We start from the raw sequence: 72,089 nt of genomic DNA, 5'->3' as shown, positions 1-72,089 counted from the left end.
TATCTTCTTTATCCATTGCTCTGTTGTTGGACATTTAGGTTGCTTCCATATCCTGGCTATTGTAAATAGCGCTGCAATGAACATTGGGGTGCATGTACCTTTTTGAATTACGGTTTTTGTTGGGTATATGCCCAGTAGTGGGATTGCCAGGTCATATGGCAGTTCTAATTTTAGTATTTTAAGGAACCTCCATACTGTTCTCCATAGTGGTTGTATCAACTTACATTCCCGCCAACAGTGCAAGAAGGCTCCCTTTTCTCCATACCCTCTCTAGCATTTATTGTTTGTAGATTTTTTGATGATGACCATTCTGATTGGTGTGAGGTGATACCTCATTGTAGTTTTGATTTTCATTTCTCTAATAATTAGTGATGTTGAACATCTTTTCATGAGCCTCTTGGCCATCTGTATGTCTCTTTGGAAAAATGTCTATTTAGGTCTTCAGCCCATTTTTGGATTGGGTTGTTTGTTTTTTTTGCAATTGAGCTGCATGAGCTGCTTGTATATTTTGGAGATTAATCCTTTGTCAGTTGCTTTGTTTACAAATATTTTCTCCCATTCTGAGGGTTGTCTTTTCATCTTGTTTATGGTTTCATTTGCTGTGCAAAAGCTTTTAAGTTTAATTAGGTGCCATTTGTTTACTTTTGTTTTTAATCTCATTATTCTAGGAGGTAGGTCAAAAAAGATCTTGCTGCAATTTATGTCAAAGAGTGTTCTGCCTATGTTTTCTTCTAAGAGTTTTATTGTATCTGGCTTTACATTTAGGTCTTTAATCCATTTTGAGTTTATTTTTGTGTATGGTGTTAGGGAGTGTTCTAATTTCATTCTTTTACACGTAGTTGTCCACTTTTCCCAGCACTACTTATTAAATAGGCTGTCTTTTCTCCATTGCGTATTCTTGCCTCCTGTGTCATAGATTAGGTGACCAGAGGTGAGTGGGTTTATCACTGGGCTTTCTATCCTGTTCCATTGATCTGTATTTCTATTTTTGTACCAGTACCATACTGGTTTGATGACTGTAGCTTTGTAGTATAGTCTGAAGTCAGGGAGCCCGATTCCTCCAGCTCCATTTTTCTTTCTCAAGATCACTTTGGCTATTCATGGTCTTTTGAGTTTCTATACAAATTGTAAAATTTTTTGTTCTAGTTCTGTGAAAAATGCTACCGGTAATTTGATAGGTATTGCATTGAATCTGTAGCTTGCTTTGGGTAGTATAGTCATTTTCAAAATATTGATTTTTCCAATCCAGGAAAATGGTATATCTCTCCATCTGTTTGTGCCATTTTTGATATTCTTCATCAGTGTCTTATAGTTTTCTGCATACAGGACTTTTTCTCCTTAGGCAGATTTATTCCTAGGTATCTTATTCTTTTTGTTGCAATGGTGAATGGGATTGTTTCCTTAATTTCTCTTTCTGGTCTTTCATTGTTAGTGTATAGGAATGCAAGAGATTTCTGTGCATTAATTTTGTATCCTGCGACTCGACTAAATTCATTGATAAGTTCTAGCTGTTTTCTGGTGGCATCTTTAGCATTTTCTATGTAGAGTGTCATGTCATCTGCAAACAGTGACAGTTTTACTTCTTTTCCAATTTGGATTTCTTTTATTTCTTTTCTTTCTCTGATTGCCATGGCTAGGACTTCCAAAACTATGTTGAATAAGAGTGGTGAGAGTGGGCACCCTTGTCTTTTTCCAGATCTTAGAGGAAATGCTTTCAGTTTTTCACCATTGAGAATGATATTTGCTGTGGGTTTGTCATATATGGCCTTTATTATGTTGAGGTAGGTTCCCTCTATGCCCACTTTCTGGAGAGGTTTTGTTTTTTTTTTTTTTTTTTATCATGAATGGGTGTTGAATTTTGTCGAAAGCCTTTTCTGCATCTATTGAGATGATCATATGGTTTTTGTTCTTCAATTTGTTGATGTGGTGTATCACACTGATTGATTTGAAAATATTGAAAATTTCTTGCATCCCTGGGATAAATACTACTTGACCATGGTGTATGATCCTTTTAATGTGTTGTTGGATTCTCTTGGGTAGTGTTATGTTGAGGATTTTTGCGTCTATATTCATCAGTGAAATTGGCCTGTAATTTTCTTTTTTTGCAATATCTTTGTCTGTTTTTGTTATCAGGGTGATGGTGGCCTTGTAGAATGAGTTTGGGAGTGTTTCTCTCTCTGCAATTTTTTGGAAGAGCTTGAGAAGGATAGGTGTTAGCTCTTCTCTAAACGTTTGATAAAATCTGCTGGTGAAGCCATCTGGTCCTGGACTTTTGTTTGCTGGAAGAGTTTTAATCACAGTTTCAACTTCAGTACTTGTGATTGGTCTGTTCATATTTTCTATTTATTCCTGGTTCAGTATTGGAAGGTTGTACTTTTCTAAGAATTTCTCCATTTCTCCCAGGTTGTCCATTTTATTGGCATATAGTTGCCTGTAAGAGTCTCTTATGATCCTTTGTATTTCTGTGGTGTCAGTTGAAACTTCTTCTTTTTTGTTTCTAATTTTATTGATTTGAGTCCTCTCCCTTTTTTTCTTGATGAGTCTGGCTAAAGGTTTATCAATTTTATTTATCTTCTCAGAGAACCAACTTTTAGTGTCATTGATCTTTTGAATTGTTTTCTTCATCTCTATTTCATTTATTTCTGCTCTGGTCTTTATGATTTCTTTCCTTCTAATAACTTTGGGTTTTGTTTGTTCTTTCTCTAGTTGCTTTAGGTGTCAGGTTAAGCTGTTTATTTGAGATTTTTCTTGTTTCTTGACGTAAGATTGTATTGCTATAAACTTCCCTTTTAGAACTGTTTGCTGCATCCCATAGGTTTCGGGTTGTGTTTTCGTTGTCATTTGTTTCTAGGTATTTTTCGATTTCCTCTTTGATTTTTTTCAGTGATCTCTTGGTTATTTAGTAGCATACTGTTTAGCTTCCATGTGTTTTTGTTTTTACAGGTTTTTTTCCCCCTGTAATTGATTTCTAATCGCATAGTGTTGTAGTTGGAAAAGATGCTCAATACAATTTCGACTTTCTTAAATTTACTGAGGCTTGATTTGTGACCCAAGATGTGATCTATCCTGGAGAATGTTCCGTGTGCACCTGAGAAGAAAGTGTATTCTTCTGCTTTGGGATGGAATGTCCTATAAATATCGATTAAGTCTATCTCATCTAATGTGTCATTTAAGACTTTTGTTTTCTTATTAATTTTCTGTCTGGATGATCTATCCATTGGTGTAAGTGGAATATTTAAGTCCCCCACTGTTATTGTGTTACTGTCAATTTCCCCTTTTATGTCTGTTGGCATTTGCCTTAAGTACTGAAGTGCTCCTATACTGGGTGCATAAATATTTACTATTGTTATTTCTTCTTCTTGTATTGATCCTTTGATCATTAGGTAGTGGCCTTCCTTGTCTCTTGTAACTGTCTTTATTTTAAAGTCTATTTTGTCTGATATGAGTATTGCTACTCCAGCTTTCTCTTGATTTCCATTTGCATGGAATCTCTTTTTCCATCCCCTCACTTTCAGTCTGTGTGTGTCCCTAGGTCTGAAGTGGGTCTCTTGTCGACAGTGTATATATGGGTCTTGCTTTTGTATCCATTCAGCCAGTCTGAGTCTTTTTGTTGGAACATTTAATCTATTTACATTTAAGGTTCCTATTACCATTTTCTTAATTGTTTTGGGTTTGTTCTTGTAGGTCTCTTTCTTTTCTTGTGTTTCCTGCCTAGAGAAGTTCCTTTAGCATTTGCGGCAAAGCTGGTTTGGTGGTGCTGAATTCTCTTAGCTTTTGCTTGTCTCTAAGGCTTTTCATTTCTCTGTTGAATCTGAATGAGATCCTTGCTTGGTAGAGTAATCTTGGTTGTAGGTTTTTCCCTTTCATCATTTTAAATATATTTTGCCACTCCCTTCTGGCCTGCAGAATTTCTGCTGAAAAATCAGCTGATAATGTTATGAGGATTCCCTTGTATGTTATTTGTTGCTTTTCTCTTTCTGCTTTTAATATTTTTTCTTTGTATTTAATTGTTGTTTGTCTGATTAATATGTGTCTCACTGTGTTTCTCCTTGGGTTTATCCTGTATGGGACTCTCTGTGCTTCCTGGACTTGTTTGACTATTTCCTTTCCCAATTTAGGGAAATTTTCAACTATAATTTCTTCAGATATATTCTCAGACCCTTTCTCTTTCTTTCCTTCTTCTGGGACCACTATAATTCATATGTTGATGCATTTAATGTTGTCTCAGAGGTCTCTGAGACCATTTTCATTTCTTTTCATTCTTTTTTCTTTATTCTGCTCCACAGCATTGAATTCCACCATTCTATCTTCCAGGTCACTTATCCGTTCTTCTGGCTCAGTTATTCTGCTATTGATTCCTTCTAGAGTATTTTTAATTTCAGTTATTGTGTTGTTCATCACTGTTTGTTTGTTCTTTAGTTCTTCCAAGTCCTTGTTAAACATTTCTTCTATTTTCTCAATCAGTGCCTCCATTCTACTTCCAAGATCTTGGATTATCTTTCCTATAATTACTCTGAATTCTTTTTTAGGTAGACTGCCTATTTCCTCTCCATTTATTTGATCTTGTGAGTTTTTACCTTGCGCCTTCATTTGCAACATATTTCTCCATCTTCTCATGTTGTCTAACTTACTGTGTTTGAGGTCTCCTTTCCACAGGCTGCAGGGTCATAGTTCCTCTTGGTTTTGTCTGCCCCTGGTGAGTGAGGTTGGTCCAGTGGCTTGTGTAGGCTTCCTGGTGGGAGGGACTGGTGCCTGCGTTCTGGTGGGTGGAGCTGGACCTTGTCCCTCTGATGGGCAGGGCCATTTCAGGTGGTGTGTTTGGGGATGTCTGTGAGCTTAGTACAACTTTAGGCAGCCTGTCTGTTAATGGGTGGGTTTGTGTTCCTGTCTTGCTTGTTGTCTGGCATGAGGCATCCAGCACTGGAGCCTGCAGGCAGTTGGGTGTAGCTGGTCTTGGATTTGAGATGGAGAGCTCTGGGAGAGCTCTCGCTGATTAATATTCCCCGAGGCCGGGAATTCTCTGGTGGTCCAGCATCCTGTACTTAGCGTGCCCACCCTGGAGGCTCAGGCTCGACCCCTGCAAGCCGCATGTCATGGCAATAAAGGGAAAAGAAGTGGGGGAAGAAAACAAACAAAAATAAAAAGAGAAACAAAATCCAAGAAAATAGCAAAGACCAAAAAACAAACAGCAACAACAGCAATAATAAAAAAAACAGACTAACGGTAAAAGCAAAACCAAAGAAAAACAAACACATACACACAAAATCAAAAACAAAGCAAACAGGAGAACAACCAAACAAAAGAACCAAAAATGAAATCAAACAATTAAAAACAAAACTAACAAAAACACAAACCAAAACAAAGCAGAATGCAAACTGAAGAATAAAGCAAAGAAAAGTAAACAGACAAAAACGATTTTAAAAAAGGAAAAAACACAGAACAATGAAGAAGCAAAGTAAAAATAGAAATATAAAAATAAAAAATATAATAAATAGAATTTTAAAAATTAAAAAGAAAAAAACAAACAACCCCCCCAAAATATATAAAAATGAATAAAAATAATAATTTAAAAAACCAAACAACAGAACTAATCAAAACATAAGAAAAATAATAGTAATAATAACATTTTCATGGGGTCTCAGCTGTCAGTGTCCTTGCCCCTGCTGTGAGCCACAGCCCACCTCCACCTCCCCAGGAGGCCCTCCAATGTCTCTAGGTTGGTCTCTGGACCTGCTGTGGGCTCTTTGGGGACAGCTCAGATTGTGATCTGGCCCAACTCCCACGTGTTCTTGCCCCCAGAGTCCAGAGCTGTCAGAGTTAGACTGGTTTCATTTGTGGGAACACTCATCCATTCAGATATTCCACAGACTCAGGGTCTACTAAGCCAATTACGGGGATTTAATCTGCAGCTTGTGTGGGTGACAGAAAGATTTTTGTTCCTCTTCCTTAGTTGTCCCTCCCCTGGGGCTCAGCCGTGGTTTTAGCCCTACCTCTGGGTGTGGGCCACCCACAGGAGTCTGCTCCCAAGGCTGTCCTAGAGCACTTGGGTCCGCCTTGGTGAGAACAGGCCGCGGATGTGACACAGCTGCCTGGGTCATAGAAGCCCCAGTGGCGACAGGTGCACAGAAGCTGGCAGCCATGGGTGAGAGAGATTCGGCCCTAGTGGGAGCATTTTCTAGTGCCTGGAGGCAGGCTCATGAGGGCCAGCACTAGCAGGGCCCTTTCCTAGTGCTGGGGGTGGGGCAGGGGCCAGCACATGGGAGAGAGAGGCCGCAATGGTGGCTCCACCCTCTGCACATCACTCAACAGTGGCGCCTTTCTTCCATGGCAGTCTGGGTTTCCTCCACAGGTATTCCCAGTTGTGGATTTCCTCCCTCCTGTCCCCTCAAGTTGTCTCCTCACAGCCAACAGCAGTCCTCCCCCTGGGTTTTGCTCTCCAATCCCCACATTCCAGCTCCCAGCCCCCATGTGCACCAGTGGACACATGTCCCAGTCCGGGGCATGCAGGGCCGTGGCACGGACCATCTGTGTAGCTCTCACTCTATCCTGTCTGCCACAGACCAGCTGTTTCACCCTCCTCTGACAGCATCAGATGCTTCCTTTCTGTCCCATCAGTGAGGGGTTTCCCCAGATGTGGGACCCTCTCCTCTGCTTCAGTTCCCCCCCCCCAGGGGTGCACGTCCCATCCCACTTCCTCTCCTCTTCTTTCTCCCTTCTTTCTTTTGTCCTACCTGGTTATGCAAGGTCCTTTATTGTCCTTTCCGGTGTCCAAGGTCTTCTGCTATTGTTCAGCTGGTGTTCTGTGAGAATTGTTCCATCTGTAGATGCATTTGTGTAGAGAGATGAACTCCATGTCCTCCTACTCCTCCACCATCTTGAAAACCCCAGAGTGGATTTTTTAAATGACACAACTATATGTTGTATGCAGGAAATTCACCTCAATTATATAATGATAGGTAGGTTGAAAGTAAAAGGATGGGAAAAGGTATGCCAGTAGATGTCAGAGCAAATAAAATTACCAAGAGAGAAAAAGACAAAACATAGTGATAAAAGGGTTAGACTACCAAAAGATATAGCAATCCTAAACAGTGTTACAAAACAGTTGAAGCAAAAACTGAGAAAATAAAAGGGAAATAGATAATATAGTTGGTAACTCCTACACTGTGTCTCAAAAACTGATAGAAAAACTAGACAGAAAAATCAGTAAGGACATAGAAGAACTAAAAACACTATCAACCAGGGAGATCTAACCAAATTTCAGAAGCATTCTGCCTGAAATAGAGACACAGATGTAGAGAACAAACATATGGACACCAAGTGGGGAAGCAGGGGAGGGGGTGGTGGGATGAATTGGGAGACTGGGATTGACATATATACACTAATATGTAAAAAATAGATAACTAAATAAACAATGTATTTAATTTTAAAAAAGAAGCACTCTGCCTCACAACAGCAGAATACACATTCTTTTCAAGCACCCATGCAACATATACCAAAATAGACCATATCCCGAGCCTAAAACCAACTTCAACAAATTTAAAATAATTGAAATCATACATAATCTGTTTTCTCAGAATAACGGAATCAAAGTAGAAATCAAAATCAGAAAGACAACAGGAAAATCTCTAAACAAGTAGATATTAAGCAATATACTTCTTAACAATGCATAGATCAAAGAGGAACTCTCAAAGGAAATTTTTAAAAATATAGACAACTGAATGAAAATTAAAATACAACATATCACAATACATGGGACAGAGCTAAAGCAGTACTGAGAGGGAAGTTTATAGCACTGATTGCTTATTGTATAAATTAGGAATGGTTTCAAATCAATAATCTAAGTTCCTACCTCAAGAAACTAGAAAAAGAAGTGCAAAATAAACTCTAAGCAAGAAGAAGGAAGGAAATAAAAGGCAGAAATCAATAAAATTGAAAATAGGAAAGCAATAGAGGAAATCAATAAAACAAAATTTAGCTCTTTGAAAAAAATCAATAATATTTATAAACCTCTAGTAAGAGTGAATACAGAGAGAAGATCCAAATCACCAATATCTGAAATGAAACAGGATTATATTACAGATCTTGTAGCTATTAAAAAGATAATAAGAGAATACTATGAACAACTTTTCACTTAAAACTTCAATAACTAGAAAATTGGACAAACTCCTCAAACCCCACAAGAACTCAACCAAAAGGAAATAGATTACCTGAATAATCCTATAACCATTAAAGAAATAGAATTTGTAATTTAAAATCTCCTCTAAAAGAAAAGCCTATATGGATTCATTGGAAAATTTTACCAAACATCCGAAGAAGAATTAACAGCAATTTTACACATTCTATTCTAGAAAACTTAAGACAAAAAAACACTTCCCGGGCTTCCCTGGCGGCACAGTGGTTAAGAATCCGCCTGCCAATGCAGGGGACAAGGGTTCGAGCCCTGGGCCAGGAAGGTGCCGCATGCCGTGGAGAAACTAAGCCCATGCACCACAACTACTGAGCCTGCACTCTAGAGCCCACGAGCCACAACTACTGAAGCCCACGCAACTAGGGCCCATGCTCTGCCAAAAGAGAAGCCACCTAATGAGAAGCCTGCGCACCACAACGAAGAGTAGCCCCTGCTCGCTGCAACTAGAAATCCCGCATGCAGCAATGAAGACCCAATGCAGCCAAAATAAATAAATAAATAAATAAAAATTAAAAAAAAAACTTCCCAACTGATTTTATGAGGACAGCATTACCCTGATATTAAAACCAGACAATACAAAAAAATGAAAACTATACACCAATATCCCTTATGAATATAGATGCAAAATTCCTCCACAAAATATTATCAAGCCAAATCCAATGATATAAAGAATTGTGCACCATGCCTAAATGGGATTTATTCCATGTATATAATGCTGTTTCCATATTTGAAATTCAATCAATATAATGTACCATATCAATAAATTAAAGATGAAAAATCATATGATACTATCAATTGGTGCAGAAAAAGCATTTGACAAAATACAACACTAATTTATGATTACAAGCTCTCAGAAAGTTGAGAATGGAAGGAAACTACTTCAATTTGATGAAGAGCATCTACAGCCAACATCATACTTATTAGGAAATATTCTATCCTTTCCTGCTAATACCAGGAACAAGACAAAGATGCCCGTTCTCACCACTGTTATTTAACATAGTACTGGAAATTCTAGCCACTGCAATAAGACAAGGAAAAATACCTAAAATGTATACAGGTTGGAAAGGAAGAAATAAAACTGTATTTGCAGATAACAGGATTGTCTATATAGAAAATCCCAAGGAATCTACAAAAACCTTACAGAACTAATAAGTTTAGCAACATCACAGTAGACAAGATCAACATACAAAAATCAATCACATTTCTATATACTATCAATGAACATGCAGACACTGAAGTTGAAAGCACAGTAATATTTACAATCATTAGAGAGAAAATGAAATACTTAGGTATACACTTAACAAAACATGTGCTGAATCTGTATGCTAAAAATTTCAAAATGCTAATGAAAGAAGTCAAAGAAGAGCTAAATAAATCAAAAGGCATACTCTGTTCATGGATTGGAAGACTCAACATAGTAAAGATGTCAATTTTCCCCAAACTGATAGTTTTAACTCAATTCCTTTCAAAATCCTAGCAAGATTTTTTTTGTAAAAATGGACAAGATTATTCTAAAATTTATATGGAAAGATAAAGGAATAGAATAACTTCTTTGAAAAGCAATAATAAAGTGAGAAGAATCACTCCATCTGATTTCAAGACATTATATAGCTATAGTAATCATGACTGTGTGGTATTGGTAGAGGGCTAGATATATATTGGGTTGGCCAAAAAGTTTGTTCAGATAAGATCTTATGGGAATAAAAGAACGAAATTTTTGGCCAACCCAATAAAGCAATGCAACAGAATAGAAAACCTTGACATAGCCCCACACAAGTATGATCAACTGATTTTTGACAAAGGTACAAAAGAAATTTATAACCTTTTTAACAAATGATGCCAGAGCAATTGGATATCCATAGGCAAAAAGAATCTCAACCTACTAAATATCATGCCTTATACAAACATAAACTCAAAATGGATCATAGATTTAAATGTAAAATGCAAAACTATAACACTTTTAGAAGAAAACATAGGAGAAAATCTTCAGGACCTAGGGCTTGGAGAGGAGTGTTTTAGACATGACATCAAAAGTACAATCCATTCCGAGGGTTGTCTTTTCATCTTGTTTATGGTTTCCTTTGCTGTGCAAAAGCATTACCATACAACTCAGCAATCCCCCTACTGAGCATATACCCTGAGAAAACCGTAATTCAAAAAGAGTCATGTACCAAAATGTTAATTGCAGCTCTATTTACAATAGCCAGGACATGGAAGCAACCTAAGTTTCTATCAACAGATGAATGGATAAAGATGTGGCACATATATACAATGGAATATTACTCAGCCATAAAAATGAATGAAACTGAGTTATTTGTAGTGAGGTGGATGGACCTAGAGTCTGTCATACATCGTGAAGTAAGTCAGAAAGAGAAAAACAAATACCGTATGCTAACACATATATATGGAATCTAAAAGAAAAAAAGAAAAAAAAAGATCAGAAGAACCTAGGGGCAAGACGGGAATAAAGATGCAGACCTACTAGAGAATGGACTTGAGGACACGGGGAGGGGGAAGTGTAAGCTGGGACAAAGTGAGAGTCGTAGTGTATATCTGTACATATATACATTACCAAATGTAAAATAGATAGCTAGTGGGAAGCAGCCGCATAGCACAGGGAGACCATCTCGGTGCTTTGTGACCAGCTAAAAGGGTGGGATAGGGAGGGTGGGAGGGAAGGAGACGCAAGAGGGAAGAGATATGGGGATATATGTATATGTATAACTGATTCACTTTGTTATAAAGCAGAAACTAACACACCATTGTACAGCAATTATACTCCAATAAAAATGTTTTTAAAAAACCAAAAAAAAACAAATATCAGGTACAAAGAAAAAAAGGAGAGTACAATCCATAGGAAAAAAAATTGATAAATTGGACTTCATGAAAAGTAAAATCTTGCTCTGCAGAAGATTCTGTTAAGAGGATGAAAAGACAAGCTACACACTGGGAGAAAATATTTACAAACTGCGTAGCTAACAAAGACTCATATCCAGAATATATAAATAAAACTCAACAGAAAAAAAACCCCACAACAATTCTGTTAGGAAATAGGCAAAAGATATGAAGAGACATTTTACCAAAGTGGATATATGTTTGGTAAATAGTCACATGAAAAGATGTTTAACATTTCTTGCATTAGGGAAATACAAACTAAGATTATGATGAGATACCATTATATATTTATTAGAACAGCTAAAATAATAAATGGTGACAATACCAAATGCTGGCTGGGATGTGGAGAAACTGAATCTCTCATATTGCTGTGGGAATGTAAAATGTTACAGCCACTCTAGAAAATAAGTTGGCACTTTCTTAAAAAGCTAATTATACATTTACCATGAGACTCAGCAATTGCACTCCTGAGAAATGAAAACTTATAAAGTTTCTACATACAACTTATAAAGGTCCACATAAAACCTCTACACAATTGTTCATAGTATTATTTGTAATAGCCAAAATCTGGACACAACCAAAATGTCCTAAAATAGATGAGTATTTAAAGGGTAGTACATCTACACAATGAAATACTACTCAGTAATAAAAAGGAACAAATTACTGATACATGCAACAACTTGGATGGATCTCAAGGGTATTATGGTGAATGACAAAAAGCCAATTAAAAGGTCACATGCTGTATGATTCCATTTATATAACATTCTTGGAATGACAAAATTATAGAGATGGAAAAGAGATTAGTGATTGCCAGGGGTTTAAAGGTGGTGGTGGGAAGCAGGTGTGATTCTGAATATAAATTGGTAGTACAAGGGAGATCTTTGGGGTGATAGAATTGTTCTATATCTTGATAGTTGTGTTGGTTATATGAATCTACATATGTGATAAAATGGCTTAAAATTACACATGTACATTGTACCAGTATCAATTTCCTGGTTCTGATACCTGGTTTTGTGCTACAGTTACCTAAGATGCAGTTAATGAGGGAAACTGGGTGAAGGGCATATATTACCTCTCTCTACTATCTTTCCAATTTCCTGTGAATTTATAATTATTTCAAAAGTAAAAAATTTAAAACTTGAGTTAGCTGGAAAAAACTTATCCAAATCCCTTGTTTTACAAATAGGGAAACTAAGATGCCAAAAGGGCGGGTGACTGCCCAATGTTTCACAATTAGTTGGTGCAGCAGTGAGACCTTGCAACCTTTATTACTGTCCTGAGATCTATCTTTCTTTGGGACTCTCAAAACTCAACTTTCACCAGTGTACTTTCCAACGTTGACTTCCAACGCCCACAGTTCCATTGCATTCTCTTATATCAAAGTTCTAGTTTTTCTTGCGGGTCAGATTTCCCTTAAGAGTGTTCCTCCTTACTGGCTTTCCCCCCCTAGATGGCTTAACCTTTTTTAGCAGCCATATACTTAAATATTTATTGCTAAGGTGGATTTTTTAACCCTTGCTCCTAACTCTTCACACTAAGCCTTAGGATCCGGCTTAGTCATGTTCAAGATTTCTTAGAAGCTTCTTGCCTATTTTACAATCTCCTCTGTTGAGAAATGGCCCACTCATTAACTGGGCCTAGTAGTTCAAATCCACTGTTGATCACTATATGGTACCACCTAAAGAAATAAAGGAGGATATTCCACGTAAAACAAGTGCCTATAAAATATTCAGATTGAGATGCCCCACAAACAACTGGGGTGGGGGGAGGGGGAAAGAGTGTCTAAATTTCTAAGGAGAGATCAGACCTTAGAGATATAGGTTGATGAGTCATCAGGGTATGGAGAATAGTTAAAACCATGGGGAAATTTCTTCTGTAATAAGATAAACAATTCTTACATAAAGGAAAAATACCACGGGGGTTAGTAAAGTCAAACAGTGTTAACTAGAGAAGAACAAAGGGTCTAACAGTGCTTTTTTCTTTGAACTATGATCTCTGATGGTTGAAGCCTTGAACTGTTCCCAAGCACGTTGAGGAAAAGTAGCAGGCCTTTGTGTGATGGGGCGGTAATGAGAGGAGGGGTTCCCTCTGGATGAATTGTTTCAGCATTTTTTTGTTTTTGTTTTGTTTTGTTTGTTTTTGTATTTTTGTTTTTTTTGATTTTTTGGTTTTTTTTTTGCGGTACACGGGTCTCTCACTGCTGTGGCCCCTCCCGTTGCGGAGCACAGGCTCCGGATGCACAGGCCCAGCAGCCATGGCTCATGGGCCCAGCCGCTCCAGAGCATGCGGGATCCTCCCAGACCGAGGTACGAACCCGTGTCCCCTGCATCAGCAGGTGGACTCTCAACCACTGTGTCACCAGGGAAGCCCTGTTTTTGTTTTTTTGCTGGTTGTCTCTGACCTAGAAGTACCTTCACTCCTTTTAGAAGAACAAAGGAAAATCGCAGTTCATCTCAGACCTGGGCATGCTGATTACAAACATAAAGCTGCTAAATACAGTGTCTAAAATGTTGCTAAAATATACCTGAGGGCTGCTGCTCCTAGTGAAGAGGACCCCTAAATTATAGGAGAGGGGAAACAGAAGAAATTCTAGGTAAGATTTTGGGAGTCACTGGTTTCTGACAAAAGCTTTTGCTGGGCCCTTAGCAATTCACACTTTCCACATTTCTTTTCTTTTTCAAACTTTTTCAACTGTAGCAAAGATTTCTTTTTTAAGCGTCACTCAGCATATGTGGAATCTTTGTTGAGCCACATGCAAGTTTTAAAAGAAGCATGCAAGTTTTGCCACTTATCCTATTTTACCAGCAGATTTTGGGGTTTTTCTTGTTTTGTTTTTGTTTTTGTTTTGGCTGCTCTGCACGACTTGCAGAATCTTGGTTCCCTGACCAGGGATTGAACCCACGCCCATGGCAATGAAAGTGCAGAGTCTTAACCACTGGACCACCAGGGAATTCCCTGGAGGGTTGTTTTCTAGATTGTGGGGTTTTTTTCCATTTGTTTTGCACCTGGTATATCTAGTTACTTGCCTATCCAGGCCCTGCTGTAGCCTCTAAATAGCGGCTAGATGCTGAATAAGCAAAAAAAAAAAAAAAGTTGCCATAGCAACAAATCTTTAGCCATTGATTTGTTGCTTCACGGGCAATTAGGTGTAATCCTAGTTTACCTGGTAAAGCAGGTGCCTATTACATGGGCTTTTTGGGTTTTTTTTTCTTGCTGTCTCATAATGGACAGGTCCCATCTTATTCTAGAAAAACTGTGTCTGTACCCTGCCTGTCTCCTTCATACACCTAGTAGACTTCTTTGAGTATCCAAAGAACATTGGGAAGATGCATTCCTCTTTACTGAAGCTGGTTTCCCAGACCACAAGCTCAATGCTTTTTAAACATCTCAAAATTAGACGTACAGGGACTTCCCTGGTGGTGCAGTGGTTAAGAATCTGCCTGCCAATGCAGGGGACACGGGTTCGAGCCCTGGTCCGGGAAGATCTCATATGCCGCAGAGCAACTAAGCCTGTGTGTCACAACTACTGAGCCTGCACTCTAGAGCCTGCAAGCCACAACTACTGAGCCCGCGTGCCACAACTACTGAAGCCCGCGCACCTAGAGCCCGTGCTCTGCAACAAGAGAAGCCACCGCAATGAGAAGCCCGCATAGCGCAACGAAGAGTAGCCCCCGCTTGCCGCAACTAGAGAAAGCCTGCATGCAGCAACAAAGACCCAACACAGCTCAAAATTTATTAATTTTAAAAATTAGATGTACAGATTTCACAGCCATTGGAGGTTGGCTCAGCCACCTCTCCCACGCTAGGAAATGCTACTTTCCTATCTTATTAATATCTCAATAGAATGTCCCTCCCAATAAAGTGCTAGGGAATTTCCCTACGTGATCGCTAAGCTTCCCAACAAAGTAGGCATCATTAGTCCCGCTTTGCAGAAAGGAAAATTGAGACTCAGAGAAGATGTGTCATCTAAAACCACACAGCTTGTAAGACGCATATGAATCTAACTGGCTCTTAAACCTGTAGTCTTTTCACTGCACCTGTAGGTCCCCAAATCACCTCTCCCATGGGCCATTTGCTCAATAGGATCGTTGCTGCTCATTACTGGTAAGATCCTGAACGCTTATATTGCCTGTTTTTATGCATGAATATATTTATCCTTATACTGCCTCTTAAAGTTCCTAGGGCTGTGTGTCCTTATCCAGACACAATTCTAACTATTCAGGTGGATCTCCAGGTGAACAGATTCTTCTGAAGGAACAAAGACAGAGGGAAGTTTCAGTGGGGGAAAAGCTGTGAGGAGGTAATCTTCCTAGGCAAGTGTCTTTCTTGCACAGGACTAGGGTCCACGTCAAATATGCTATTTGCAGGACACTTTGTCTCATCATCTTAGGGCAAGGTTAGAATCAGCAATTGAACTAGGGCCTTTTCCCAAAACTTGTTGCTTAGCCTGAGGAGATACTTCTGCAAATGAGCCAGGCTCCATGTGCACTCACCTACAGCCCTGAACATCTCTGGACTTGGCTCGGTCCAGGGGGATTGTGGCTACGAAGTCACCATTAGACCCATCCCAACAGTTAGTGGTGGCATGGCAGAGAGATGAGGTAGTAGGACCTACTAGACTAGGGAAGCAATGTATGCCACCATAACAAGCAGAAAAGGAGCCAGTTTCCATGTAGCTTGGCCCGATTCCCATGCGGTAGCCCAGAACTGCCTTTCTTTTGACCCTATTTCCTTTGGCCCTTTGCTTCTATATCTGAAACCCAGAAGATGAACTAGTAACTTGGACACTGAGGTTGGGACCCCTTTTCCCATGGTTAGGTTAGGGCCCTATATCCAATCAATAAATGGATTCTTTCAATCCAGAGTCTCCAGTTTTTCAGCTCTTGGGATGGTTTGAATGTAGACCTGCCTAGATGCAGGCAGCTGAACTGGGTGACTGTCACTCATAAAATGCCAGGGAATAATAGCTAATCCATAAATGTATGTTAACTTTCCTAGATTCATCTGAGTTTGCTGAATTTAGCCTACACATCAGTAAAATCACTGACAAGTAAAGAAGTCACCAAGAGGCATCCAATGAAAAGGATCTGAACAGTCAGCTCTTGAAAAAATTAACCCGGTTGTCTCTTTGGTTCATTTTATGGACAACACTGCCCCCTACAGGTATTAGCAACGAAAAACAGAGCAATGCTGGCACAGTTTTCAGTGAGAAGAGCTTGTTCCACTTCATTTGTGACATTGGGTTCCATTACCTGAGGATTTCTCAGTGATGGCAGAAAAGGGTCATTCGAATCAGATTAGAATAAAATAACACAAAGAGCCAAATTGTTAGGAAAACAAGAAAAGATAAGTGAAAGGATTAGAGCACTGCAGAGCCATCTCCAGGGTACTGTGGACTCAGCTTCCCAGCACTTACACTTGGAAGGAGAGGGGCAGGGAAGAGAGAGTCTTCTCTGGTATCATGGAACTTGCAGCAGCCACCCTAGAGTCATATCTGTCTTTGATTTTGCCACTTAGGAGTTAAAGTCAGCACTTCACTCCCATGATCAAGACCCCAACCGCTTCTCATCTCGGAATAAAATCCTATCTCCCTTCCCTGGACTATAAAACCCTCATGAACTGGCCCTTACTTATCTCTTACAGCTTCCCCCCTCCAACATTGCTCCTTTTCCTCCCTCTAAATAATAAGCAGAGCTCATTTTCTGGGACTGGAATGTTCTGCTTCCTCTTCATTCAGTTCTCAGCTTGTGTCACCTCCTCAGAAAGGTCTTCTATAACCACCCTATTCCATCTCAGTCACAATCACATCACACCATTTTATTTTTTTTCCCAGCATTTGGTCACCATCTTCATTTATATTTACAAATGTATCTGCCTCTCCCTACTAGAATGTAAGCTCCATGAAGGCAAGGGCCTTTGTCTTGTTCACCATTGTATCCTCTACACCTGGAATGGTACTTGGGACATATATTCCAATGAAAAAATATTTTGATGACCAGTACTAGCAGTGGGACCTGGAGCATATCATTTAACTTCTGATTTTATTTCAGGGATAAAATTCAAATATCCAATTGCCCCCCAGTTGTTATGAGTATCAAATAAGAAGAAAAACGTGGGGAAAAAAAAGCCTAGTCCAGTGACCCATAAACAGATAGATATTCAAGACACCTATTGGTCTATTCATCAATCCATAGCCATCTCTCCTTCCCTTTTCCTTTCAGGGCCATGCTGACAGTTCACATTAACCTTTCAGTGCAATCAAAGTGTGTATACAGTACTGGTGATTGGAGGGTGGATGCTGTAAATCACAGCGTGCTTTCAACTGGGTCCCACAGTACCTCTCTGAAACAGTTGTAAGTAGATATTTCAGTCATCCACAAAGATGTCAGGGTTAGGAATCTTGCCCACTCGAGTTTCTAGGCTGATTTATAAACGGGCATTTTAAAGAGAAAGTAAGGCCTAAGCCAGGCATAGTTAATATATGCTGGACAGTTAACTTATAAGGAATTCAAAATCAAATGCACCAATAGCGTGAACTGAAGGGAACACTTTGGAGTGGGGTGGGGGAAAGAACAAGAATGGCTTCTGCAAATGACAGGCTCTTCAGTAAGTGGTGCTGGGAAAACTGGACAGCTACATGTAAAAGAATGAAATTAGAACACTCCCTAACACCATACACAAAAATAAGTTCAAAATGGATTAAAGACCTAAATGTAAGGCCAGAAACTATCAAACTCTTAGAGGAAAACATAGGCAGAACACTCTATGACATAAATCACAGCAAGATCCTTTCTGACCCACCCCCTAGAGAAATGGAAATAAAAACAAAAATAAACAAATGGGACCGAATGAAACTTCAAAGCTTTTGCACAGCAAAGGAAACCATAAACAAGACGGAAAGACAACCCTCAGAATGGGAGAAAATATTTGCAAATGAAGTAACTGACAAAGGATTAATCTCCAAAATACACAAGCAGCTCATGAAGCTCAATATCAAAAAAACAAACAACTCAATCCAAAAATGGGCAGAAGACCTAAATAGACATTTCTCCAAAGAAGATTGCCAACAAACACATGAAAGGATGCTCAACATCATTAATCATTAGAGAGATGCAAATTAAAACAATGTGATACAATGTCGTATCACCTCACACCGGTCAGAATGGCCATCATCAAAAAATCTACAAACAATACATGCTGGAGAGGGTGTGGAGAAAAGGGAACCCTCTTGCTCTGTTGGTGGAAATGTAAATTGATACAGTCACTATGGAGAACAGTTTGGAGGTTCCTTAAAAAACTACAAATAGAACTACCATACGACCCAGCAATCCCACTACTGGGCATACACCCTGAGAAAACCATACTTCAAAAAGAGACATGTACCACAATGTTCATTGCAGCTCTATTTACAATAGCAAGGACCTGGAAGCAACCTAAGTGTCTGTTGATAGATGAATGGATAAAGAAGATGTGGCACATATATACAATGGAATATTACTCAGCCAGAAAAAAAAACCGAAATTGAGCTATTTGTAGTGAGGTGGATGGACCTAGAATCTGTCATACAGAGTGAAGTAAGTCAGAAAAAGAAAAACAAATACGTATGCTAACACATATATATGGAATCATAAAAAAAAATGGTTGTGAAGAACCTAGGGGCAGGACAGGAATAAAGACACAGACATAGAGAATGGACTTGAGGACACGGGGAGGGGGAAGGGTAAGTTGGGACGAAGTGAGAGAGTGGCATGGACATATATACACTACCAAATATAAAATAGCTAGCTAGTGGGAAGCAGCTGCATAGCACAGGCAGATCAGCTCTGTGCTTTGTGCCCACCTAGAGGGGTGGGATAGGGAGGGTGGGAGGGAGATGCAAGAGGGAAGAGATATGGGGACATATGTATAACTGATTCACTTTGTTATACAGCAGAAACTAACACGCCATTGTAAATAAAGATGGTAAAAAAAAAAGAAGAATGGCTTCTCCAGCTTTTTTTTTTCCAAGTGATTTTGACTTCAGACTTAAAAAAATAAATAACGGAGAAAGGGCCCAGTCAGTGCCCATATTTGTACAAGGGCTGTTAGATAACATCACTAAAATGAAGTTTGGAATATATTTCTATTTAGTAGATTTAGGCTGAATGATTTTCCTATTTAAAAATGTAGATGTTACTGGTCCCCACATGTGGAGAAAAGGGATTACCTTGGATGCCAGAGAAGATAGTATTAATTATTAGGGAAGTGTTCTTTTTAATTTGAGCAATAGGGCAGAATTTGGGCTTAGTTGCCAAGTTGGGCTCTCCTTAGGAACAATCCTGTACCTTCGTGTTAACAGAGCCTCAGACACTGTTCCATTCTTTTCCTTCTCCCAGGAAAGGGCAGGGCCAAGACAAAACAGAATGACCAGAATGACTCTTCCGTAATTTTCACCTTTAATCTAGAGGGGCTACACCGAAGATTCTGAAAGAAGCTGGGTGATGTGCTCCTCTGGCTTCTTCCAAGTAAGCAGTCTGACTCACGTGCTAGAGATAGGTTTGTCACCCATGCTAGAAACCAACATCCATCCTGTACTACTAAGTGGGTTTTCAGATTCTTAAATAAAAAGGCCACAGAAAATATTACATTATATTCACACAGAAAATGTAAGTAAAGCCAAGCCAAATGAATCAGTTTTTAAAACCTCAACTCCAAAAGCTCTTTCTTCACAGGAGTTAATATTTCACTTCATGTTGCCAAACAAAACAAACTTTCAGCAATGGCATCAGAGAGACTTGGTGTAGGGAAATACTTTCACTGAGGCTGAAGTTTGATCTGGTAGCCTCTGTTCTCATGTTAACTTCCCCCTTCCATTCCAAGAAACTCATTTAAGCATATATATTATCACCACAAAGTAGAAACAGATTGTAAATCCAGGTTAGCAGTTTCTAACCTATGCCAGGAGTATTCAAACGCAGCTTTCAGATTATAGAGCGACTGCTTGAAAATTATTTGTATTATTTTAACATAACTAAGAGAATCCACATTAAACTTTGGGTGCTGGTTCCTGCAATAAGTAAATGTAACAATTGCTATTTATTAGCTGCTAAATAATGCTGGAGTTGTGATGGGCTTCCCTAACCTTAATCATAAAAGCCCTCAACCAGCTAAGTAAGGTCTTTTGCTATTGTTAATGGTTAGACTTCAAGCTTTGGTAGGGAGTGTATTCTTTTAACCTCTAAAGGGGAGGAGAAAGATGGTAGTTTTGTAAGCTTGGATAGACACTCTAAGCCACAGCTTTGACATGCAAGTAAAAGCGTGATGCCTATTTAGTTCTAGGGTAGTGTGAGCAGATAGGGTGTGCATATCTACAGGTGAACTTTTAAAACATATCACCATTTGCATCCCACCCACTTTAATCACTCTCTCCCATACTGTTCTAGAACTGTACTGTTCAATATGGTAGCCACTAGCCACTTGTTGCTGAGCATTTGGCGTCCAAAATGAGACATAGTATACGTGTAAAATAGCAGATTTTGAAGACTCAATATGAAAAAAAAAACAATGTAAATATCTCTAATAATTTTTATATTGATCACATGTTAAAAGAGTTTTACTTTATTGGGTTAAATAAACATATTAAAATTAATTGCAACTCTTATCTTTATTCCTTTTGTAATGTAGCTGCTAGAGATTTTTAAATTACACGTGACTTGCATTATATTCCCACTGGACAGCACTATTCTAGAACATCTGGTACAGATTGGGGAAACTGGATTTTTTTAAAAGTAGGTACATCACAGTCAGCAACACTGTCCACTGAGAAATTCAGCAATATTTTCAGAGGCTTCGGGTCCCCATCCTGCCAAAAACAAGGGGAAGAGAAACCTCGGACCACCACAATGCCTAGTACATAGTGCAAGCACAATACATATTTACCTATTAGCTGAGGAAACAAACTCTAAATTCAGATGAGCCCTTGTTCACTCTGTTACTCCTCACTGCTCCCCTCAAATATCATTTGCATGGGGATGGATAATTATGCTATGTGTATCTTTTAAGGTTTTTGTAATACTTTACTTGTCTCCCCACTGAACGCCTGCTCCTTGTGAGTAGGGATTCTATTTCTCCGTGTTTAAATGTTGATTGAGGCGTGATAATCAAAGCACTCACCTAGGCAGCCATTTACTTATCCTAAATCTATTTACTTGAACTGCCTTGTTTGTGATTGCTTTCAGAACACAGTATTTTTCTGAATATGCTTAAGGGTGGCAATCTCCATCCACTGAGAAAAAGATAATTCTTTGAAACAGTCAAGACTCATCTCAAGGATGACAACATGAACAAACTGAAGAGGGCTGCTTCTCTCAGTTGCTCACAAGTTCCAAGTATCTTCTGAGCAAGCATGACATTCTTGGAATGCCTATGTTGCCCAAGGCAACTTTCAAGGGCATTAACTTGGATGCCAATAAAACTGGCTAGCATACTAAGAAAAAAAGCTACAATTTTTTTCTAGTCATTTCATATTTCAAATCAAGTCATAACTGGGGCCAAGAGCACATTTAATGAGGCTGAGATGACCATTAACATTAAAGATTTCTACAACACATTCCAGTCTCCTTCCAAATTTTTGGAAGTGAAACACCTTGCTACACATAGCGCTAATGTGTATTTAGTAATGCCCAAAGTGATTTACAGAATTTACAATATATGATCTTTCATCCTTCTCAGACTTGCCCTTTGAGTTTTCCTTGGCAAACTACCCAAAACCAATGTTTATTCTAAGAAATCATACCTCATAAGTAATTACTCTAGGACTTGAGATAAATATTTTAAAAAACAAATTAGGGCCCATATTATGGCAGCAGGATTAAAAGCACAACGAAAATAAGCTCTGGAATCAGAGATCAGACTTGGAAATACTCTGCCACTCATTATGTGACCTTGGGCAAATTACCAAATGCCAGTATCTCAGTCACATCATTTATAAAACAGGGTGGTAATAATAAACCTCAGAATAACTGAGGATTAACTTATAGTACTTAATAAAACACCTGACAGCAACGAGAAAAAAATTAGCTGTTTTTAATATAGCCATTAGTAATCCATTTGCAAGGTCTTAAATTTAAATATTGCCTGAATTCAAAGAAACTGGACCCTAGCTTTCATTTCCTGTTTTTTAAATGACCATTAAGAGTATAGCTATAATCCACTCTGATTTATCAAATCCTCTGTTCTAGGTAATGGTCCTTTTCACTAAATTTCCCTCAACATGATGCCTGTGTATTGGCTTACTTTGTTGTCTAGAATGTGAACTATTCAGTGGTGTTGGTGTTCTTGAGTTTCAAAGAATAGAATCATGAACGACACTAAAAGTAAAACCCTGGGAAGGTCATGGGGAAAAGAAGAGCTGACCACACCAAAAATCCCGAGGAACTGTGTTCCTATGCCAATGATAGGGCTCTGTAGGCACTAGAGGAAATGAAATGGTAATAAAATTCACCATCAGCTAAATGAATACCGGTAGCAAGGGGAACTCACATCCAGGTATCAGAATGTGATGACCTACTTAGAAACAAAGACTCTTAGTGGCTTAGGCAACATGTTTAAGAGATTGGAAGTAGGGATGGAAGACAAAAGCTGTGTGAGCACACATGCACACCTAGACAAGTTTTTGTATTTACAGAGATCAAGCAAGGGAGTGGTCAGGGCAATGGTGAGAATACAAGAAACAGCAAAGATGCACCTACTTAAAATGTCGTTTACATAAATCTTTCCCGGATTCTTATATAGAAAGAGTTTAATCTTTTATTTTACCACTGAAAGATTAAGCCATTAAATTACATGATACGGAAGTTATATTCCATAAACCAGTACCTGCCCACACTCAGTGAGGGGAATCAAAATCAAGGTTGCACTGTAATTCTACTTGACTCTAAAAACCACATCTGACATTGGTGTGAAGCAACAGAACCTTTATCAGATCCCCCTTTTAAAAGAAAAACCCAAGGAGAGATGATCAAGCACAAATGATCACTTCATGCATTTTATTGATAGTCTATATTTTAAATCTGCAGTATGACATCTTACATAGGGAAAAAGCTTCTTCCTAAAAGATAACTATTAATAATCAAACCAGCTTTAGTATGACTGACCTTTCAAGGTCTTGTTTTGCATTAAACAAGTTAACTTTTAGCAGGTGTAAAGCACTGTACAAAAAAAAAAAAAAAAGAAAAGAAAAAGGAAACTGGGTACATTCTCAAAATTTAACACAGGGCTTCCCAACCAGGAGTCTGCTGGATAGATATTGGAGAAGGGTGTTATGTTCAGGTTTAAATTGAAAGAAAATGAGAAACCAGATAAAGCAAACCAACCAAATTCACTTCACTTTGTGCTCCTTTCTGCTTTTTTGAAAGTCTCTCCCAGAGGTCAGGAAGCCCTGGTATAACAATCACTTTAGTCTTTACAGAACATACATTTATGTGCTTCATGTTCAAAGACATAAAGGCAGCCTTTGTTATTGTTCCCCCTCCAAATCCCCTCAGGTTATTATAGGCTTCAGAAAGCTTTCCAAAATTGCTGCCCAGTTCTTTATCTGAATCTAAGTAAACATCTATACCAAAGCAGCTCTTCCTGGGAGAAGATAAAACAGGCACAGATACATAACCAGGCCAATTGCGTACCTACTCAACTTGATACCTGATCACATGGCCCTACATCTTTAAAAGCAGCACCAGGGACAAACGGAGCCATCAAGAGGTAAAATCCAAACATTGGACAGTTAAAACACAAATCACTCAGTTAAAAGAACGTTAGCAAAGGGGCACTCAAAGGAGTTAAGGCTGGACAGCTGGTTCAGCCATACCTTGGTATTAGGATAAATCTGCAAGATGAGGAACTGATAGAGGAACCCTGAAATAACTAGGCACAGTGGTATGACGGGGTTCACTTTCACTGCATGTCTTTAAGATATCACTCAATCTAAGTAACTATAAAGCAGCTTGGGGGTCTTGAGTAAACAAATCCTAATCAAAAATAAGTATCTCTGAGTGTTGAAGGGTGTGCCTATTTTCTTCAAATTTGAATTAAAATACCTATGTAGACATGAAAATAATCGTAAAACTGATACAAACTTGTTATTCCTTGAGAGTCCAACAGCTCAGTAACAGCTCAATTCTATACTGTATTTTAGATACAAAATGGAGTTACTTAAATCAAGTGAGATTGCTTACTTGTTGGGAATATTAGTATTTTAGAAATGTTCCAGTTAGGAACTCATTTCAGAATGCTAAAAATTGTAAAGGGCAGGTACGTAACTCACAGCTATTTCTTAGTTGCTTATTAAAAATCTGATTTAAAAATAACTGAAATACTAGTTACTTGGATCTTGCACTTTAATTTTCCAAATGAAGCATGTTATAAGTTGACTTACATTTTCAAATGTTTTTTCAAAAGCGCACAATTTACTCGTTAACTCAATGAATTACAACACTGTTACTGAATATTACACATACTGAAGAATTATACTAAGGGGAAAAAAACGCCTGACACTTTAACATGTGCCTTATCAGTCTCTTGCATTACTAAGGTACAGAATACTTTAGAAAGTAGCAATCAGCATAGTCTTATAAGACAACAAAAGTGCCCTGCACACGTGGCTTCTACGTATTTAATATTGGTAATACATTTGACAGGGAAGCCAGTAAGGTAAAACTTAAAAACTCAAATAAGGCAGATTACAAGTATTTTTCGTTCACAAAAGAACAAAGAAATGGGGTGGAGTAAAGGGAGGAATAAAAATATCTTCCATCTTTAAAAGTATCAACAACAACCACAAGGTGCCACTGTATTCTAGCAAGCTGTAAAAATGGCCACTCACCTCCCTATCACATGGGTATTTTGCGAACTGCCAAAAGTTATGGCTGATGCTTGACCCGTTTTATGTCGTGGACATCTGGGAAGCAGGTGACTAAATACAAAGTATATTAAGTGATAACCCTTCATAAATATAATTTGAGACACGGACACTAGGAGATAATACTTGGCACGGAATGAACGTGTTTTCCCAGGGAAAAAAAATTACTTGAGGTAACACTTATAGCTAATAGTTTCCTAATCTTAAAGTTTGGATGAACTCCAACAATCATGTTTTTAGAGATTTTATACATATATATATATATATATACACACACATACATATATATATAAAATCCTGGTGCTAAACGTTTTTTGTCTTTGTTAACTGTACAACTGATTACCTATACTCCAACACTAATGTGAACACTTTTCTCAATCCCCACCTCCATCAACACCACTGAGGTATAACTAATGTGTTCTTTTTAGAGCAAATATTCCAAATTAAGAATATGGCTCATCTTCTAGTGTTGCTACAGATAAAGTCTGCAAACTTTAAAGCTAACTTGTTCAATTTTGTTTAGTATTAATAAATCTCAATCATGTCAACTGCTTGGAGTTAAACATAACACCTCAAACGTTTCAGACTAGTAAGTGAATTTTAAAAATAATCTGAAATATTCAAGGAAATTCCGTTTTTAGTACTTTTCCCTATGCCTTGAACAATGTAATTCCAACATTGTTTTTCTTGTTCCTATTACTGCATGAAGTTCAAACTAGGTCCTCAAGACAGAACCTTTCTGTAATAAAGAAAAAGTGCAAAGATACAAAATGAAATGTAAAGTCTTTTGCAAGAAAATGCTTCCTCAAGAGAACAGGTGTTTGGATGCTGGTGGGAAAAAAGATTTTTGTTCTCCAATGTACATCTGACACCTACAAATGACCTTGTCTTCAATGTCCATACTAGTAAGTACATATTGGTCATGGACCTTGCAAAAAAAAAATCAAGTAGCAAATTCCACTAAAATATTTGCATCCATTCTACACAATCCAATGGAAATTAATGAGTGCTACTGAAAAAGGTTTCCACATGCACATGTCCAATATGTGCATCCTACTGAAGGCTAAAAACTTAAAATTCTATTTCCAGTGTTTATGAATAGCTTCAATATCTACATTCATAACCAGCATTCTGCATGAGTTACCTCTTTAATACTTCACAAATGAGTAAAATACATCTTGGGAGGTTAGGAAGGTACCTGTTAATAACTTTCTTTTATGCTTAGAATGTGATGCAGTTGTTTTTAAACTACTTAAAATGAACACCCCTATATAAGAATGGGACATTTTATACCAAGAGGAAACTGGGTTTGTTTTTAGCCAATCAGGACTACCCTGCAGATCTGAAAACCAAAGAATACACCCTTAGGAAAGGAGACATGGCTCACAAATATAAAGGAATCCTGACTTTTACATGGACAATTTTTTTAAAAAGATAAAATGTATTACATAAGCGCCATAAACAGTAAAATCTGCTTATATTAAAAAAAAATAAGTGAAGCTTTGTTTGGACATTATTTCCTTGCAAGAGCAGTACATATCCTTAGTAAACAACTACCATATTTACAAGTTAATTTCCTTGATACTTAGGTAGGATTGAAAGCCAGAGGAAAATACGAAAGAATGAGCTTTGAAATAATCTTTACAGCTGAGTTGGTAACAGTTAAGGTGGCCAGATAATTTCTAAAGCAGACTTGTTTATTTTGTAGAGTATCTGACTAGGCCTGGGTAATTAGCTCACTTTGTTAAAGACCAAGGATGTGTTCAATCTCTCTTTGGGCCCATTATCTTTTCCCAGAAAAACAAAGACAGTCTTCCACAGTCAGACTAATCCTAACCCCAATGAGCCTCAAGAGAAAGCTGGCAAGAGTACTGGGGTTCTTCACAAAGCTTACTAAGGAAACAACATAAAGTGCATATCCCATAGATTTGTGAGTCAGCATTCTCATCTTCAGATATGGGCAGCACATTTAAAAATTTCAATTTCAAATAACCCAACACGACTCACTTTCCACAAAGAATAAAAATCCCTTAATTCTTCACCTTGTCTTTAAATGTGAGATGTTAGGTCTGTGTTAGAGAGATAGTAACAAAACATTAAACAAGTGGCCATTGGTACCTTGAATGACAAATCTCGAAAACGATGCAAATTTGAGACTTTCCTATTAGTACACACATCTGCACCAACTTCAATTCCTATGCTAAAAGTGGTTTATAGTCTCTTTCCTCCATCTTTTGCTTTTTGGGTTTTTTTTTTTGAGGAGCAGACTTGTAAAAAACAGCAGTGTTACTTGTGCTAAGGGGTAGTGGTTTGTTTTCCTTAAACCAAAGCTCTGCCAAATTTGCATCATCTGCTCAAGTAGAATACTGTGTCCAGGATCTCACCATATGAAACCAGTTCACTCACATCTGTATGACTACTGTCTTCATGAAAAGTTTAAGTTCTTCCAAGCAGTTTTCTTTACTCCTCCTGTCTTTCATTTCCTGCCTAAATCCAAGTTAAAATAAACACTTTCCACTGATCTTCAATGCAGTTCAATTCTGCACTCTGTCCTTTCCTCTTTGCATGTCACAGTAGCTGTTCACATACATTAAATATCATAGATATGTTCTGCTCTTACATCTACACACTTACAAAAGCAGCTTTGTACTTTGTTTGGTGTGTTTTTTACTATGTTGGCTCACAAAAAGCAGTTTTTTCATTTCTAAGCATGGTACTTTACAATTTTTAATGCATTAATACAACAGTGCATTGGAAAAGTACTGAGCCTCTACAAAATAGCTTTACATTTTTAAACAAATGAATGTGATTTTTTTTTCACTTACACAAGCATAGGCTTTTTTTTAATATTTCCACAAGATAAATATCTCAATTAAACTATAAGCTCACTCTACAGTGTGCCACAGTGATGGGCTTAGGAGACAGTTATACACTTAGAAGATCCTAACCTTAGTGTTATTTACACTGACATGTCCAATAATATCACCTTGTCTGAAAGGTGAACAAATGATATTCAGAATGTAGGTGAATTTGTGCCAACTAATAACTGGGAACAGTATAGCTTTAAGCAATCACTTAGGAAACATGTACTGTAACTTAGTCTAAACTGGGAATTTCCTTCATCCCTCTTTCCTATGGCATAGGAAACTTTAAAGATCAACATGAAACAGATAAGAGCCATTGCTAAGGCAGATCTTTTAAGATAACAAAGGAGAAACTGACAACTATATATGATAAATCATCAGTAATAACAATTACTGATACTGAAATCAGATTTTTATGTCCTAAAACGTTGCTTTTTAAATATTTCCTTTTATTCTGGAACAGAAATTAGAGGAAGGACAATGATTCATTCAGAAAGCAATGACTCAATTCAGGTTGCTACTTTACATTTAAGCACCACTCAAAAAGTGGACATAAAGCAAGTGATTCCTATTTGCCCATCACTATACCAGCTACATAGCTGAGAGTTCAGACCTTAATCACACCACGCTTTCTCTGTTACCAGAAGCTAAGACTGCTCTGCGACATATAGGACAAGTAGAATTCTCAGATAACCAGCGATCGATGCAGTGGACATGGTACTCATGGGAACAAGGTAGTTTACGAAGTTTGTTGCCTTCTGTGTATTCTGTAATGCAAACACTACAGGTTTTTAATGCATCGTTTTCACCAAAACTTCTCATTGCCAAGTTGTCAATCTGTTCTTTGGTGAGTCCTCTAGGTTGGTCATCATCATCCTCATTTAAGAGGAAAAACTGAGCCAGACTAAGGAAGGGCAAAGAGCCACTTTCATCAAATGTTACTGGGGCCCTGTGTCGACCCTCTCGCCTGGCACCTGATGAGCCTGATGATGAGCTTCCTTCATTACTGCCTTCAAATACCTCTGAGCTAGTCTCTGAACTTTCACCACTGGAACTGGAACTAGGACTGGAACTGGAACTAGAACTGGAACTAGAACTGGAACTTGAACTGGAACTCGAACCAGAACTGCTACTACCACCAGAACCCCCTCTTCCATTCCGTGACTCTGACCTTTCCATATTTCGACTTGAGACTGAGCCACTAGGCTCTGAATCACTATCACTGTACATAAAGTAGCTTAACTCACCAAAACCTGTCATTATCTGCCTTAACATGGTCTGAATTGCAACAGATGTAGTCTCACTTAAACCAGTATTTAAGATTCTACGAATCGGAATTCTGATGGTACTGACATAGGTTCTCACACCTGCTCGCTCAGAACGTGAAAACGTACGCCTAAAACCTCCTCGTTCACTTTCATAAGTGACAGTGTTGTTTGGCGTCTGAGACCTTGACCGAGTTCTGCTAGCTATGCTATCTCTCTGCCGATATTCTCCAGGACGAACTCTCCTTACTTGAAGATCAAGAACTATGGTTGGAGGTCTCTGGCCTGATCCTGTAGATTCACCATTGCCAGTTGTATCTGAAGACCCTGCTCCTTGTGAGGCATTTCTGGTTCCAGAAGCTGCAAAGAGACCTCTACTTAGCAAGTCAGGTCCACTTATTTGCTGTCTCAATGTCACGTGGTGCCGGGTTCTAGAACTTCCCTCAGTCTCATTTACCAAAGGATGCTCAAAAGTCTGAGATGAGATACTATGATGAGATCTTCGTGGAATTTCACTCATTGGATGCAGAGGTGATCTACTTCTTTCAGCTCTTGCTCGGGTCCTCCGATGGTCTGGGCTCCTACTTCTTGCCCTTCTCTGACCTCTGGTAGGTGGGGCTTCTCCTGTTAATGATTCAGTTGAATTTCGTTCTGATCTGGGTGGCCTTGCAGATGTTGATTCAGATCGTGGATTTTCCACTTGCCTTTGGCTGTTGTTGTCCATACTTTCTCCACTAGAACGTCTTGCAGATAGCTCATTTTCATTCTCTGGATTTTGGCTCCCATTATTACGGTTAACATTGATCTCTAAACTGAATCTGAAATCACCACTGTTTGGATTAGTCCGGCTCACTGCTCTCCAAGATTGGTTTCCTCTTTGCCCACTTCTTGTCGTATTTCCAGTTTGTCTGACGGAGTTAAGCCAGTCTATTATAGAGTCACCATTAGACACATCATCTGAAGAGTCTCCACCTGTTTTTAAAAAAGGGAGGGGAGAGAGGGAGAAAAAGGAACTATTAAAACTAGGAAATTATGTAAGAGTACTCAGAAACTTCATATTAGAAAAAAAGAACAAAGATTCTGAACAGATTTCACATTTACAGATTTTTGTAAACCATACTGCATTGATTTGCAGTAAAAGCAGGAAAGTTTCAATTCCATTTTAAAAGAGCAAGCTAATCGTAGAGAAATTTAGGGAATTTTTTTTTTAAAAAAAGGGAATTGGGAAGAAGTCTATTTTTAGCACTTCATCATATACAGAGCCTAACATACCACTGTGGGCTGACAACATTTTTTCAGTCCACTGCCAACACTAATGTAATCAAACAAGGTAAACACCAGTTAAGGTACAGGGCTAATATTTTAGTTCAAATTACATTTTTCTGTCAAATTTTCATTAGCCTACATTTCTTTAGGCTCTTGACTTAAGTGCCTTTAATAATATGGGACATTTAAAAATACAAGACTGCTTTAGTCACTGCAAAAATATAAACTAGATTTACAGGTTTAAAAGTATTTGAATACTTCTTCACATTACCAAGATTTTAAATTAACATGAAATTGGAGATCAGACCAAGTAAACAGTCTGAACCTAGCACAGTACATATAATGGCACATTCGAGAACCTAACTGTTATCATGGTTTCTTATGTTAGTCAAATTCCCTATTTCACATTGAGGGAGAAACACCAGACCCCAGGTAAGAGCAAGATTTCTCAACAGTGGGACTATTTATATTTTGAGCCAGATAATTCTTTGTTGTGGGGGCTGTGCTGTGCATTTTAGGATGTTTAGCAGCATCCCTGACCTCCACCCACTAGATACCAATAGCAAACCCCCAGTCATGACAACCAAAAATGTCTCCAGGCATTGGCAATGTCCCCTAGGGGGCAAAATTATACCCCATTGAGAACCATCAGATTAGAGAATGCAACATGTCTTTCTGCTGGTGAGGAACTCATGTTTATAAGGAAGGAATAATACAGTAGGTAGGGGGAAATTTCAATGGAGGTGGAAAATCAAGAAAAAATATCACATTTAAAATAGGCCATTCCTCACTATGCTCCAATTAACACAAAAAACCCAAAGGTGAAGCAGAAAAAAAAAGTTAACATTCTCACCAAATATCAAGAAAATGCCAGTTGTTTTTATGAGCAGTTACTTAGCACCAAATTAATTTGTGTCATTGCTAGATTATCTTTGGCTGACATTTATCGTTAGGAAGCTCCTTATCCATTCCATCCTCCACCCCCAAGCAAAATTTACCTCTATTTTCATCTGAGTTTTGTGGTGGTGGGCCCTCTTTAATTTGTTGTAGTCTTCTCAGCAACTCTTCCTCAGTACTTTCACCTAAAATAGTTTAAAATGTTTGCCAAATTATGAATAAAAAACAATGACTTATCCATCTGAGATGACAACCAGAGAGTGAGTAGGAAACCTGGGTAAAATTCACCTATTTGAGAGCATGACATTACAACTTATATTTATTCACATTTCTTTCCAGTTTACAAAATGCTTTTGCATACAGTATCTCATTGTTTAAAACTGCAACTCTGGGAGGTAGATATTATCTGCATTTTAAAACAATGAAACAGACTCAGTGAGAGACTGATGTGTTAATTAATATATGGCAGGGCAAGAATGCCAACTTTGGCATTCTGACTCAAGTCTGGTACTGTTGCCTCAAAATGCACTCTCTCTTATAAGAGCCATGCTAACTAACACCTTACCTTTTAAAATTTAAGGAATCACTCAAAGTTAATAGAATTAACAAGAAACGAGGAGGAAGGGAGATAATGAATTTTAACTAGATTCAAATGGGCCCTAATCAGGCAAAGGAGAATAACCAAGCACAAAGTTCTGAATAATTGACTATTTTACCCAAGGCTAGCTTTGATTGATTATGACAGAGTAAGTCTCTCCTAAGAACTGAAGTTCCCATTAGCTCCTCAAGACTACTAATGTCTAGTAAGTTATATAAAGATAAATAACAAAAAGATTTTTCAGGTCCACTCTCTTGAATTTAGCTCATTATAAATTCATAATATAATTCCTAACTAAAAAACCTGACATAGGATTATTCCAAATATGAGTGAACAAAATCATGTAATAAGTACAGCAGTTAATGTCACTCTACATCCTTTGTATTAAAATCATACTTCATAATGGCTAAAGAAACATTTTTTTAAAATACAGGTTTCCTTTTTTTTTAAGACCAGCAATTTACATATATAAATCCTTAAACTACACATTGCATACCTGGGGTGCCTAGCAAATTGTTATCCCTCATAAGCCTATAATCTTCTTCACTGAGGTTATTTACAAATTGATAGAAAGCTTCTTCCCGATCCAATCGGTCCATCTGACTTCTGCGCTGTGCTGCAGACTGATCACCGCTTCCTTTATCGTTAGAATCTGAGCTTTCCATCTTGATGAACAAGTGGAAAATTATCTAAAAGGAGAAAGGAGATCAATCTTGAAAACAGAAGTCAGTATGTATTCTATAGAACAGTTTTAGTTATGGGAAAATCCAGAATGCAGGTCCAGACGTGGATTTTAAGACCTCATATGAATGAAACTTCTTAACAGAAAAACTCCTGAAAAGCACTGTTATACTACGAAAAGACTAGGTCAGGGGTTGGCAAACTATGGCCCATGGGCCAAATTTAGCCCTGGTGCCTATTTTTTTCTCCTTGAGATCTAAGAATGATTTTTACACTTTTAAATGTTTTTTTAAGAGAATATTCTGTGATGTGTGAAAATTATATGAAATCCAAATTTCAGTGTTTAAGTTTTACTGGAATACAGCCATACACATTCACTTATTTTCTATGGCTGCTTCATGCTATAATGGCAGAGCTGAGTAGTTGTGACCAAGACTGTATGTAGCACTCTCACTGCTTTGCACTGGCGATCTGTGCATTGTAAGTTGCAGTGATGCAATTATAACTTGACAGCATTTCAAGTGCCATGCTTATCACCAAACTGTGATATTTTTTTAATTACCAATGCACACTCATCATATTAAATGAAGAGAAAATGGACTTCAAATGCCTAAAGGTGCAGTGGAGTATGGATTATTTTGTTATTAGATGGCAAAGGTTATATTTATAATGCAACAGCGCTAAAACTGTGCTAAAATAATAAAATATACATTAATATTATCAGACTAAATAAGCATTCATCACAATATTCCCAATTCACAGGAAAGCTACAGTCTGAAAAATTAAAAAATTTAAAACAAAGTATCTCATCACAAAATATTTCCCCACAAAAGTAAAAAATGAGGCTTCAACCAGAGTAAGTTTCCAAGTGGCTCATTTGTTGGCTAAGCAAGCAAAGCCATTTGTTGATGATGTGTTAGTTAAACTGTGTTTGACTGCAGAAGCTAAAGAAATTTGTCCACAGAAAATAAATTTAAGATTATTAGCCTTTTGATGAGAACAGTTGCTCAGAAAGTTGAGGATATTGGGATATGTCAATAATCAAGTGAAAAACAAGGGAGCAAATGATTTTGAGTGGTTTTCCTTGGTTCTTGATGAGCTGACAAATATAACTGATACTATTCAGCTGTTTATTCAAGGAGGCAAACATTGATTATTTGAGGAGTTTGAAGTAACTAAAGAAGTGACCTCTATAAAGAGTTTGCATGGAACAACTAACTACAGGTGATAATATTTTCAAAGAAGCTGAGAAACACTAATTCAGCACAACATGAAGTGGAATCTGCTAAGATGTGTTACAACTAAAACAGTGGTTAAAAAAAAAGTGTAGACCTACTTGGACAAATTTACAATGCCTATGAATATGTAAGGTGTTTAAAGTCTATGGTTATTCATTATATAGTAGTTATAGGTAGTCTGTAGAAAATATTTGTATCTATCATTACTGAACCAGTGATGTCAATGGTGAACTTCACTATGGTGGACTTAAACATAGTGAGTTCCATGAATTTTTGTCAGAAATAGAAGCTGAATATCCTGACTTGCTCTACCAGGTGCTCATTTTGATGGCTTAGCACTGGTAAAGTTTTACTGTGATTTGTTGTACCCAGGTCCAAGATTAGATTTGTTTCTGAATGAAAGGAACTACTCTCAATTACTATTACCAAACAAGGAATGGCTTGGGAAATTAGCTTTTTCTGAAGACTTCATAATGTTTCTGAATGAACTCAACCTAAAATTACAGTGCTTATAATATGTAAATCTTATACTACAGTAAAGTCATTTCAACAATAACTAACACTGGAATCACAATGTCAAGCTGCTTTATGCACTTCTTGTGCTATCAAAGAAATGAGAGCTCCATTCCTATAGAAATTGTAGCAGATATATTTTCTAAGCACAAACTACAATTCCAGAAGTGTTTTTTGGACCTCAATGCAAGTACAAAGGAAATTTCCTTATTTCAAAATCCACTTAACTGTGTAACTGAGGAGCTTCCACCTACCCTACAACTGAAAGTGATGACTCTGCCGTCTAATGATATGCCTGCTAAAAAGGTAAATATCAAGAGAAGAATCTAATGAAAAATTCTATAAACACCTTCTAAGGGGTGAATATACTTCATTAAAATTATATGCTTGTGTACTGATTAGAGAGCAAGACCTACCTATATGTGTGAATAGACATTTTCAAAGATGAAATATGTAAAATCTCACTTCAAGTCAGAAAACACTAAATGAACATCTGCAAATGATTTTGATAAGGAGGATGTTTAGCCCCAATTAAGCAAAATGTTACCCCTCCGTCAGCAAAAGAATACCATTCTTCTCGTTAGTAGACCTATATTACAAAATATTGTACTCAATTATTATTACATTGTGAGTTTTATCAAGAAAAACTTTGTGGAAATTTGGTTTCTTTGTTTTTAAATAAATAACTATGTAATATGCTCAATTTTGATTAGAAAAGTGAAAAAAATTTACTATCTGGACTTCTACAGAAAGTTTGCCAACCCCTGCTCTGGGATAGGACATGAAACTAGCCAAAACTTCCTTTTTTTTTTTTTAAACAACTTTATTAGAGTATAATTGCTTTACAATGGTGTGTTAGTTTCTGCTGTATAACAAAGTGAATCAGCTATACGTATACATATATCCCCATATCCCCTCCCTCTTGCGTCTCCCTCCCACCATCCCTATCCCACCCCTCTAGGCGGACACAAAGCACAGAGCTGATCTGCCTGTGCTATGCGGCTGCTTCCTACTAGCTATCTATTTTACATTTGGTAGTGTATATATATCCATGCCACTCTCTCACTTAGTCCCAGCTTACCCTTCCCCCTCCCTGTGTCCTCAAGTCCATTCTCTACATCTGCACCTCTATTCCTGTCCTGCCCCTAGGCTCTTCAGAACAATTTTGGGTTTTTTTAGATTCCATATATATGTGTTAGCATACGGTATTTGTTTTTCTCTTTCTGACTTACTTCACTCTGTTATGACAGACTCTAGGTCCATCCACCTCACTACATATAACTCAATTTCGTTTCTTTTTCTGGCTGAGTAATATTCCACTGTATATATGTGCCACATCTTCCTTATCCATTCATCTCCTGATGGACACTTAGGTTGCTTCCATGTCCTGGCTACTGTAAATAGAGCTGCAGTGAACATTATGGTACATGACTCTTTTTGAATTATGGTTTTCTCAGGGTATATGCCCAGTAGTGGGATTGCTGAGTCGTATGGTAGTTCTATTTTTAGTTTTCTAAGGAACCTCCATACTGTTTTCCATAGTGGCTGTATCAATTTACATTCCCACCAACAGTGCAAGAGGGTTGCCTTTTCTCCACATCCTCTCCGGCATTTATTGTTTCTAGATTTTTTGATGATGGCCATTCTGGCTGGTGTGAGGTAATACCTCATTGTAGTTTTGATTTGCATTTCTCTAATGATTAGTGATACTGAGCATCCTTTCACGTGTCTGTTTAGCCAAAACCTCTTAATTGTCATTCACTACTTGTACAGCATTAGATAATTACTGTATTGGCAGACCTCCACACACTCATTAACCACTCTAATGAAAAAACAATGGTAGTAAACAATCTAAACTAAGAGAAGAATCCAAACAAAAAATTTCATTCTCTAACTCTTTTCCTTCCAACCTCAGATTGACCTTATTGAACTTCATATTGACAAAATAAAAGTTAATTCCATAAACATATGAAAATCCGATTTGTAGAAAAGAGGTAATCTATATTGGTACTAGGATTTAATCCCACACACAACACATGAAGTACCTGGATGTTTACAAGTCAGTACTAGAGAAAAATAAAAACAAACTGTCTTTCAGATATAAAAATAAAGAAGCCTCTCTACCTGTCTGATGAGTCTAAACAAATTTCAGGCTGTACATGGGCACACCTAGCTCTCCCCATTGTCTCTCTTAGATCATTATTTTTAGAACTACTCTATCATTGTTTAAACAAATAAGATAAAAATGTCAAGGAAGGGGAGGGAGATGCAATATTTTTGGAGTTTCCTAACCTCATAACCAAGATTCCTTACTTTTGGTAAGAGTAAGCTATATAAATTTCTCAAATATACTGTTTTCATAATAACCTGAAACTTTAAGAAGACTACAAGTCAAGAGCTTAAATAAAACACTCATAAAAGTTATATGGGCCAGGCAATCAAAGAAACAAACAAAAGGAAGCCAAAATTTCCCATATGTACCTAAGTAACAACTTAGTATTGGTAATAGCACACAGCTAATTTTTAAAACTACAGAAAAGCACAAAGGAAAAAGTTCATCCATAATTTCTCAAACCAAAGAAAACCACATTTGGCTAACATTAAGCAGTTAATATTCTGAACACTAACAACATGACAAAGTCCACTTGTGAAGGATCAATAAATAATCCTGAAAGTAATTTATAAAAAATACAACTCAGGAGAAGCAAGGAGAACTACAATCCTGCAGCCTGTGGAACAAAAACCACATTCACAGATAGACAGGATGAAAAGGCAGAGCGCTATGTACCAGATGAAGAAACAAGATAAAACCCCAGAAAAACAATTAAAAGAAGTGGACATAGATAACCTTCCAGAAAAAGAATTCAGAATAATGATAGTGAAGATGATCCAGGACCTCGGAAAAAGAATGGAGGCAAAGAACGAGAAGACGCAAGAAATGCTTAAAAAAGACCTAGAAGAATTAAAGAACAAACACCTAGAAGAATTCAAGAACAAACAAACAGAGATGAACAATACAATAACTGAAATGAAAAATACACTAGAAGGAATCAATAGCAGAATAACTGAGGCAGAAGAATGGATAAGTGACCTGGAAGACAGAATGGTGTAATTCACTGGTGCGGAACAGAATGACGAAAAAAGAATGAAAAGAAATGAAGACAGCCTAACAGACCTCTGGGACAACATTAAACGCAACAACATTCGCATTATAGGGGTCCCAGAAGGAGAAGAGAGAAAGGACCCGAGAAAATACTTAAAGAGATTACAGTTGAAAACTTCCCTAACATGGGACAGGAAATAGCCACCCAAGTCCAGGAACCACAGAGAGTCCCAGGCAGGATAAACAGAAGGAGAAACATGCCGAGACACATAGTAATCAAGCTGACAAAAATTAAAGACAAAGAAAAATTATTAAAAGCAACAAAGGAAAAACGACAAAAAACATACAAGGGAACTTCCATAAGGTTAACAGTTGCTTTCTCAGCAGAAACTCTACAAGCCACAAGGGAGTGGCTATGTGATGAAAGGGAAGAACCTACAACCAAGATTACTCTGCCCGGCAAGGATCTCATTCAGATTCAACAGAGAAATCAAAACCTTTACAGACAAGCAAAAGCTAAGTGAATTCAGCACCAGCAAACCAGCTCCACAACAAATGCTAAAGGAACTTCTCTAAATGGGAAACACATGAGAAGAAAAGTACCCAAAAAAACAAACCCATAACAATTAAGAAGATAGAGCCAGATCCAAGGAGCACAGTGATTAAGGATGCCTGAGTCAATGAAGCTGTTTTCAGCACATACACACAAAAGACACTAAAGAGGATAGCATCTCTGGGTAGGAAGGGACATTAGAGGTCTAGTCCAACCTCCTAAACAGAGAAAGAAGCTATAAGCTTCGCCTGGGAGGTCAAGGAAAGACTCAAGTTAGTGAAAAAAGAGGAGGGAGGGAAGGGAGGGATAACATATCGATAATTACCTTAAATGTGAATGGATTAAATGCTCCAACCAAAAGACACAGGCTTGCTGAATGGACACAAAAACAAGACCCATACACATGCTGTCTACAAGAGACCCACTTCAGACCTGGGACATATACAGAATGAAAGTGAAGGGAGGGAAAAAGATATCCCATGCAACTGGAAATCAAAAGAAAGCTGGAGTAGCAACACTCATATCAGATAAAATGAAGAATGTTACAAGAGACAAGGAAGGACACTACATAATGATCAAGAAATCAATCCAAGAAGAAGATATAACAATTATAAATATATATGTGCCCAACAAAGGAGCATCTCAATACATGAGGCAACTGCTAACAGTTATAAAAGAGGAAATCGACAGTAACACAATAATAGTACAGGATTTTAACACCTCACACCAATAGAGAGATCATTCAAACAGAAAATTAATACGGAAACACAAGGTCTAAATGACACAACAGATGTGATAGATTAAATTGATATTTATAGGACATTCCATCCAAAAACAGGAGATTACAACACTTTCTTCTCAAGTGCGCATGGAACATTCCCCACAATAGACCACATCTAAGGTCACATCAAGCCTCAGTAAATTTAAGAAAACTGAAATCATATCAAGCATCTTTTCTGACTACAACGCTGTAAGATTAGAAATCAATTACAGGAAAAAAACGTAAAAAACACAAACACATGGAGGCTAAACAATACGTTACTCAATAACCAAGAGCTCACTGAAGCTACCAAAGAGGAAATCAAAAAATACCTAGAGACAAATGACAATGAAAACACGACGATCCAAAACCTATGGGATGCAGCAAAAGCAATTCTAAGAGGGAAGTTTATAGCAATACAAGCCTACCTCAAGAAACAAGAAAAATCTCAAATAAACAATCCAACCTTACACCTAAAGGAAACAGAGGAAGAAGAACAAACAAAACCCTAAGTTAGCAGAACAAAAGATATCATAAAGATCAGAGCAGAAATAAATGAAACAGAAACAAAGAAAACAGCAAAGATCAATAAAACTGAAGCTGGTTCTTTGAGAAGATAAACAAAACTGATAAACCATTAGCCAGACTCACCAAGAAAAAGACAGAGAGGACTCAAATCAATAAAATTAGAAACGAAAAAGGAGAAGTTACAACAGACACCGCAGAAATACAAAGCAACCTAAGAGACTGCCACAAGCAACTCTATGCCAATAAAATGGACAACCTAGAAGAAATGAACAAATTCTTAGAAAGATATAACCTTCCAAGACGGAACCAGGAAGAAACAGAAATAATGAACAGACCAATCACAAGTAACGAAATTGAAACTGTGATTAAAAACCTTCCAACAACAACAACAAAAAACCTTCCAACAAACAAAAGTCCAGGACCAGATGGCTTCACAGGTGAATTCTATCAAACATTTAGAGGAGATAACACCCATCTGTCTCAAACTCTTCCAAACAATTGCAGAGGAAGGACACTCCCAAACTCATTCTATAAGGCCACCGTCACCCTGATAGCAAAACCAGACACAGATACTACAAAAAAGGAAAATTACAGACCAATATCACTGATGAATATAGATGCAAAAATCCTCAACAAAATACGAGCAAACAGAATACAACAACACAATAAAAGGATCATACACCATGATCAAGTGGGATTTATCCCAGGGAGGCAAGGATTCTTCAATATACATAAATCAATCAATGTGATACACCATATTAACAAATTGAAGAATAAAAACCACATGATTATCTCAATAGATGCAGAAAAAGCTTTTGACAAAACTTAACACCCATTTATGATAAAAACGCTCCAGAAAGTGGGCAAAGAGGGAACCTACCTCAACATAATAAAGGCCATATATGACAAACCCACAGCAAACATCATTCTCAATGGTGAAAAACTGAAAGCATTTCCTCTAAGATCAGGAACAAGACAAGGATGTCCGCTCTCACCACTATTATTCAACATAGTTTTGGAAGTTTTAGCCACAGCAATCAGCGAAGAAAAAGAAATAAAAGGAATCCAAATTGGAAAAGAAGAAGTAAAGCTGTCGCTGTTTGAAGATGATGTGATACTAAACATAGAGAATCCTAAAGATGCCACCAGAAACTACTAGAGCTAATCAATGAATTTTGTAAAGTTGCAGGATACAAAATTAATGCACAGAAATCTCTTGCATTCCTATACACTAATGATGAAAAATCTGAAAGAGAAATTAAGGAAACACTCCCATTTACCACTGCAACAAAAAGAATAAAATATCTAGAAATAACCTACCTAGGGAGACAAAAGACCTGTATGCAGAAAACTATAAGACACTGATGCAAGAAATTAAAGATGATACAAACAGATGGAGAAATATACCATGTTCTTGGATTGGAAGAATCAATATTGTGAAAATGAATATACTACCCAAAGCAATCTACAGATTCAATGTAAACCCTATCAAACTACCAATGGCATTTTTGACAGAACTAGAACAAAAAATCTTAAAATTTGTATGGAGACACAGAAGACCCCGAAGAGCCAAAGCAGTCTTGAGGGAAAAAAACAGAGCTTGGGGAAATCAGACTCCCTGACTTTAGACTATACTACAAAGCTACAGTAATCAAGATAATATGGTACTGGCACAAAACCAGAAATATAGATCAATGGAACAGGATAGAAAGCCCAGAGATAAACCCATGCACCTATGGCCAGCTAAGCTATGACAAAGGAGGCAAGGATATACAATGGAGAAGACAGTCTCTTCAAAAAGTGGTGCTGGGAAAACTGGACAGCTACATGTAAAAGAATGAAATTAGAACACTCCCTAACACCATACACAAAAATAAACTCAAAATGGATTCGAGACATAAATGTTAGAGGAAAACACAGGATAGAACACTCTTTGACATAAATCATAGCAAGGTCATTTATGATCCACCTCCTAATGGAAATAAAAACAGAAATAAACAAATGGGACCTAATGAAACTTAAAAGTTTTTGCACATCAAAGAAAGCTACAAACAAGATGAAAAGACAACCCTCGGAATGGGAGAAAATATTTGCAAACGAATCAATGGACAAAGGATTAATCTCTGAAACGTATAAACAGCTCATGTAGCTCAATATTAAAAAAACAAACAACCCAATCAAAATATGGGCAGAAGACCTAAATAGACATTTCTCCAAAGAAGACATACAGATGGTCAAGAAGCACATGAAAAGCTGCTCAACATCACTAATTAGAGAAATGCAAGTCAAAACTACAATGAGGTATTACCTCACACCAGTTAGAATGGGCATGATGAGAAAATCTACAAACAACAAATGCTGCAGAGGGTGGGGAGGAAATGGAACCCTCTTACACTGTTGGTGGGAATGTAAATTGATACAGCCACTATGGAGAACAGTATGGACGTGCCTTAAAAAACTAAAAATAGCATTACCATATGACCCAACAATCCCACTACTGGGCGTATACCCAGAGAAAACCATAATTCTAAAAGATACATGCACCCCAATGTTCACCGCAGCACTATTTACAATAGCCAGGTCATGGAAGCAACGTAAATGCCCATCGACAGACAAATGGATAAAGATGTGGTACATATATACAATGCAACATTACTCAGCCCTAAAAAGGAATAAAATTGGGTTATTTGTAGAGACGTTGATGGATCTAGAGACTGTCACACAGAGCAAAATCAGAAAGAGAAAAACAAATATCGTATATTAATGCATATATGTGGAACCTAGAAAAATGGTACAGATGAACCGGTTTGCAAGGGCAGAAATAGAGACACAGATGCAGAGAACAAACGTATGGACACCAAGGGGGGAAAGTGGCGGGGAGTGGTGGTGGTGTGATGAACTGGGAGATTGGGATTGATATATATACAGTAATATGTATAAAATGGATAACTAATAAGAACCTGCCGTATAAAAAAATGAATAAAATTCAAAAAAAATATACAACTCAGTAGGGCTGAAAGGCTTTAAAAATGTAAAGCTTTCAAAGAAGGGAAAAACATCTGATAAGTTCTGACATTTGCAGGACATGAACCAAAGATAACAGAAAACTCACATACCAAGGACTGTTACAAGTATGGCACAAAGTCTTAAGAATAGTGCCAGGGAGGTTAAAGCCCACAAGAAACAGAAACTTTCAGAAGTACAGGAAATATTTTTTTAAAATGGCTTTGAAAAACAAAATCTGAAAGAAGAATGGAGTCTTGTACTAAACATGTGTGTGTGGGGGCGTTGGTATATTAACAGAAGATGGTAGGTAGAGTCACTCAACTTCTGTTTTATTCAACACGGAGAATCATCTTCCAACTGGAAGTAGTGGAAAAAACCAAATTTCTCAGAGAGAATCAAGAGCCAAAACTGCAATATTTCCAATGATAATCTTTGAGAAATCACAGAGAACAGGAAAGATGCTAGATGATGTAATCTTCAAAGAAAGTGACATCTATAAGCTATAGCACAGCAAAATCTGACGAGAAACCTAGGGGGAAATTCTGCAATAGACTATCAGATACATTGCAAACACGTAGAAGAAATATGTTTACCAGAAGTGGAATTCACTGCCAAATTAACCTCATTTGCTTTACATAGTTTTCTTTCACATACAACTTGCTTTACAAGATTCTCACATTAAAATCACCTGGGGGAGCTTTCTCTGGGGCGAACTAGACAGTGATGTTTTAAAAATTCCACAGGTAATTCCATTGTGCAGTCAGGGATGAGAAACTCTTTGATAGGGGCATCAGGATAATACTGCCGACTAGTCTAGCTTGGTTTCTGTACAGAGTCTGAAAAGGTTTTGCATCCTATCGTTATGGAGAAATGTGGACTAGATCAGTGCTTCTCAAACTTCAGCATACAAACGAATCATATGGAAATCTTGTAAAAATACAGATTCTGATTCAGTAGGTTGGGGGTGAGGCCTGAGAGCATGCATTTTAAATAAGCCTCCAAGTGATGCTGATGCTGCTGATCAGTCTGAGTAGCAAGGAGCTTGATGACAATACAATTTAACAGATTCACAGTTGTTAAATAACACTCTCAAAGATTATGGAGCAATGTTAACCTGCAAACAGCCCTGTCTTTAGCATTTTTAAAAGAACCATGTCAAAGACATGCTAAACAAATCTACAGACAACTCAAAGCTGGGAGTTAGTAATGAAGATGTATACGACAAAAAATATTCTGAATTCTCTGGGCTGTGAAGATGAGCTGAAATCAACAAAATGATGATAAATGTGCTACCTTAAACACTTTAAGGGTTAGCAAGCTGAAGTAATCCATAGTAAGAGTACAGAATAGGGGGGGCTTCCCTGTGGTGCAGTGGTTAAGAATCCACCTGCCAATGCAGAGGACACAGGTTCAATCCCTGGTCCGGGAAGATCCCACATGCCGCAGAGCAACTAAGCCCGCATGCCACAACTACTGAGCCCGCGTGACGCAACTACTGAAGCCCTTGCACCTAGAGCCCGTGCTCCACAACAAGAGAAGCCACTGCAATGAGAAGCCCGTGCACCGCAATGAAGAGTAGCCCCCTGCCCCGTTTGCCACAACTAGAGAAAGACTGCATGCAGCAACGAAGACCCAACACAGCCAAAAATAAATAAATTAAAAAAAAAGATTACAGAATAGGGGAAAAAAACCTGTCTTGGTGAGTTCACATGAAGACCTGAAGTTTTTAGTTAACAAAAGCTCAATAAAAAGACCGTTTGACCTGGCTGCTAAGAAACCTAAGAGTCACATGTTGTTTTCCCAGGCCATAGTGTTCAGATAAAAGTAGGTAACAGTGCCAATGCAACTTGCACTTCAGACTATATGCAGAGTATTTGAAACATTTAAAATACCTCCAAAAAGACATCGACAAACACAAGAAAGTATCTAGAGTGACCAAGATGGTGAGAAGCCAGGGAATACCATAAAAGAAACGGTTGAGGGACTTCCCGGTGATCCAGTGGTAAAGAATCCGCCTTCCAATGCAGGGAAAGTGGGCTCGATCCCTGGCCAAGGAACTAAGATCCCACATGCCGCAGGGCAACTAATGCCACATGCCACGACTACTGAGCTCATGTGCCTCAGCGAGAGAGCCCACGTGCTCTGGAACCCGCGTGCCACAACAAAGAGCCCTCACCGCAAGGAAGATCCTGCATGCTGTGACGAAGACCCTGCATGCTGCAACTAAGACCTGACGCAGCCAAAGAAAATAACTTAAAAAAAAAAAAAGAAATGGTTGAATTACTTGGAGATGTCTAGCCTGAAGACAAGACTAAAAATGGACATGATTACCATCTTCAAATATTTGGAGTTATAACATGAAAGAGAGCAGAACCATAGGGTCAAACTAGGGCCAAGAGTTGAAGAAACATGGAAGCAGATAATTCTGTCTTTTAATAGTCTAACAAATAAGATTGTCTAAAAGTGGAGATGTAACCAGTCTCTCGAAGCAAGCTATTACCAATCTCTGGAAATATTCAAGCAGAGGCTAGATACTAGATGGGAGTTTGTCCTTATTAGGTGGGAGTTTGAACAGACTGATTTCAAAAGACCCTTTGGACTAAAATGTCATTAAGGATGGAGAGCCCCTTGGTTTTCTATTCTGGGCCTAGGGTCATACTAAGCCACATATTCCCAGTGGCACAATTTTGTTATAATGTTTTCTTGGTAAGACCAGTCCACTTATATTGCCCCATCCCCTCCCTCCAACACACTTTGCGCTTTACTACCTTCACACTTCTACTAATGCTGTTCCTCCAGCCCCCGCTTAGTCTTTCCCCATTTCCCTCACGCCTCAAGGTTTAATGAAATCTTATCACCTAAGAAGCTATTACTATCTCAGCTATCAATTTTTTCATCCATCTCTGCACACAGCATTTGTCTGTACCACTAGTGTCACTTCCTGCCTTACATGGTCTTTTTATATTTTTGAAATATTAATTTTATTAATATCTTATTTACCCAACATAACCAAAATATCATTTCAACATGTTATCAATACAAAAATTAGCGAGATGTTTTATATTTTTTAAAAATTCTAAGTCTCAGAAATCTGGTGTGTAATTTACACTTACAGCACATCTCAAGTTGGATGCTAAACCTTCATTAAAGTGAAATGTAGTCCTAATGAAACAACAAAGTTGTGTTTAATGGAAAAAATTTACACTTTCAGTTTTTTATTTAGCTTAATTAAAATTAAAGAAACTTAAAAGTTCAGTTCCAGTTAATTAGTGACATTTCAAGTGTCCAGTAGCCACATGTGCTTAGGGGTTACCATATTGGACAGTGCAGCTTTAAAGAATCTGTTTGTAAGACAGCAACCCCACATATGGAAAGAGCTTTAAAGTGTTCTCAATGTATAGTTTATGCTCTATAAACCCACTATTTATGCATCTCCTTTATATTTTCCAAAAATAAAATAATACTCTACAAAAACACACGGGATAGATGATTCTTTCCTACACTCACCGATCTTCAAGTTCACTCTTGACATTCTAGAATTTCTAACATTTCCTACATGGAAACTAGAGACAAAAAAGTCATACCTCCATTCAAAACCCTCCCAAACACTGTGATTTTACAGACTGTTAAATCCTAAATAGCTCCCACCTGATGAGTTTAGAGGTTGCTTTATTCTATTCAAGAAGGATTTTTATTTTGGTTTAATTTTACTTTTTAATTCAAAGTTTTAGCAACGAGACACACTCACAAAGCAACATGTGAACAAATCCAAATTACTATTACTTCCATAATAACACGCCGCTCTCCTTTCCCCCTGCCTACACCAGAGAAAATAAAGGAAAATATTTTCCCCACATGGCATCCCTGCAACGCACTCATTTATTTCAAAATTGCAACCAAACTGGCAAGGCTTCATTAAACAGAACACAATGTTTTTGCTAAGGTATAGATTTCCATTTAAAATGCAGTCTGTTTCTTGTAGTTGATTAGGGCACAGGGAGAGAAAAAGCCAATTTGCTCCCCTACTTTTGCCCAAAGCCTTCATTCTTTCTGCCTCATTCTGCACTTCCCCTAGGTTGGGAGTGGTGGTGAAGAGATTCCAGCACTGGCAAGACATCTCTACCCTGTATGGACATTTAAGGGGTGAGTTACGGCTGTAACACCTGCCGAGGTCACCCGGACTAGAAGTAATTATCAATACATCTTCAAAGAAAAGAAAATCCTGAATGTAAGCAATGCCCTCAAATGCCTTGTAAAATCATCTTACTAACATACACCCAAATGAACCTGGTCTCATTTTAAGCAGTCCCTTCACTACCTAAGTGGTATAAAAATGAAAAAAATGTAATAATTCTAAACCGCCAAGTTCAGTTCAGCCCGACAGATGTAATGTCACTATTGTTTGGTAAGTGAAAACTAACATTTTAAAGGTTAAAGTATGCCGAAGATGTCAGGAGACTGCAGTCCAAATGATGAAATACAGATCTCTCTCCATTTTGGTGTGAAAAGATCAGTTAAGAATTATGTTAATAAAATGGGTCTGTAGATTCTACTCTGTGGTGAAAAACATTGTGGTACATTTCCAGTTTAACTTATGTAAGAGAAAAAAAGAATCCCCACCATCCCCCTCCCCCGGGCTCCTTCTATCATCATAAAAGAGAAGATTTTATATCTTTTTATTTAGTTACCTTATACTCAGTTATAATATTCATGTGCACAAGTCAGAAATTTTGGATTGAGTATATGGTTAGCATCAGCCATTTTTAAACTTAAATATTTCTGGGAAAGCTTACCAATAAAACAAGAGAACAAATGTGTAATTGTTCTTAAATCACTTAGGTCTCTTCCTAGTTATAAGCAATACTTACCCATCCTATTCATACAGCCCTTTCACCTATATTTCAATGAAGCCTTACAACAATCCTATGAAGTAGGAACCACCAAATCTATTTTACAGATAAAAAACAGAAGCACAGACAAAGTGATTTACCAAAGGCCATGTGCTTACTAAGTGGAAAGAGCCAGTAATTAAAGCCAGGCCTCCTGATTCCAAATCCAGTCAACTTTTCACTAAATGGACAACTGCCTCCCAATATATGCCAAGACTATAAACTTTATTTTTTTTTCATTTTGTTTGCTTTTATTTTTTTCCACATCTTTATTGGAGTACAGTTGCTTTACAATGGTGTTAGCTCCTGCTCTACAACAAAGTGAATCAGTTACACATACACACATGCTCCCACATCTCTTCCCTCCTGTGTCTCCCACCCTCCACCCTCCCTATCCCACCCCTCCAGGTAGTCACAAAGCATGGAGCTGATCTCCCTGTGCTATGCGGCTGCTTCCCACTAGCTATCTACCTTAAGTTTGGTAGTGTATGTATGTCCATGCCTCTCTCTTGCTTTGTCACAGCTCACCCTTCCCCCTCCCCATATCCTCAACTCCATTCTCCAGTAGGTCTGTGTCTTTATTCCTGTCTTACCCCTAGGTTCTTCATGACATTTTTTCCCTTAAATTCCATATATATGTGTTAGCATATGGTATTTGTCTTTCTCTTTCTGACTTACTTCACTCTGTATGACAGACTCTAGGTCTATCCACCTCATTACAAATAGCTCAATTTCGTTTCTTTTTATGGCTGAGTAATATTCCATTGTATATATGTGCCACATCTTCTTTATCCATTCATCTGTTGCTGGACACTTAGGTTGCTTCCATGTCCTGGCTACTGTAAACAGAGCTGCAATGAACATTTTGGTACATGACTCTTTTTGAATTATGGTTTTCTCAGGGTATATGCCCAGTAGTGGGATTGCTGGGTCATATGGTAGTTCTATTTGTAGTTTTTTAAGGAACCTCCACACTGTTCTCCATAGTGGCTGTACCAATTCACATTCCCACCAGCAGTGCAAGAGTGTTCCCTTTTGTCCACACCCTCTCCAGCATTTATTGTTTCTAGATTTTTTGATGATGGCCATTCTGACTGGTGTGAGATGATATCTCATTGTAGTTTTGATTTGCATTTCTCTAATGATTAATGATGTTGAGCATTCTTTCATGTGTTTGTTGGCAGTCTGTATATCTTCTTTGGAGAAATGTCTTCTTTGGAGAAATTTAGGTCTTCTGCCCATTTTTAGATTGGGTTGTTTGTTATTGAGCTGCATGAGCTGCTTGTAAATTTTGGAGATTAATCCTTTGTCAATTGCTTCATTTGCAAATATCTTCTACCATTCTGAGGGTTGTCTTTTGGTCTTGTTTATGGTCTCCTTTGCTGTGCAAAAGCTTTGAAGTTTATTAGGTCCCATTTGTTTATTTTTGTTTTTATTTCCATTTCTCTAGGAGGTGGGTCAAAAAGGATCTTGCTGTGATTTACGTCAGTGTTTTGCTTATGTTTTCCTCTAAGAGTTTGATAGTTTCTGGCCTTACATTTAGGTCTTTAATCCATTTTGAGCTTATTTTTGTGTATGGTGTTAGGGAGTGATCTAATCTCATCCTTTTACATGTACCTGTCCAGTTGTCCCAGCACCACTTAATGAAGAGGCTGTCCTTTCTCCACTATACATTCCTGCCTCCTTTATCAAAGATAAGGTGACCATATGTGTGTGGGTTTATCTCTGGGCTTTTTATCCTGTTCCATTGATCTATCTTTCTGTTTTTGTGCCAGTACCATACTGTCTTGATTACTGTAGCTTTGTAGTATACAAGACTATAAACTTTAAATAAATACATTCCTTCAGTCCCAATAGGCATGTCCAATGTATTCAACCTCACTATGAGCTATTTAGACCATGTTCATTTCCGGTATGAAAACTTCCAAAATGACAAAACACCTTTTATAAGCAGGCTTAACCCAGCAGGGCTTATTTTTATTTTTTATTTTATTTATTTATTTTTACATCTTTATTAGAGTATAATTGCTTTACAATGGTGTGTTAGTTTCTGCTTTATAACAAAGTGAATCAGTTATACATATACATATGCTCCCTTATCTCTTCCCTCTTGCGTCCCCCTCCCTCCCACCCTCCCTATCCCACCCCTCCGAGCGGTCACAAAGCACGGAGCTGATCTCCCTGTGCTATGCGGCTGCTTCCCACTAGCTCTCTACCTTACATTTGGTAGTGTATATATGTCCATACCTCTCTCTCGCTTTGTCACAGCTTACCCTTCCCCCTCCCCATATACTCAAGTACGTTCTCTAGTAGTTCTGTGTCTTTATTCCTGTCTTACCCCTAGGTTCTTCATGACATTTTTTCCCTTAAATTCCATATATATCTGTTAGCATACGGTGTTTGTCTTTCTCTGACTTACTTCACTCTGTATGACAGACTCTAGGTCTATCCACCTCATTACAAATAGCTCAATTTCGTTTCTTTTTATGGCTGAGTAATATTCCATTGTATATATGTGCCACATCTTCTTTATCCATTCATCCGATGATGGACACTTAGGTTGTTTCCATCTCCTGGCTATTATAAATAGAGCTGCAATGAACATTTTGGTACATGACTCTTTTTGAATTACGGTTTTCTCAGGGTATATGCCCAGTAGTGGGATTGCTGGGTCATATGGTAGTTCTATTTGTAGTTTTTTAAGGAACCTCCATACTGTTCTCCATAGTGACTGTACCAATTCACATTCCCACCAGCAGTGCAAGTGTTCCCTTTTGTCCACACCCTCTCCAGCATTTATTGTTTCTAGATTTTTTGGTGATGGCCATGCTGACTGGTGTGAGATGATATCTCATTGTAGTTTTGATTTGCATTTCTCTAATGATTAATGATGTTGAGCATTCTTTCATGTGTTTGTTGGCAGTCTGTATATCTTCTTTGGAGAAATGTCTTCTTTGGAGAAATTTGGGTCTTCTGCCCATTTTTGGATTGGGTTGTTTGTTATTGAGCTGCATGAGCTGCTTGTAAATTTTGGAGATTAATCCTTTGTCAGTTGCTTCATTTGCAAATATTTTCTCCCATTCTGAGGGTTGTCTTTTGGTCTTGTTTATGGTTTCCTTTGCTGTGCAAAAGCTTTGAAGTTTCATTAGGTCCCATTTATTTTTGTTTTTATTTCCATTTCTCTGGGAGGTGGGTCAAAAAGGATCTTGCTGTGTTTTATGTCATAGAGTGTTCTGCCTATGTTTTCCTCGAAGAGTTTGATAGTTTCTGGCCTTACATTTAGGTCTTTAATCCATTTTGAGCTTATTTTTGTGTATGGTGTTAGGGAGTGATCTAATCTCATCCTTTTACATATACCTGTCCAGTTTTCCAAGCACCACTTATTGAAGAGGCTGTCCTTTCTCCACTGTACATTCCTGCCTCCTTTATCAAAGATAAGGTGACCGTATGTGTTTGGGTTTATCTCTGGGCTTTCTACCCTGCTCCATTGATCTATTTTTCTGTTTTTGTGCCAGTACCATACTGTCTTGATTACTGTAGCTTTGTAGTATACAAGACTATAAACTAAATACCAGTCCCAATAGGCATGTCCAACGTATTCAACCTCACTGTGAGCTTTTTAGACCATGTTCATTTCTGGTATGAAAACTTCCAAAATGACAAAACAGCTTTTATAAGCAGTCTGAACCCAGCAGGGCTTATTTTTTAATAAGTCAACTTTTAGTATTTTTGTTTTAAATAGAGTTGCCCCTCGGATAAATAATATGTTTTATTACGCTTATTTCTTTCATAATACTGTGTGCCAATATATCCAAATCCATTCCTGGAACACAAGCAGCCAAATTAGAAAATTTGCCCAGTCATTTCAAAAACTACTCATTTGGTCAATAAATGTATGACTGTGTCAGGTAAATTTAATTCCGGGGAGGAAAAGCCAGCAAGAAAACCAAACCTGAGATTTATTCTGTAACTAGGGAGTTTAAAGCAGATTTTATTCACCTTGAGAATTTTAAAGCATTTTTAGTGATCTCCAATTCTCCTACAGTCATTATCATATATTAATAAAATTATGCAGATTACTATGTTTCTAACCACTGCTAAAAGTATTTCATTTAATTCTCCTAATCCACATACGCCAATCTTTAAAAAATGTAATTTTGTTATAACGTTAGGGCAAAAAGTCACTTAAAACATACTGTTCAGGGGCTTCCCTGGTGGCGCAGTGGCTGAGAGTCCGCCTGCCAATGCAGGGGACACGGGTTTGTGCCCCGGTCCGGGAAGATCCCACATGCCGCAGAGCAGCTGGGCCCGTGAGCCATGGCCGCTGAGCCTGCGCATCCGGAGCCTGTGCTCCACAACAGGAGAGGCCACAACAGTGAGAGGCCCGTGTACCGCAAAAAAAAAGAAAATACTGTAAAGAAAATGGAAACTACCAAGAATTGATTTTATAATTTAAGATCATAATCTGAGATATTTGTATACATACATATCTGTCTACTTACCACTGTGTGTGTGTGTGTGTGTGTGTGTGTGTGTGCATATTTCCCCTAGGGGCTGGGATTCAGTACTCATTAATTCAGTGCTTATGGTGAGTTTATAGAAAATATCTACAAGAATAATGAGAATTGACTATATATTATAGAATAGGGACGAATGTATAATATCAAAAATAACAGCAAGCGGGCTTCCCTGGTGGCGCAGTCGTTGGGAGTCCGCCTGCCAATGCAGGGGACCTGGGTTCATGCCCCGGTCCGGGAAGATTCCACATGCCGCGGAGCGGCTGGGCCCGTGAGCCATGGCCACTGAGCCTGCGCGTCCGGAGCCTGTGCTCTGCAACAGGAGAGGCCACAACAGTGAGAGGCCCCTGTACCGCAAAAAAAAAACAAAAAACAAAAAACAAAAAAAAACATAGAAAACATACTGCTCAGTACTAATGGGTCAGAAGACCTGGTGCTAAGTATAAGTACATGCATACTATATTCAATGGACATACTGCATTAAGAAGATTCAAGGCACTAAAATATATGGTTAACAAAACAACAGACTTAAAAAACTGAATTCTGGAATTCAAATGCCTGTGTGAATATCAGTTTTAAAATAAGCCACATCTATTAAGTCTGGAAGAAATAACCTCTTTTTAAAAACAAAAAGGTAAAAAAAAAAAAAAAAACAAAAACAAAAACAAAAAGGTAGGGCTTCCCTGGTGGCGCAGTGGTTGAGAGTCTGCCTGCCGATGCAGGGGACACGGGTTCATGCCCTGGTCTGGGAAGATCCCACATGCTGTGGAGCGGCTAGGCCCGTGAGCCATGGCCACTGAACCTGCGTGTCCGGAGCCTGTGCTCCGCAACGAGAGAGGCCACAACAGTGAGAGGCCCGCGTACTGCCAAAAAGAACCCAAACAAACAAACAACAACAACAAAAAACAAGAAAAACAACAACAAAAAACCAAAAAGGTATGGTGTGAGGGAGGAATCAAGGTAACCTAATACCAACCAACTACTAAAGTATTATACCTTGAGCATCGTCACCTTTTGGATGTGTTCATACAAGCTCCAAAACTCGATAGTGTTCTAAAGCACAACATGCCAATTAAAAAAAACATAGGTACCAACATAAAAATGTGTCATACTGAAAAGAGAAGGGCAAACATTATTGTGTTTGCAACAGAGCTTCTTCATTAAGAACCTCAGAGTAGATGAGAATTAATGACATGCAAGCCTTGTGAATAATGAAAATGTCAGCTCAATAATATCATCACCAAAATGAAAAATACTCAATATAGTTAAAAACAAAAAAAGGTCAAATCACAAAGAACTGCTGAATCTGAGGTCATGAAATTAAATACCATCGTATATGTAGTTATATACAAAAGTGTTGGGAATTGTTCCTATATAGAATGTTTCATTAAAATTTTACAGCATTTGTAGCAAATCAAAGGTTGATTACCAGATAGCTTTTTTATTCTATGAGTAGCAGGGTGGAATTTAGCTCTGTGAAAATGGAAAAAGACAGGATACTAGATTCTACTCTTGGCTGTAACAGTAACTGTAAATTTGGCCAATTTATTTAACCTTTTGTGTCTCAGGATCTCCATCAATATTAGAGTACTGGATTAAGCTATCTACAAGATACCTTTCCAATTCTATGAATCTGTGACTATGAATAAGATATAACCTGCATCACATTACAATACTAAGTCAGAAAAATAAAGCTTAAGAAAAAACATGAATAACTAGGATGTAAGCTTAGAAGCTGTGCTTTTCTTACTGCTATTTCACTCATACACTTCTGTCTCTTTTTATGACTATCTTATTTTTTTTTAAAGAAATATAAAGCATTCCTCTTTAAAAAACAGGGCAGGGTTTATATTTCACTGCCTTTACTTATTGCACGGTACCTCTCACCACCCACACAATTTGCTGATCACTTCCATTACTGGCCTATCAGAGGATGCTACTAAGGCCTCCACCACTGCTGATACTACTAGAGCAAAATGGGATTATAAAATATCTGCATGGCAATGTTAGCTTAGCCTGGTTTATATTCTTCTACCTCTACCACTTGAAAAGGACAGCAGGAAAAAAAGGATTCAGCATGTGTCTAATCTCTTGGCAGGAAGTCTGCAGCTCACAAATAATTCTGATTTACAACAACCCTCTAAAACAGTTAAACCGAAGAATATTAACAATGTCAACAAATCAAAGGATGGAGACCAAGCCAAATGCTGCCAATTCACAGGATCAAGTTAGTTAAAAAAAGAAACCATTATAATGACATTTCAATTCACTCAAGTACTTTAGACAGTGAATTTAATCTTCAATTACCCAGTTCAACCCAGTTCATGCTCTTTTATTATCAAGCTATGCCACTAAATTAGAATTTGGTCTTATTCACACTAACTCAATTCTGACTTCTCATTATTCTCAAGAAGTCAAAAAATGACTCAAAAACCCAAAAGATTCATGTGTTTATTTTTAAGTTATTAATGTAAAAGTCACTGATTACTGGCAATTTTGGTGTTAATTGGTAAAGTACTACTTTTTTTTTAAACATCTTTATTGGGGTATAATTGCTTTACAATGGTGTGTTAGTTTCTGCTTTATAACAAAGTGAATCAGTTATACATATACATATGTTCCCATATGTCTTCCCTCTTGCGTCTCCCTCCCTCCCACCCTCCCTATCCCACCCCTCCAGGCGGTCACAAAGCACCAAGCCAATATCCCTGTGCCATGCGGCTGCTTCCCACTAGCTATCTACCTTACGTTTGGTAGTGTGTATATGTCCATGACTCTCTCTCGTCCTGTCACAGCTCACCCTTCCCCCTCCCCATATCCTCAACTCCGTTCTCCAGTAGGTCTGCGTCTTTATTCCTGTCTTACCCCTAGGTTCTTCATGACTTTTTTTTCCCTTAAATTCCATATATATATGTGTTAGCATATGGTATTTGTCTTTTTCTTTCTGACTTACTTTACTCTGTATGACAGACTCTAGGTCTATCCACCTCATTACAAATAGCTCAATTTCGTTTCTTTTTATGGCTGAGTAATATTCCATTGTATATATGTGCCACATCTTCTTTATCCATTCATCTGATGATGGGCACTTAGGTTGTTTCCATCTCCGGGCTATTGTAAATAGAGCTGCAATGAACATTTTGGTACATGACTCTTTTTGAATTTTGGTTTTCTCAGGGTATATGCCCAGTAGTGGGATTGCTGGGTCATATGGTAGTTCTATTTGTAGTGTTTGAAGGAACCTCCATACTGTTCTCCATAGTGGCTGAACCAATTCATATTCCCACCAGCAGTGCAAGAGTGTTCCCTTTTCTCCACACCCTCTCCAGCATTTATTGTTTCTAGATTTTTTGATGATGGCCATTCTGACTGGTGTGAGATGATATCTCATGGTAAAGTACTACTTTTTAAGAAATAAGTTTTCCACCAAAGTGAACTATTTAAAAGAGTGAAGTCAATTTTTAAAATTAAAATCACTTGACCAAAAAAGAAAATATTATCTACACAAATACAAATGACTGCTATATTGTTTGAGGAAAACAATACTGTGTTACAGAACCAAACACGTTGACAACTGTGATCCCTGAACCAGTGCTCCTACACAGAAATGGTGACAAAGTTGACCATATATCCACGGTCTGTCCAGAAGAGTAGCAGTCTACAACTGTTGTCCTGTAGTAATTATTAATATGGCCCTCTTTCACGCCTAAGTGTCCCAGTTTGGATAAATTATATGGTCATCTTAGATGTAACTGACACTAACAGGAACTTTGGTCAATAAAAAATGAAAATTGTAATTAGAGTTAAATCCTTTCTTCATACACTCAAGTGAAGAACAAGAGGAAAGAGATCATTTTTCATTCGAAAAAACTGAAAACACTGAACACAAATATCTCCTCTCCCCCACAGAAAGTATCACATTCATCACCATGTAAATGCTGTAATAGCAGCCAAACCTGTAGTAGTGAAATTATTGCAAGAGGTCCACAAATCTACATACATATACCATGCACTGTCTACAGATATTTGTCTCCCACATATGTTGGTGATATTATGACTAATGAAATTAAAACCTTGGGTTGAAGCACTAAAATACAAGAATATCTACAGCAAAAATATCAAGTATATATTTCAAGAGCAAAACCACAAGTTCACAAATATATTCCCAAATTGTTCAAGATTGTCAAGATTTTTACATGTAAAATGAACTGCTTGATTATCTGGGAAACTTCCATATTCCAGGTTGGAAAAAAAAATAACGAAGGAAAAATAGACACAGAAGTGTTACTGCTTTCTTACACTGGGTATCAAAATGTCAAAGGATCACGTAAGTTGGATACTTTTTAAAATCAATGGGCCATAAAGTTTTGGAAATGTCTGTGTTATACAGAAATGTTAAGGAATTAGACTTACAAAAGAAAAACATGTCCCAGCCCTAGTCAGTGGCCCAAAATTCTAGCACCTGATTGGTCTGGGTTTGACAGAGGACTTTTTACTTTCTAATTTGTTATCCACTTTACAGTAAATCAAGGGAACAGGAGGTTGGTGAGTGGTTTGCTCTATTTCCCAAACTGCTAGAGCTTTGGGAAAAGTAATATACACATTATAATTCCATAAATGCATTTGATCTACTGTATTATTTAAGGCCTCACTACATGTTCACTAATCTGAAAGAATATATCCAATCAGCCTAACAGTTCTAGATGACTTCATTATTAAGCTATTTCTTAAAGCCACTTCAGATTTTAAATTAAGTTTATCAAACTTTTTCACAAGCAGTTAACAGCTGAAACAGGAACCTTGACAGACCAAAAAAGAGGGTGTAATTGCTAAATAAGTCTCACCTGCTTCATAAAGCAAATTTCCTTTAACAAAAGTTTTTGATGCAAATAACCTACAGATTTTAAAAATTACAACCTTTCATTTTCTTTGCATTTCCAATCTAATTAGATAGCAATTAAGTCTAAAGACATAAAACCTTAGTGACTTTGGCATCAGACAGACCTGAGTTAAAATGGGGGCTCTACCACTTATTAGCTATGTAATTGAGGACAAATTACCTAATCTCTCCTTTGAGTCTCAGTTACCTCTGTAAAATAGGTAACATCCTCATGAAGCTTTGCTGTAAGGAGTACAAAATGATGCATGTGAAGCGCAGGACCTAGCACATAAGTATTCAATACAAATTAGTTATGAATTTAGGCTAACTACCCATCGCAGTTTGCCTGGGACAATGCAGGTTTGCACCTGGATGCATTATTAATAATGTCCCTTTTGCTCTTAAAAGCATCCTGGCTAGGGCAATAAATTATGTGGCTACCTTAACAATGATGGTGAAAGGAGTTAATACCAATTAGAGTATTATATATCATTTATGACTTTTTGGACCTTGAAGGAAAAAAATCGAATGTCACACAAAATAATGAGATTATATTCCTGTAATACAGTCTACTGATAATTCATTTTGTTATTCAATAAACATTTAAACACTATTTATTTATACCCATCTCATTCCAACAGTAATTTAAGGCAGCAAATTTCTGTATTGTTTTTTCTGTTCCATACAGGTACTGGTAAATTTCAAACGTTATTTTAAAGGAAAAAAATTGACAGGTACAGCACTAATGAGGTTCCAGCTACTCAGGAACACTACCTTTTGAATTCCCAGTGAAAAACACCCATTCTGATCATGAAGAATACCCAAGACCAACTAACATATATCAAATAAGCCCATCCAATTACAGGGCCTGCAAAACAGAATAAATATTTTTAAACATGCATTCTACACATAAATCATCAGGAGACGCAACAAAAAATAAATTACCTGACTGTTATATGACATAGTATTGTAATACAATAAACTGGATTTTAGTTTTCTTCACTCTCTGCTCTAGAAAAAAAAAGAATCCATTATTCTTCCTCTTTTATAAGATAGACATTTTCTTTGAAACAGACACATCCTAAAAAAATACATATCCTATATATTTTAGATACAGATACACACACATACATACACACACACACTCACCACAACCCAACGTAACTCAACATTAGTATTAGGATATTTGGGGAGACTGAGAAGGTCAGAGGGAACCAGGAATCTTATATGTTATATATAAGATAGCCTTTAAAGGCCGAGAGCCAATCTACCTTTTAATATAAAGTTACTTAAAATAGGCCTTTTCTCATGAGACCATTAATTATTTTCAGATTCTCAGTTACTTCCAAAAACTTATTTGGCACATTACACTAGCCTAAGGCAGTAATTAAAGTATGAAAGATCATCAGGACATCTTAGGCTAAAGAAAAACATTTTTTCAGTAAGAGTATACTAAAATCCAACTAAAAGATATTTAGATTGGTCTTCCCGGGTACTTTATTTTTACAACTTAGAAAACCGATTTTGGGGGAGCGATAACTGTGCCTGCCTGCTCTCAAGTCATCCAGGACGGACATAATGTACCTGATGGGGTGATATAAGTATTCTGTCTTTAATAAGGAGAAGAATCAAAAAATGATTAGTAATAGTATGTCTATTTCTTCCTTCAATCATCCAAAGCCACTGCGGTTAATTCTGATTCAGGAAATGCGGGCTCCTTATTTCCAGCAAAAAATTATTCTGGGACCTTGCAAACAGTGGATGACAACCTGATATAAATGCTTCCTCTTGCCCCCAAACTAAAGAATGACCTAAATAACAAGCCTGCTAGTCCTCAGAATCCCGGACTAACCTGTGGAATAAGTATGGTGAAACTGTCTAGGGAAGGAACGTGGCTGTCTCCTCCATCTTGAAATTAATCAGCATAAGGGAAAAAGGGACTGAGTATTCAGGAAGCAGAAGCCCAACCGGTTAATACTAGTTACTAAAGCTATGGCGTACGTGGCAGGTACCGCCCGCAGAAGCCGAGACCCTTAGGCATTTTTTTTGAGGGGGGAGGGGTTGGGTTGCTCACGGATTGAACGGAAATTAACTTCAAAATCATTTGGCCCAATTCCCACCCTCACCCAGGGAAAAACAACAAACACGCAACAGCTTTTCCCTCCCTTTTGGGGGGATCCTTGCAGTGATATCTGCCAAAGGATATGCCAGGGTTATTCGAGCAAGGGAGTAAACCACATTTGCCTCAGATCCTCAGGGAAGATGTCATCGTGGCCCCAGGGGGCGCCTAATTGATAGTGCCCTGCAGAAGGGCTCAAAATGGGGTTTTGCAAATCCTGGGAAATATAAAGGCCCGCAAGTTCTCAGCATCTAACTTAGAGCAGCCTGATTTTTCCCCCATTTCCTAAACCCAAGCCCGCCATGTAAAAGGGAGGGGGGGAGGAGGACGCGAGGGAAGTCTCCAGAGAACCGAGGAGAGAAAAACCTGAGACGGTCAAAGATTCTCACGCCTGAAGCCAACACTCGAAAATCGCCTGCCCAAAATTCTTAAGGTTCTGGAGGGCCCCGGCCGCGGCTCGAGCGGCCACGAAGAGGAAGTACTTCCCACCTCCTTCCCCTTCTTCAAAGAGCCTGTCGGCCATACACCCAACTAAAATGGCAGCGGCGACTACGCCACGGAGCCCCCCGCAGCAACCTGCGCCTGGGGTCCGGAGGCGGCGCTGAGCCTCCGCCACGATGCGCCACTCAGGCCATTTTGAGAGAACGCAGTAACCGCGGCTCCGCTGTCTTCCTCTCGCTCTCCATCCATTTCTCAGGATTCCCAAGGCTTCACTTACTCGGTTTTAGTGTCGGGATCCGACTCGGTCGGTCCGGCCGCCGCCGCCGCCGCCGCCGCCGCCGGGGCTCCTGCGCGCCTCCCCTACCGCCGCTCTCAAGCCCGCCTCCGATGAGTCGCTGGTTGAGACCCGCCTCTAGCCCAGCGCCTGCTCGGAGACGTTGCTCAGGCAGCCATTATCTTCCCCATTGTTACCAAGCAGCGACAGGAAACGCTTGCCCACAACAGGAAGTGATGATGCCGCGTCCGGGCCCCGCAGCCCGACTCCCAGCCGAGTAGCCAATCCCAGGCGATTGCTTGAAAAGGCTCAGTGGGAGGAGAAGGCTGCCGGCTGACGACGCGGCAAGGCGGGCCGCGGCCTGGAAAAGGAAAACCGCTGTGACGCCCACCATGTGACAGGCCCCACCCTCCTCCGCCATTTTGAATTGTGGCGAGAAATTTCGTGTTCTGAGAATTGTGGGAAAGTTGGCTTTCCAGTTTTGAAAGCTGGAGGATGTCATCGTCTGACTGCTGGAAACCCTTTTCAGAGTGAGAAATGCGATACTAGTCTAACCTGACGTCGATTCACACAGTTAGTCCGGACCGGTTAATACAGCATCCTACCTTTATTCGACATCTATCGAGCGCCAGCTGTAGTGTCAAGCACTATTATAGATGTTGGGGATACAGCGGAAATTAAAGCGGACCAAAATCCCAGTTCTCGTGGGTCTTCATATTCTACTTGGGGGAGGGACAATAATTACTATATATATATATATGTGTATATATATGTATAACATATATATAGTTGATGATAAATGCTAGGGAGAAAAATAAAGCGGGGGGAGGTGGGCGGGAGAACGCCCAGTGGGGGCAAACGGGAATTGCAGTTTTAAAAAGAGTGGTCAGAGGTGGCCTCTCTGAGATGGTAATTCTGAAATCCTTGGAAGAGGGCGGTGACTGTAAAACGGTGGGAAAATCTGATAAGGTTGGAATTTAAGGGCGGTTAAGGAAGGCCTTTCTTAGATGGTAATGTGTGAAGGAAGGTAGAGAATGAGCTACCCAGCATCCAACTGCCGTTTTCACAGTTAAAGAAAAACAACCACGGTTTTAGGGTGTGTCCCTGTTTTTTTTTTCCCCATTTTTCTGTTTTCTGTGTTTTCAGGTAACACTCCAGCTACACTGGCTTTCTTAGTATTATTCCAGCGAACTAAACTTGTTCTCACCTCTACAACTTTACCTTTTCTCAACTGTCACCTCCCCAGAGAAGACTTCCCTAACCACCCTATCTGAAATAACGTCTTACCCGTCCCCTTACCTGCTTAATTTTCTTTAGAGCACTTCATCTGAAAATATATTATTTATTTGTTTACCCCACCCCCTTAAGAACAGTAAACCTTTTTGTTTTGTTCACTGTTATATCCGCAGCGAGCTCATAGTAGGCCCTCAAATATTTTTTGATAGAGTGCCGGCCTCGGCATGACGGCCATTTCATCAGCCAGAAATATATTTCACTCCAAGCAGTTACAACAATATCCCTCATACTTCCCTGTTCAACTTTCCAACAGGCTTGATATTGTCATTTTTGACAGTATGGGAATATGAGTTTGGTATTGTGTCTCTACTCAGCTTTTGTCTTATATTACATGTCATATACTAGAACTTTTACCTAGAATGTGTAAAATGAGTTCTTCAGTGGCCTGCAATTGCTATTAAGCCAGATATTGAGATTATGGCAATAACATTAGCCACTCCTTGACATATTCTTGAGGCAAACGTGGCTTAATGTAAAATATAAAATCACAAAAGAAGTGGAAAATGTAGGTGAATATGTCTATAGCCTTGGGGAGGTGGAAGGACTTTCTAAACATGACAAAAAGTCCATAAAAGGAATTACTGTTAAATACAACTTCATAAATGAAAGTAAAGCTTCTGAATGTCAAAACACAAGGTTAATAAAGTTAAAAGACAAATGACAAACTGAGAAAAATAATTTCCATATGACAGCTAAGGGGTAGTACTGATTTATAATAAAATTAAAAGAGAAATGAGAAATTGGCAAAAATGCTACATATGATAAACATATGATAAGCATGTATGGCTAGTATCACTACAGACAGTTCCCAATTTACGTGGTTCGACTTACGATTTTTTGACTTTACTATGGTGCAAAAGAGATACTCATTCAGTAGAAACTGTACTTCAGATTTGAATTTTGATCTTTCTCTGGGCTAGCGATATGCAGTATGATACTTTCTGGTGATGCTGGGCAGCAGCAGCAAGCTGCAGTTCCCAGTCAGCCACATCATGAGGGTAAACAACCCAGACACTGATAGCAATTCTGTACCCACACAACCATTCTGTATTTCAGTACAGTATTCAATAAATTACATGAGATATTCATCACTTTATTATAAAATAGGCTTTGTGTTAGATGTTTTTGCTCAACTGTAGGCTAATTTAAGTCTTCTGAGCATGTTTAAGGTAGGCTAGGCTAAACTATGATGTTTGATATGTTATGTGTATTAAATGCATTTTCCACTTAGGATATTTTCAACTTAGGATGGATTTCTCGGGACATAACCCCATCGTAAATTGAGGAAGATCTGTAGTCTAAAAGTGCTATTATAAATTTTTTTTAAAGATAAATATCCCAATTAAACGCGCAAAGGGCATGAATAGATAATTCAAAGAAGGAGAAAATATTTGGCTGATAAGCATATGATAATATTAATCAGAGTAATCAACCTCACTCATAATCAGAAATAAAAATAAAAACAGTGATATCTCTTTTTTGCCTATCAGAATGTCAAAGATTAAAAGTTTTTAATATTAAGTGTTGATGAAGTTACTATGAAATGGGCACACTTATATGCTACTGGTACAAACTGATATAACCTTTTTTAGGTAATTTGGCAACACGTATCAAAAGCCTAAATATCCATATTGTTTGATCAACAAATCCACAAACAGAAATTTATTTTAAGGAAAATAAATGGACAAGTTTTCAAAAATGTACGTAATAAATGTACAAAGATGTTAATCATAGTGAGTTGTATAATATTGAAATACTGAAATATCAGAAAAATAACTATTCAACAATAATTAGTTAAATACAGTGCATCCACATAATGGACTCCTACACAGCCATTAGAAATGAGTAGCTAGATCTGGAAATATGTTTTTAAATAAAAAGACAATTTATAAAATAGCATGTATTATTCTATTTTTATATTAAGATATGTGTAAATATACATAGAAAAAAGTCTAGATGAATATACATGCAAATAAAATGTGAAAGGATTATTAGTCATTTTTAATTCTTTACCTCTTTCTGTATTGTCTTGAATATTTACAATATGCATGTATTTCTTGGTATTGGGAGGAGGGGCCATTTTTATTTTAAAAGAAAAATCTGTCTGAATCTGAAAATGAAAAGAAAGAGCATCTCCCCATCTGCTTATTCCTTCCACGCTTCAACAAGTCTACTCTTCCTTCTTCCTTCCTCCCTTCCTTCCTTCCTCCCTCCCCCTCTGCCTCCCTTCTTTCTTCTCTCTCTCTCTCTCTCTCTCCCCCTCTCTCCCTCCCATGTACTTTTCCATGCTCTTTTATAACCAAGGGGCTGCTTACTTCCAACACCTAGGATATCACTTCTTCTCAAAACAATTTATCCCATGATGGCATTCAGTGCCACCTTAGAACCCAGGGAAGCAACCCACTGAATAATTCTCATTGAGTTTCTCTTCAGCCTAATTGCATTTCTCTCCCATGTGCTTTTTACATATGTGTGATGTTCACATATTTTTATCCCTTCCTTAACAGGAAAATAATAAAAGAATTTTCCAATTTTCCTTCTGTTCATTTACTCAACAAAATGTATTGATCACCTATTATATGATGATCATCTACTGTAGGTTGATCATCTACTTTATTTCCCAGCTGGTGGCTGGGAATAGATCAGTAGACCACAGACAAGAAGATCCTGCCCTTGTGGCAAGACAGACATTGACCGAATACTCGTAAATGTAATGAACATTACAAAGGAGACAACATATTGGTACATTGGGACTAGTATATAAAAGGAATATTTAACCCATAGAGTTGCCATTTTTAGCTGAGACTTGAGCTGAAGGAAGAATGATGGTTAGGGAAAGAAGGAAAATAAGGGAGGAGCCCTGAGGGAATAACCTGCACAGATTTCCTGGGGTGAGAAAATGGAGCCTGGGAAACTGAAAGAGTAGCTCATTTTCTCTAGAAAATCATTCTATTTTCTTTTCTTCATAGCACTCATCACATTGGAATTTATCTTATCTATTTGTTTATGATGTTTATTGATTGTATTTCTATGTTTATAGTCTGTCAGTCTTCCCACTGGCCCACTCCCAGTGTAAAGTTTTGTGGGAACTGAGGCTTTGCCCCAGTGCTTCACCACTGTATTTTTCAAGCCTAAAATACTAATAGACACTCATCAATATTTCTGGAATGAATCAATGAGTTAGCTTATAGTTCAAATTAGAGATTTTGGATCATATCTTAAAAGCAATGGGAAGTTGTTAAAGAGGTTTAAAAAGGGATCATTTAAAAATGATCTGATGAAGGGTTTTTTTGTTTGTTTTTTTAAAGATCTTTATGGCTGCTATGTGTTTGTGACTGCATTTTCTTTATGGTGGATTTATTTACTATTTTAAGGGTCCAAACTCCTTTATCTTTAAGAAATTAAACTGGTTTTGTTTTTAGAAAGTGACACCACCCAAATATATATTTATTTAGTCTAGATGCTGCCTCTAATGTCTTTATTAAAATTTTTTGCATAAGAATTACTGATCAAAATCAACTAGAAAACCAGTATCTGCCTCTTAGCACTTCCATTTTGCTTAAGGTCATTCCTTTAGGAGTTCATAATAATATTCAAGATATGAATGGATTTTAAATGTTTTCTTCAGTCTGCCCTGAGGAAAGGGATAGCAGGATGAGAAGGGACAACTGAAAGGTAATCAGTAATCCATTCATTCCTTTATTCATTCAGTTGTCATTCATTCAACAATATTTATTGTGTACCATGGCACTGTGCTAGGTCTTGGGGTTACAGATATAAAAGATATAGTCTCTGTCCTGAGGGAGTTCACAGTCTAGAAGGGAGGCATCCTGAGGATGTAATTTCATCTACAGTCATTTTGTGAAGATATGTGGAAGCTAAAACTGATGTGCTGGTTCCATTGTAGGGGCCCAGGCAACACTTTTTAGGAAGTCAGCCACAAGTTTATATTTATAAAATGTTTGAGGTCAGCCATAAAAAGAAAGGAAATTGAGTTATTCGTAGTGAGGTGGATGGACCTAGAGTCTGTCATACAAAGTGAAGTAAGTCAGAAAGAGAAAAACAAATACCATATGCTAACACATATAGATAAATCTAAAAAAAATGGTTCTGATGAACCTAGGGGCAGGACAGGAATAAAGACACAGACATAGAGAATGGACTTGAGGACACGGAGAGGGGGAAGGGTAAGCTGGGACAAAGTGAGAGAGTAGCACTGACATATATACACTACCAAAGGTAAAATAGATAGCTAGTGGGAAGCAGCTGCATGGCACAGGGAGATCAGCTCGGTGCTCTGCAACCACCTAGAGGGGTGGGATAAGGAGGATATACATATGCATATAACTGATTCACTTTGTTATACAGCAGAAACTAACACAACACTGTAAAGCAATTATACTCCAATAAAGATGTTAAAAAAATAAATGAAAGATGAGGGAGTGAAGCACACAAAGCATAAGAGTAAATCCCTTTTATTCCATACCATCTGTGGAAGATATTTTTAACCTAAAAGCCTGAAGAACATCTTGTATATTCACCTTAGATTAGTAGAAAAGATTACAATTGCTTTCATTCCTAGCAGCACAATGCCATGTTTATACTAGCATTGTTATTGAAGACTTAGTTGCTCTAGAACTCAGTTCATCTTTTTGAAAGTGTATATAGTGATGTATATCATTCCTCCCACAAATGCCCTGTAAGTTAATTAACTGGGGTTGTTCTCCTTCAGTAAATTATACTCTAGAAATAAGAAATATTATATTGCAAATATTCAAACATAGTAGAAATAAAATATGTACTGATGCCTGGTTAATTACATTAGTAGTAGGGGAACTCAGTAGATTCACTGTCATGTCTTTTTTTCCAGCTATTACAGCAGCAATGAAATATCTCTCTTTCCATTCTATACTTTTGGGAGATATAAAAATGACTGCTTAAGGAAGCAGTATCAAGCACCTTATGTATCCAAACATGAAGGTTTCAGATGCTCTGGTTTAGAAAGCACAGGGCAGTTTTTCAACTCATGCCAAAAACAACCAGAAAGTGATCTTCCTGTAACAAATTAAGTGCAATATACCAAGGAGAAGACAGAAGACTTAGATTTAGAGAAGAAACACCCATCTTATCTCCAATTATTAATCTATTTTAATAAATACTTTGTCATTTATATAAACTGTGAATAATAAAATGTTTAAAATAGATTCAGTTGACTATGCACTTTCTCTGGCATCAAACAACTTTATACCAAGTTTAGAGAGAGGATGACTCTGTCTCTGCTTCTTATCTCCATCCTCTTCAGTCGTCATGAAAGCTTCAAGCTCATCTGGTCCTGCACCCATCTAAACTCTCATTTCCATAGAGGTCAACTGTAAATCCACTTCCATCATGATCTGCACTGTTTTGCACTCTCTCAACACTTCCCATCGAGCCCTCTGGGACTGCACAGTCAATACTAACACACACCTCTGCTTTCTTAGTCTCTTCATAGAAAGGTCTGTCCTCAGCACTTTGAAAAGTGCCAACTTCCAAAAGACCTCTTCTCCCCACAGACTCACTGAGAAATAAAAAATCAAGTGCAGACTTCTTTCCTCACAAAGCCTTTATATCTCAAACCCAGAAGGAGAGATGGGAGGGGCATTTAGTTAAAATACAGATTCCTAGGCCTCATCCTAAGAATCTGATTCAGACATCTTAGGGTAGAACTCAGGAATATTCGTTTTAAATAAACTCTCTACAAGATTCAGATGTAGGTTATCTGCAGAGAAATGTTTGGAAGATGGACTTTAGTTAAAACGATACTAATAGTTACCCTCCATTGTGTCCCTAATATGTGCCAAGAACAGAATGCACATTATCTCATTTAACTTTTACCAAAAAAACCTTGAGAGATGTTATGAACATTTCATAGTTGAGGAAAATGAAGCTTAAAGCAGCAAAACCAAACTTTGCATGAGATCACACAACTAGTAAATAATGGAGAGATCTGTACTATAATTGGATGCTGCTTCTAACAACCCAGATCTCCAAGCTCCTAAACCAAGGGCTCAAGTAAATAATACATTAAAAATATTTTCTTAAAGATGATTGAAAAGATAGAAAACCTGGCTTTGCTGGAAATTTTGTTCCTCAGAATTTCTATATATCTTACAATACTAAAGATCTTGAATGGGCATGGTCTTTTCAAATAAAAGTTCTCTCTCCCCTCCCCGCCCCACCCCCATTACAGAAATCAGCTAAAGTCACTTATTTCTTTGGCTTAGGTTAATTCCTTGTTTTCTTGTTTTGGTTTTGGTTTTGGTTTGGCAAGACAAAAGCACTTGGAAATACCTACAGAAATGGTGCAGTTTCTGACTTCCGGAAAGCCTGGGCAGTGGTCACCTGCTTCTTTGGTCCAGAACTTGATTGAGCAAGAAGCCTAAAGTCTTAAATGGAATATCAGACTTAGGCAGCGGTGTAGCTGGACAGGTCACTTTCCATTAGGGTAAAGTTGAAATTGTACAGTTTGAATGATTCATGCTGCCAGTTGAATAAATGTAGTAAAAGACAGCACAAGATGAGGTGAGGAACCTAAGAGGCACCAATGTAGTTGGTATTAGCTCTAACCCTGAGCAAAGCTGCCAGATAGACAAAGCTCATTTTAGTTGTCCCTTTGGCATTCTTCCCCAAACTAGACTTCCAAGCATCTACCCCAGGAATCTCATTGTCAGTGTTTAGCCAACTTCAGTTATTTCTAATTATATTCAAAAGTTTGTTATATCCTCTATCAGTGATTTTTTTCCTTTAAATTGACTCACCTTTTAAAACGTAAATATGTTTATTTAAAAGGATATTTTGTATCACTATTATAAATGGGAAACCAGTATCACTTGTCATAAATGGAGGAAAATCAATACATAATTAGTAAAATAGAGACTGTTCACCTGAATATCACCTAAGATCATGCTGATTACACTTAACATGCTGACAAACATAAGGAAGAGAAACTTTGTTTATGGATTGGTATTCCCGGCCTGGAACCCAATGCTGTCCAGATATTATTACTGCATTATGTTCCTTCCTTCCCTCCCAAATTAAGCCAGTTCTGTACTTTTCCTCTTAGGGCTCAAGCCTCATTGGTGGCCTATTCCAAAGTGATAATTAGCTCAAATTGAATAAATCAATTTTCAGCTTAGGAGGAGGATTGGGAGAGATTCTCTCCAGATAATATATATGGGTTTTAACTCTTGCCTTCTTGAGATAACTGTTATCTTTTTGCTAGAATCCAATGATTGCCAAACCTCCAAATCACTGGTGCCAGAGCCTGCCCTGACGAGTCTGATTCCAGTAGGACTGATATCTGTACTTAAAAGCAAACAAACAAACAAACCTCCCCAAGTAATTTGAATGTGCAACCTGTTTGGTAACTTTGGTATAACCAAAAGAGAGGTCTCTTGGGGGAGCCATAACAGATTGGTGGGGAAGATATTTTCAAGTGGGAGTGCTTGATGGCATTTTAAATCACACTGTAGGCAGTTACTACAGACAAGGTTAATTCTGTAGACTTGAGTACCTAAAGAAGAATTTAATTGAGAGCAAATGACGTTTAATATTATTATTATTTTAAGAGAATTTCAAAGAAGTAGTGCCAGATACAAGTTTGGGGAGGGGGGCAATAGAAAACCTGAACCATATGCAAATATTCCAAGTAAATATTTGATAAAGATGGAATTCCAAATCAACTGAATGATAGATTACTTTTTAATCAGTGATGTTGAGACAATTAATTAACTTTGAACAAAAAAGTACGAAAATAACATCTGTATGGATGAAACCACTTTATAGATAAAAAATGAAACTCCTAAAAAAATGAAACTCCTGTAATTAGTGAAAGTATACATTGGTCCATCCTTTCTGAAGTAAAATTTGACATTATATCCCAGAAACCTTATAAATATTTTACTTAGCAATTCTACATTTAGAAATTTATCCTGAGGAAATCACATAAGTGCTCAGAAAATGTTGCTAATAATGCAAAACTAGAAACAAAATATTCAGAAATATGGTATTGCTTACAAAACTTATGGTACACATGTTCAGTGAAATGTATTTCAGAAATGAAATATGATTATGCCTGCCTATATTTATTTGTATGGAAAGACATTTATGATATGAAAATCCAGGTTACCAAATACAGTATGCTCCTTTTAAGATATGTATAATAATATATACATATTTGTATATAAGAAAAAAAGTCTGGATAGTTACCAAAATATTAATAGTGTTTAATCTCTGGATAGTGGGGTTAAAAGTAAGTTTTGGGTTTCTTTTACATTTTTTTGACATTTTCTGAAAAAATTTACAAGCACAAATTATTTTTAAAATAAGGAAAAACAGTAAAGATATTTCTATTTTTGCTCATACCCTTGCTCATAATTGGGAGCTTAGCAGTCCCAATTCTAGGAATTTTACCTATAGAAAGTATCAGAGATATGCACATGCACAAAAATAACACTCAAAGATTGCTCATTATGGAATTATTTATAATAGCAAAAAATTAAAATACCCTCTCTTCAATAATTAGGGAGTTTTTGGTTTGTTTTGAAAGTTATTTTTAACCATCTTAACCATTTTTAAGTGTACAGTTTAGTAGTGTTAAGTATATTCACATTGTTGTGAATTATGATATTTGTTAATAAATTATTGCATACTTTATGATGAGATATTATTGATGTGGAAAACTTTGTGGCATATTCTCAGGTAAGAAAAAACAGTTCATAACTTTGTATGCATAGTATGATTCTAATTTTGTTTTAAAGCCATTTAAAACAATATTTTTATTGAAGTATAGTTGATTTACAATGTGTTAATTACTGCTGTACAGCAAAGTGATTCAATTATACATATCTATACATTTTTTTTTTAAAGAAGATGTTGGGGGCAGGAGTTTATTAATTAATTAATTTATTTTTGCTGTGTTAGGTCTTCGTTTCTGTGTGAGGGTTTTCTCTAGTTGTGGCAAGCGGGGGCCACTCTTCATCGCGGTGCGCGGGCCTCTCACTATCGCGGCCTCTCTTGTTGCGGAGCACAGGCTCCAGTTGCGCAGGCTCAGTAGTTGTGGCTCACGGGCCTAGTTGCTTCGCGGCATGTGGGATTCTCCCAGACCAGGACTCGAACCCGTGTCCCCTGCATTAGCAGGCAGATTCTCAACCACTGTGCCACCAGGGAAGCCCTATACATTCTTTTTAAAAAAATATTTTCCATTATGGTTTATCATAGGATATTGAACATAGTTCTCTGTGCCATACAGTAGGACCTTGCTGCTTATCCATTCCATATATAAAAGCCTATATCTGCTAACACCAAACTCCCACTCCATCCCTCCCCCAACCCTCTCCCCCTTGGCAACCACCAGTCTGTTCTCTATGTCCGTAATTCTGTTTCTGTAAAACAACTTTTTAAAAAAGAATTTACGTTTTGGAGAAGTTTTAGTTTCACAGCAAAATTAGAGGAAGATATAGAGCTTTCCCCTTTACCCCCTGCCTGCACACATGGCTAGCCTTTCCCACTATCAACATCACTCACCAGAGTGGTACCTTTGTTATTACAATTGATGAACCGACATTGACACATCATTATCACCCAAAGTCCATAGTTTACATTAGGATTCACTCTTCATGTTGTACAGTCTGTGGTTTTGCACAAATGTATAATGACGTGTATCCATTGTTATAGTATCATACAAAGCATTTTCACTCCCTAAAGTTCTCTGTTCTCTGACTCCTCTGTGCTCTATTCATCCCTCCATCCTTCTCCCTCAACCTCTAGGAACCACCGATCCTGTTATTATCTCCACAGTTTTTCCTTTTCTAGAATGTAATATAGTTGGAATCATACCGTTTGTAGCCTTTAAAGACATTTTATAAGCATAGGAAAAACAAGTCTGGAGGGATATATATTTAAATATATACATATATTTCTGGGTACTGGCATTATAGGTGATTATTTCCCAAAGTTTTTGCAAGAAACATGTATTATTTTTGTACTCAGAAGAAAAAAAAGTAAATGTTATGGAAGAGAAAGAGGTTTTTATCTCTAGAGTAATCAATTTTTGCTCATCTTCCTGTGCATCTCAAATTGTCCATTAGACTATAACTATCATGTGGGCAGAGATTAGGCATTTAAAAAAAATTTCCCCTGGCACTTCCTGCCACATAGAGTTCTGCATTCAATAAATGTTGACTAACTGCATTCGTGCATGTGCATACATATAAGCCTATGTACCTATGTGGGCATGCATATTTAGATATGCCAACTTCTTTCTCATCAGTAATGAGAAAAAAATGACAGGGTTTTTTAAAAATAGTGCTATAGTTCTACAGGTTTTTTTCCATATGTTGGGAAAGGAAAGTACTTGCCAAGGCTAAGAGTACAAATGACCATTAAAGATTTGGGGGGGCATACCAGTCAAGCTTGTCAACTTTAGCCCAAGTAATTATTTTCTTGTGCTATCTCTGTTTGGATGATATTGGGTCTAGTCCCAATCTTCTATGACTCTACTAATTAGCTTCTCTGGGCATTTTATTGGTAATATTTAAATAAAAATCCACATACCAGGGCAACTGGTAAATGGGCTATCTGTACCCACTCTGGGCTCCTTGTTATAAGCCAGTGTTAAATCAGCTGAAGTGATAAGGGCTTTGTGCTGTTGGGAGGCTGGTAAGCAGGACAGGTTTACACGTCTTTAGTCACATTTCATTTCTCATCTTCAGAACTCCATACTCCACATCAAAACTGAGATGAGAGTACAAAGTTTGTACTTCAGGATATCAGCAGGTGCCCAAGAGAGAATAAGTGTTAAAACCCCTAAAACCACTAAATTATTTTAAAAGGTTTCTAACAAGCTCTTCAGAATCAGATAGCAGAGCTCAAGGATTTATACATTTGATCTCAGAAATAGGAGGACAGGATAAAGACCAGATTTGAGCCCTTGATGATTTGATTTTTTAAAATAGTTATGGCTGTACAAGGAAGGCATGGAACGTGGAGGACATTTTAAAGGCAGATTATGGCTTATACTTAATTATAGCTGCAGCTGAGCTGAGGACATGGGTTGGAGCCTAATCATCTCTCAGAGACACAGCAGGTAACTGGATAGTACTTTTGCTTCCTCAAAGCCTCTGATAGAGAATTATTGATTCTGAAATCTCCTGTAGTATGTTTTTACACAGGGAAGTGGTGACTGTAGAGGTGGGAGTTTAGAAATATGGGCCGATTGAACAACTGTGAATTTATAATGGGTTAAGATAATGAGGCAGTATAAATTCTGGGGGACACACTAATGCCACTGTCTTCTTACATATTTATTGGGCTGTCAAGGTATAAATGTCACTATGAAAATCCAAAGTGCTATGCAGCAGACCTTGGCTTAATATTCCTTCTGCTC

General features: G+C 37.8%; 1 protein-coding gene across 2 annotated transcripts; it reads right to left on the bottom strand.

The window, feature by feature from the left end:
* Positions 1-23,092: 23,092 nt before the first annotated feature.
* Positions 23,093-59,575, bottom strand: RLIM (ring finger protein, LIM domain interacting). 2 transcript variants are annotated; one of them, XM_033849068.2, is made up of 5 exons: positions 59,372-59,575; positions 57,480-57,545; positions 32,364-32,556; positions 31,371-31,454; positions 23,093-30,078 (listed from the first exon to the last, which is right to left on the bottom strand). In XM_033849068.2, exons 2-5 carry the CDS (start codon positions 57,495-57,497, stop codon positions 28,460-28,462), a joined length of 1,914 nt encoding a protein of 637 aa, XP_033704959.1. In that variant the 5' UTR covers positions 57,498-57,545; positions 59,372-59,575; the 3' UTR covers positions 23,093-28,459. The 2 variants fall into 2 exon arrangements, with proteins under 2 accessions (XP_033704959.1, XP_019787717.1); XM_019932158.3 differs by lacking the exon at positions 57,480-57,545.
* Positions 59,576-72,089: the final 12,514 nt, after the last annotated feature.

Source organism: Tursiops truncatus, chromosome X, assembly GCF_011762595.2.
Source record: "Tursiops truncatus isolate mTurTru1 chromosome X, mTurTru1.mat.Y, whole genome shotgun sequence".
NCBI lineage: Eukaryota > Metazoa > Chordata > Mammalia > Artiodactyla > Delphinidae > Tursiops > Tursiops truncatus.
This window is presented reverse-complemented; position numbering and strand designations above follow the sequence as displayed.

Coding starts and splice junctions, on each gene's coding strand:
- RLIM (XM_033849068.2), bottom strand. Junction 31,455..32,363: donor CAATTTGCTAGGCACCCCAG/GTATGCAATGTG, acceptor AAACTATTTTAG/GTGAAAGTACTGAGGAAGAG. Junction 30,079..31,370: donor AAACTCAGATGAAAATAGAG/GTAAATTTTGCT, acceptor TTTTAAAAACAG/GTGGAGACTCTTCAGATGAT.